The sequence below is a fragment of the Garra rufa genome, chromosome 10 (assembly GCF_049309525.1).
Source record: "Garra rufa chromosome 10, GarRuf1.0, whole genome shotgun sequence".
Lineage (NCBI taxonomy): Eukaryota > Metazoa > Chordata > Actinopteri > Cypriniformes > Cyprinidae > Garra > Garra rufa.
The window spans coordinates 49,784,910-49,843,633 of record NC_133370.1 but is presented as its reverse complement, the minus strand read 5'-3'; the positions used below and the strand labels follow the sequence as shown (position 1 = coordinate 49,843,633).

The window sequence follows — 58,724 nt, the reverse complement described above, 5'->3', positions numbered from 1 at the left end:
ATGCTGTTGAATATTCTTGTCATTTTTACATTTACACTGTAAATTTGCCATCAGCACGTTCCTAGCATTCCTCTGTCATTCAGAGCTGTCTTTAGTATACTTCAGACAGTCAGATAAGACAATAAATATAATATATATATATAAATATTTATAAATAAACTATAAATATTCCTCCTGCCACCACAGAGCCAATAATGGGTATGAAGCTCACAAACACCTCATGGAATTTTGCAGTGAACCTCTTATTTGCATCTTAAGTTTATTGCCAATAATAATGACAGGTTTGGGAAAGTGTACAACTTGGTGAGCTTGCGCAAAACACATCTTCAGCACAGCGACTCATTTGCACTCCTCTGATTGGCCAATGCGTTCAACAGACATGTCTGTGATTGGCTACAATGCTTAACGCTGCAAAAGCACGGCGCAAGTACCTTTAATTCAAAGGGGAAAATATATATAAAACTAGATGAATGTGATCATTTATATTTGGGCCATTTTTGGGTCTGAAATCACTGATACAACCTTTAATGGCTACTTTAGCTATTATTACATTAGCTAACTACCAACTAACCAGATAACATTAACAAATAGACAAGCACTTACTGGGCAGAATGGCTCTTCAGATGACGGACGAAATTGAAGGTTGTCGTCTGGCTGTCTGCAATTTTTATTTGGCATGTCTTGCAAAGCGCTGTTCTACTTTTGCCATCTTGCGAAAAATTATTGAATCCGAAAGCGATAACCCTCGGTACCCCTCCGGCTGACATGTTGATGTGATATATGATCTAAGTGGGAGTGGTGTGCGCAAGGTACGAGAGGGCATGACTGATTATAGTGTCGTGATCCAGTCATGACAACGCTATTCTCAGCCTGCGCTCCAGCTGGGTAATCAACTTTATTTTTTTACAATAATTTATATATTTTATATTCAAACTGAAAACATGTGATTAACACTCAAGTCATTCAAATCATCGTGTCTCAAGTCAAGTCCCGAGTCATTAACTTCCAAGTCCGAGTAAAGTCTCAAGTATTTTATTTTTTGTCAAGTCAAGTCACAAGTCATAAAAATAGCGACTCGAGTCGACTCGAGTCCAAGTCACCAAGTCACAAGTCCCCATGTCTAGTAAATTGACTTGTAAACATGTTTCTGGAGAATTTTTGCCCTTTCCTATGCCATATACCTTCTATGAAGATATCAGAGAAAAATATTTAAATATTGTATCAATTCAAAAAAAAAAAAAAAAGGAAAGGGGGATCTACGTGTTTCTTTTTCTTTACAAAGGTTATTGCTATTATCAATATGCATGTCATCTGGGTTCAAATAATGTCACATCACACTTTGTATATAATGATTTAAAAAAATGTATTTATTTGAGTAAGGTTTTAAGTTTAATTGTAACACTTTTGTTTGATCCAATATCAAAGGAAACAGACTTGAGTAATAACACTGGTTTAAATAATCTGGCTTTGTTCAATAATACAATAATGTTATAATAAACCTTAATATGCAAAAAATAATTTGTATTGGGTTATATGGAGTATTAGCATTACATAGTGGATGTATTATGTACTGTAAATGTGTTGAATGGGTGAAACTGAGTGAAAAATAGAAAAAAACAACACATTAGCGTTTCCCAGCTCCTGAGTCTTTTATTAGATAAAATGTTATAAACTGATGCTCCAGAAGGAAAAAACATGCATTAAGAGCCAGGAGTGAAAACCTTTGAAAAGAATGAAGATGTGTATATTTTTCTTATTTTGCCCCCCGGCTCCTTCTGGAGCATCAGTGAGTGTTTGAACCTTCTGTAATAGTTGCATATGAGTCTCTCAGTTGTCCTCAGTGTGAAAAGATGGATCTCAAAATCATTGTTGAAAAGGGTTCAAATACACAAAAATGCTGGGAAACCAAGAAATTTGTGGGATTTTTCTGAAGAAAAGCAGACAGTTCAACTGTTCAGGACAAACAAGGGACTTATGAACAACTATCACTAAACAAAAAACATAGCTGTGGATCATTTATGTTATATTTTATATTTTATGAAGAGACCCAGACTTGGTTTTAAGATGCCAGCTTTTACTTCCTCAGCTCTCGCATTACAACTACGGATGCCCCGAGGGCACACAATACATTCACATGTATACATACATACATGAATGTATACATGTGAATGTATTGTGTGCATACATGACAATTTAAGTAACAACACAGTATTAAGAATCAAGAACGGGGTCATTTTTATGAATTCAGCTATTGTTTTCTCTTCAAAAAACAAAAAGGCCAAATGTGCTGCACTGGTCTCTTCTTGTAATCAACGGTGCTCTTTGGATATTTAGAGGTACATTTCAAACTAAGAAGATGAAGTACTCCAAGGCACTCGTGATGTAAAAAGCCTTTAATTCAATGGGCTAAATATTTTTAAAAAGTTAAAAGAGTAGATCTACGCGTTTCGGCTCAATCAGCCTTCTTCAGGATACACATCAATACACAACAGTTCAAACTAGTGTTCTTAAACAATCAGAGACAATCACAAGCAGCTGGTTAATCAGTGGGAGTGGCTAGACTATTGTTTTCTCTTGTTGGACTATGTAAACATATTTTATGTGAAATATCGTATTCAGGTCAGTGCTAAATAAAAAATAACATGTATTGGTAACACTTTATTTCGATGGTCCATCTGTTGACACTCTACTAATTATCAGTATTCATTTAGTTGCATGTCAACAGTGCATCAGTTGACATTCAACAACATTGTTTCAACAGACAAGCAACATACATTCAACTAACTGCCTGTAGATTATAAAGTGCATGTTAGTTTCTAATTTATAGATTTTACAAAAAGTGCATGTTGACTGTCAGTATGTCTTTTTCAACATGTTATTAACTAATAGTCAGCTAACTTTCTGTAGATTGTGTTACCATCTTCTAAATTGTCTACCAACTTATTAAAATTAATCTGTCAGTTGATAGTCTACAGTCATGTCAACATATGATCAACAGCATATGATATCATCCTTACTTAAGAGCCTCAAATGCATCAAATGAATAATTACTTAACCATCTCATTTTTACCAAAATCACTAGTTTGTTATCTGTTGATAGTTAACTAAACATTAGTTGTGCATCTGTTGTGTGTCAACTATTCTAAAGTTTACATTCAGCAGACTATTAGTAGGCATTCTCAACTAAGCATTTGTAGATATATTTTAGGACTATCCAATTAAAGTGAAAAACGGTTGATAACAGTAGAAAGTCTATAAACTATCAACAGAACACATACAAGCATGCATTAATTGTATGCAATATATTTGCAGTTTAAAATGAAAGTCAATACCAGACAATGAAAATACAATAGAACAAACACTACAGGCAGGATATTGGAGAAAGTTGTTTTATTAACAATATATTTACACAAACCCACTGTTTGCTAGTGTATCAGATCTGAACAGTCTGATTATGTGTGGCAAGTTTGACATCAATTAAATTAATAAAACATATATAATAAATAAATAGACAACATTAGAAATACAATAACCCATTTCTAATCTTCCATTTATGTCTAAAATTCTAGAAAAAGTTGTGTCTGCTCAACTGTGCTCCTTTTTGCAAAATAATAATATCTTTGAAGAATTTCAGTCAGGTTTCAGGCCCCATCATAGCACAGAAACTGCACTTGTAAAAATCACAAATGACTTGCTACTTGCGTCAGATCAAGGCTGGGTCTCATTGCTAGTTTTACTTGATCTTAGTGCTGCGTTCGACACTATAGATCATGACATACTCATAGATCGATTACAAAACTATACAGGTATTCAAGGGCAGGCTTTAAGATGGTTCAGATCATACCTGTCCGATCGCTATCCCTTTGTTTATTTAAATGGGGAGTCATCGCAGCTAACACCAGTAAAGTATGGAGTGCCACAAGGATCTGTTCTAGGTCCCCTACTATTTTCAATTTACATGTTACCCCTTGGTAATATTATTAGGAAATATGGGATTAGTTTCCATTGTTATGCTGATGACACTCAACTATATATTTCCTCTACAGCCAAAAATCTGGGTGTTATATTAGACAGCAACCTATCTTTTGAGAATCATATTTCCTATGTAACAAAAACAGCATTCTTCCATCTTAGAAACATTGCCAAGCTACTGAACATGTTACCTGTTTCTGATGCAGAAAAGTTAGTTCATGCATTCATGACGTCTAGACTGGACTATTGTAATGCACTACTAGGTGGTTGTCCTGCTTCTTCAATAAATAAGTTACAAGTAGTCCAAAATGCAGCTGCTAGAGTCCTTACCAGATCAAGAAAATATGATCATATTACCCCAATTTTACGGTCTATAAACTGGCTACCTATTAGGTTCCGTATCACTTACAAAATACTACTTCTTACCTATAAGGCCCCTTAATGGTTTAGCTCCTACATACCTAACTAGTCTCCTACTACGCTACAATCCCTCACGCTCCCTAAGGTCGCAAAACTCTGGACTTTTAGTAGTACCTAGGATAGCAAAGTCCACTAAAGGAGGGAGAGCCTTTTCACACGCAAATTATTTCTCTATTTGTTTCTCTGTTTCTGCCACAGGATTTCCATCGACTTAACATATAGTAGTCACCACTAACAAGCTACTAAATATATTATAGTAGCCTACATTTTTGTACAGCTGCTTTGCAACGATTTGTATTGTGAAAAGCGCTAAACAAATAAACTTGAATTGAATTGAATATATTCTACCCACTTGACAAACAAAGCTGATGGGTTTTATTCCTCCTGTGTCCAGATCAAATCAAGCACCTCATTATAGATTGTTCTGTCACTCAGTGTCGGCCCCTGGGTTGTGGGGCCCTAGAGGCAAGATCGTTAAAATGGGCCCCATTGGTGTACAAACTGTCATAGTATTTTGACAACTGAAGAGAAATCACATAAATTAAATTTCAATATTTAAGTTTAATTCAATACAGTTCACACAAGTTCAACTTACATAATACATCAAATATTTTAACTGATTTAAAAAATAATTAGAAGTGATCTTGAATACATAGATATACATTAAACAATGAAATAAAATATAAATGAAGTACACATAAAAGCAAATAAAATAAAGAGCGTAAACGAAGTAAACACAAATATGCATAAACGACAAGAGATGCAGGTTATTCTGCTTGTTTTCAAGACCTCAAAAAAAACCTTTATTGCATTAGACATTGGATCTGTAATGATTTAATGCAACGTGCTAAATGTGGCTCTATTTTCCCTCATATGACGCAGATGTCTGTCTGTGATCATGGGCATCACTGCATTTATTCAAACAAGTACTAATGCTACAGCAATAAATATTATGTATATAACAAACCAGAGTTAATGACTTACACAGAGGAACTGTGCGATGACATATCGAGAAATGAAGATCACAGCCTTTCATTTTCATATACATCTTCAATTCATTGGTTTTCTTATCAGTATGTCAATCATATGACATGAACATCAGAGAGAGAAGGGTCTTCAATTAAACCTCAGACAAATGAACATCATCCACAGTCTCACCGCTGCTCTTCCACAGCAAACACAAGATAATTCACCTCTGACTGCATGTAATGTGCTCAAATATATATATATATATTTTTTTTTTTTTTTTAAGAAAATGACTGATTGTTTTGCTAGATAAGACCCTTATCCCTAGGATGGGATCGTTTAGAGCCCTTTGAAGCTGCACTCAAACTGCATTTTTAACCTTCAATCCATTGAGAACCATTGGAGAAAAATTCTGGAACGTTTTCCTCAAAACAATTAATTTCCTTGTGACTGAAGAAAAGAAGACATGCCCATCTCTGATGACATGGGGGTGAGTAAATTATCAGGAAATTTTAATTCTTAAAGTGGAGTAATCCTTTAAAAAATAGTTGCTCTCATGTACTCTTCAAAATCTGTGTTTAGTTGTTTGTGTTGTGTTTGTTCCACACAGCTTGTAGGTCTCTGGCTAACCGCTAACAGCAATATCTGTTCACTCACAATTGTCTAGAAATGTGTGGATGAATAGTGCATGTTTGTCGTTGTTATTACTTGGAGTTATGATGAAGAATAGAGCAATATGTTGGTGCACAAACTGCAGTGCTTTCTGCGTTGGGCTAATGAATATAGCTCTCATGTTTTGGGTGTTTAATGTATTGGTGACGGGTGTTCCGTTTGTGACATGTGATGCACGCAGCAGACCAATCACAACAGACTGGGTCATCGGACCAATCACAACAGACTGGGTCATCGGACCAATCACAACAGACTGGGTCATCGGACCAATCACAACAGACTGGGTCATCATACCAATCACAACAGACTGGGTCATCGGACCAATCACAACAGACTGGGTCATCGGACCAATCACAACAGACTGGGTCATCATACCAATCACAACAGACTGGGTCATCGGACCAATCACAACAGACTGGGTCATCGGACCAATCACAACAGACTGGGTCATCGGACCAATCACAACAGACTGGGTCATCGGACCAATCACAACAGACTGGGTCATCATACCAATCACAACAGACTGGGTCATCGGACCAATCACAACAGACTGGGTCATCGGACCAATCACAACAGACTGGGTCATCGGACCAATCACAACAGACTGGGTCATAAATAACAGATTGGAGATGAAAATAATAGACAAAATATTTACTTATGTCAGAAATTTACAATGGGATGGTAATGTTCAGCTATATCTTCAAGAGTTTAGAATTTTGGAGCACTTTTTTTGTTCTATATAACTAGTAAATGCCATAAATTTGGTTATGCCAGCATGTGTGGAAATATTTAAACCGCGTGTGTCACACTAACCCTTACATTCAGAACTCTATAATTTATGCGCATATATAACTGTCTTTAATAGTGATGTGATGAATTTGTCTTGATCTCATCATACAGTGCTTTAGAAGCGCAGCCTCGGACAGTTTCCATTCACAAACATCCAGATCTTCAGTTTAGTTTAGTTCAGTTAAACACTCAGTCATCCGGGTCATTGAGCTGAAGAACACTCTCCAGTGTTGCCAGACGTACGACAATTATCTTATTTGTACCATAATTTTGACCTCTGTACGATGTACGATCAATAATACCACAATGTACGATAATTTCAGAATTTTGTGACACCATGGTCGTTGTAATTATAGAGTTTCTATTCTCATCTAGCTGTGTGGATCCTACGTCTACCTTCATGATTGTGAGGAGACGTGAACGTGGCGTTACGCATGTCTTTCATCCAATTTTACGTCTTCTCAACCAATCATCATAGAGAATGGCTCTCTCTCACGAGCACAAGTTAACGTTCCTGTCGCAACTAGGTCAGTTGTCTCAAAACTGAGGTTGTTAGTTTAACATAAAGTATAGAAAATGAGTGCTGAAAAGGATAAATAGCTGTAACATCTAGATTAATAGCTGTATTTTGAACATTTGACTAGGGTAAGATAATTAGTTTAGCATTGCAACAAGGTATAGAAAATGAGTGCTGAAAAGGAGAAATAGCTGTAAAACCTAGATAAATATCTTTATTTTGAACGTTTGACTCAAATACGATAATTTTGAGCTTCTGGTACGATACTTGGACATTTCCAATCTGGCAACACTGACACTCTCTGATCAAACAATCGAGGCCAGGAGTAACGACTGAATCTACTGTAACGATGAAGTTTATTAAAGTCGAGAAAGAAGACGCGACTGATGCAGAAACACACCGACAGAAACACGACTATACTGAGCAGAGAGGTTGGTGATATTAATCTTTATTCACTCTTATTACTGTGTCGAGCAGTGATCTTCATCATCTTCATCATCTGTGTGTTTGCTGTAGTAGCGAATAAAGTAACGCTGATCTAAATAATCAAGTTTAAACGACAGAGTCCACGTGTCTCCACTCAATGCTCTTCTGTTTGCTCTCAGTGTTTAGGAGACAATGGACTCACAAACGATGATATTAATACATTAGGATTATTGCAAGACCACTGGACAGATATTCCATGATAATTTACATTAATGCAACCTTGCATAACATCACATGTTTGTTTAATATGTGTAATTCGTTTAAGTAGAGATGGTATGATTTTAATGATAATAAATCTGAGCATACAACCTTTTTTCACATGCATGCCTATACCATCATCATATAAAATCATCTCAACACTTTTTTTTGAGTGAGCGCTTGTTTAAATGTTATTTCATCTGAACATCAACATTTGTGAGATTTAGGCAGCTAAAACATATTATGTTGAATATATAAGATTTTGTTTTTGTGTCTGTATGGGGGATTTGGGGGACTTGTGGACATCAGGGTCAGAAATTAACTTTTCCATTTGAGGCATTGATTGATTTCTAGGGACTAATAGACTGTTTAAAACCTGAAAAAAAAAATAAATAAATAACGGGCAATATTATGACGAAAGTCATTATTTATATATTATTGCTTTTTCTAATAATGATCATTAATATAGATATAAAAAATTGTCAATATAAAAACGTTTTTGTTTTGTCTGCATTCTGGGCACAATCTGCCTTCACAGACAAACATGTGGATCCATGACATTAGTCTAGAGCAAGATATGTGGGGTAAAGTCCAAGAGCTGAGAACAAGAAGTCCAAAATGCACAGTCCAATATGAAGTAGCATGGGGCCTGGAGCTAATGTAGGGGATGTCAATGGTAGACCAGACAGAGAAGAACTGAGTGAGAGTGTCTTATATGGGGTGTGGCTGATTGGGGTCAGGTGGATGTGATTACAACTCTGGTGATGCAGAAAGGGTGGGCGGGGCTTCAGGTGATGTGGCTGGTGGAGGTGGCTGCAGTGAATGCCTGACATTACCCATCTCTTTAACCTGGCCTACACTTAATACATTTTATAATCCTAATCTGTTAAAGGATTGTCAGGCTGCATTAATTAGGTCAACTGGAAATAGGGACACTTCCTATAACACCTGATGTACTCGTTGCATCAGAAGAAGAATGGCATCTATGCTAATATTAGTATCTTTCCTTCTTATTCCGAGGTCACCATAGCTACCTGTATCCAGATCAGATGGTCACTGCAGTCCCCTGGACCTAGTCCGTGCCCATCAGCACCCAGAGATATCCTCTACAGCCCTGAATGTCAGCAGAGACCACATCAACTAGACGGCCATCGATGCAAGACAGCGAAAACCAGATGAGTCCTCTCCAATCTGATTTTATGGCAACATAGAACTCTTGCACCTACATTAATATTACTCTGTTTGTTTCTTATTCCGGGGTCACCATAGCCACCAGATCCAGTCCGTTTCCAGATCAGATGACCACTGCAGTCCCCCGGATCCAGTTCATACCAAGAGCTGTTGGTTGATCAACAACTACATCCGAATGTCAGCGGATACCGTGTCAACTAGATGAGCCCCAGAGACAGATCATCAGGAAAGAAGTCCTACCCTAAACGACCACTGACACAAGGCCATGGGAACCAGATGATTCCTCTCCAATTTGACTTTGATGCAATATGGAACTCTTGCATTATTATTGTCATGATGTCCTGACGTGCGCAGAGGGCGGCTGTGACCACGAGGGGCAGGGCGATCCAGTTGGCTGCGATGGAATTCCAGCAGTAAGGTGGGGTTGAGTACGTCCTCCAGGGACACCCAGGATCGTTCTTCTGGACCATACCCCTCCCAGTCAGGGATGGAGGAGAGAAGACTAAATGACTGCTTGAGAGAGCACCGCTCCAACTCCAGCGGTGGAGGCATGTACCTCAACGTTGAAGGGATGTTTGGGATCTGGATGGTGTAACAATTGAGCGGTGCTAAAGATAACTTTTCTAACTAGAGATACAGGCCATGTTCGCAAAGTTTATGTTTTATGCTGGTGATGTTCGGGGTGGTTCCGGGAGTAAATCAGAATATTGTCCATGTAGACCACCTCAAAGCGATGAAGAAACTCCCGGAACACCTCTTTCATAAATGTTTGGAAGAAGGAGGGACTAATGGACAAACCGTATGGCACTACCCAGTATTTATAGTGCCCCCACGGGGTAATAAAGGTCATCTTCCACTTGTCTCACGCACGTATACGAACAAGGTTATTAGACAAGGCAAGTTTATTTATATAGCACATTTCATACACAATGGTAATTCAAAGTGCTGTACATAAGAGGAATTAAAATAATCATAAAAAATAATAATAATCACAACAATAAAAACAGAATTTAAGAACATTTAAAATTATTTCAAATTTGATTTAAAATGAATTAAAACTACAAAAAAAAATACAATGCAATCTGTTCGGACGTAGCACAGAGCTCATTCAATAAATGCACAACTGAACAGATAAGTCTTGAGTCTGCATTTAAATGTGGCTAATGTATTAGCACATCTGATCTCTTCTGGAAGCTGATTCCAACTGCGGGCGGCATAATAGCTATCCTAGTGATCTGAGTTGTCTGTTGGGTTTATATTCAGTGAGCATATATGCAATGTATTTAGGTCCGAAGGCCATTGAGTGCTTCATAAATGAGTAAAAGTACTTTTAAATCGATTCTAAACATAACTGTAAGCCAGGACCTGAGGACTGGTGTGATACACTCTGATTTTCTGGTTCTAGTAAGAATCCTGGCAGCAGCGTTCTGTATGAGTTGCAGCTGTCTAATGGTCTTCTTTGGAAGGCCAGTGAGGAGACCATTGCAATAGTCCACCCTGCTGCTGATGAAGGCATGAACAAGTCTTGACGGGAAACAAAACATCTAATTCTTGCAGTGTTTTTAGATGATAGTATGCTGATTTAGTTACTGCTTTGACATGGCTACTGAAACTGAGGTCTGACTCTAGCACTCCGAATTGTGAATACCTGGGCTCTATAAAGCGAGTGGCAGGGATCATGGGGTGAGGATAGGGTTGTTGGATGATTTGGTAGTTGAGTTGTTGGTAATCAATGCAGGGACGTAAACCTCCATCCTTCTTACCCACAAAAAAGAAGCTTGAAGCAGCCGGTGAGGTGGATGGTTCAATGAAACCTTGATTGAGCGCTTCCGCTGAAGTCCTTCATCGCCTGGTGCTCCAGTATGGACAAAGGATAGATACGACCCTTGGGGAGTTGGGCCCCAGGCAGCAGCTCAATGGCACAGTCCCATGGCCAATGAGGTTTAGGACGAGTGGCAGTTTGCTTACTAAAGACATCCTGGAATGCCATATACTCCGCTGGGATTTCCAGAGGGACCTCCGGTTCTGGGCTTTTGATCTGGGTAGACGCCAGAGGGACAGGAATGGTAAGAGGATGAGGCAAGTTGAAAAGACAATGATCTTGACAATGTTTACTCCATCGAATGACGTCACAGGGGTCCCAGCGGAGTTCTGGAAGACGTAACTTAAGCCATGGGCATCCCAGGACAATGCTCATGGTAGAATCCTCCAGTACCAGAAACTGCATCTCCTCAGTGTGAAACAGTCCAATTTGCAGGGTAATGTAGGGTGATGAATGACAAATCGTCCCACGCCAAAGTGGTTTCCCTGGATGGTCTTGACGGCATATCCTCGAGAATGGTATTGGCATGAGAAATGAAGTTGGTTTAGACATTCTTGCGAGATGAAAATTTCTGAGGAGCCTGAATAAAACAGAGCAGAGAAAGACAATGACCATTCAGCAGTATGAAGTGTTATTGGCAACAGGGTTAGATGTGCGGTATCCATTTCAGAACGAATGATACTCACCACTGGGTGTGGGGGCCTGACTGGACAATTGCGGATAAGATGGCCTTGATTTCCACAGTATAAGCATAATCCCAATGTGATCCGGCGATTTCTTTCAGCATGTGACAGACGAGTTGAGTCCACTTGCATTGGTTCTGGTACTGGGTAACAAGCTGCCACTGATGCAGGCTGAGGAGCGGTTACCGGTGGCTGGCAGCTGGCTAGTCTCTGGGAAACTTTGTTTGGTTTGTTGCAAGAAGGCCTCTAGCCCAATAGAGTTGTCATACAGTGCCATAGCTGCACGGATCTCTGGGTTGAGTTCTTGCTGGTAAGCGTCCAGCAGAGCGATCTCAATCCAGCCACTAGCTGCCACCTGCATGCGGAAATGGAGAGTTTATTCATTCACCGAAGAAGAACCTTGTTGGAGACGGAACAACTGTTCGGAAGTAGTGAGCGTGGCAGTAGCTGTACTGAAAACTTTGGAGAAGTAATGGGTAAACTGTTCAAAAGAGTTGATAATGGGATAATTAGTATTCCAAATAACCTTAGCCCATTGCAGGGAATTGTTGAGGTTGCATCTGGATATATATTTCGACTTGGAGAAGAAAACCGCTACACTCAGCCGCCTCGCCAGTGAATGTAGCTGGCATAGCCATGGAACAACCTGAGGCAGATGACGACATTGGTGGTAGGCTTATAGCTGCCTTGAAGGCATTCACGAGTTCTGTGAGCGGGGTTCATTTTCGGTTGTGGTCTGGTCTTCTGTCACACATGAACAGGGATGAGACCAGAGGCAGTGTTTTGTATAACCAACAATAATGTTTATTAACAGAATGGAAGAACACAGATGGCAAGAGGAATGATGTAAAAGGAATCTTATCTGACAGTCCTTGAAAAGCTGGGTGGGATAAAGTCCAACACGGTGAGCTGAGAACAAGAAGTCCAAATTGCACAGTCCAATATGAAGTAGAATGGGGCCTGGAGCTAACATAGGGGATGTGAATGGTAGACCAGACAGAGAAGAACTGAGTGAGAATGTTTTATATAGGGTGTGGCTGATTGGGGTCAGGTGGACGTGATTACAACTCTGGTGATGAGGAACGGGTGTGCGGTGCTTCAGGTGATGCCTGACAACAGGAAGGCTACATTTACAGTACTTGCTTTTAAATTTACACATGTATGATATTATGCAAAGCCGGAATGCTTTAAATTATTGTCAAATCATGTAATCCCTTGAAAAATGTTAAACGGCACAGAAAAATATATGGCATCACTGAAAAAATAATTGATCTCAGTGATTAGAAATATGTGACTGGCATGCAACAAGTCAGTCATTGAAATAACCAGCATTGAAAGTTTAAGAAGAAGAGGGAGAACAATCATTAAGTCAGTAATTTGTTTGGGAACGTTGCAAAAGTGCATAACAACAATGGTGTTGCATAAGCACCTCTTAGCAAAACACCAAGTAAAACAGTCTGCGCTTTGTTTCCTGGCAGACCGAAAATAGACGCGACACCGCATCTCCCTGAAATCTGATCAAATTAAACTAATCAGATGATGACTTCGACATTCCAGGAAGTGTTTCCAGTTAAGTGTACCATGTGCATCAGACATGGTGTTTATGTTAGATGCTGTCAATATTGTGTGTTTCGGGGGCTATGGTAACTGCATGGTTGATGCAAAATACATGCAAATACATAAAAAACATGGCACATATAACACAACAATAATCAGAAAAACTCCTTAGTTCTTCATAATGACAAAAAAAAAAACATTGATTTGAAAATAGTTAATTGGTATTATTTATTAATTAAATAATTCATTAATTTTGGAACAGGATAGTGGATTAAAAAGTTATTTGAAACTGAAAGTATTTTAATATGTTAGACTACTTTAGGAAACCTTTACCCTATACAGCACATTTAGACTTATTCTAAATATAACACCATCTGAAAGTGCTAAATGTTAATGTATTATGTATCAAAATTCAGTGTGATTCAACAAGAGAAAACCAAATACAATCTTTCATTATTATTATTCAATCATTATTATTATCAATTATTATTCTATATTTAATCAAGTTCTTTTGTTATTGTCTTCAAATGTAGGTTGCTTTGGATTATTTACAAATTAGCAACTAAATGTGAATATAAAACTCATATACGTTTATCTATTGTTTTGTAATAATTTGAAAAATGTTTTTGTCTATAAATACCCAAAAGCAATTATAAATGCTATTGAATATTCTTGTCATTTTTACATTTACACTGTAAATTTGCCATGAGCATGTTCCTATTATCAGCACCTATGTCAGGTGACACATATTGTAGGTTTGTCTCATATTCTGAGTTGCATTTCCCTGCTTTTATTTTTTTAAGGAATACTGAATCTGTTCTTTTTTTTTTTTTGTGAGAGAAAAGAATCAATGACTGTTCACTTTTATTTTAATGCAGGTTTGTGTGATATTGTAAATTACATTTCACTACATCAATAGGAAAGGCATTATAATTTATTACATACAGGTGCTGGTCATATAATTAGAATATCTTCAGAAAGTTGAAACAAGAAGTGAAACTTGTATAATGTATACATTCATTCCACACAGACTTATATATTTCAAGTGTTTATTTCTTTTAATTTTGATGATTATAACTGACAACTAATGAAAACCCCAATTCAGTATCAACCAGTGCTTATTTAAATAGTTTGTTGTGGAAAAATTTAAATAAGATGTGACCCTGAAGCACAAAACCAGTCTTAAAGTGTCCCATTATGCTAGTTTAAAGGTTATTAATATTATTTTATGAGTCTCCTAAAATGGGTTTACATGTTAGGTCAAAAACACTTTTGTGTTCTCCAAAAATAGATTAAATTTTACTTCATTTCTAAATTATTCGTAAACAACTTATGCAAAGCAGTTCGAAGCAGTCTCTCTAAACCCCTCCTTTCCGTGAGCCCTCACTGCTGTGATTGGTCAGACCGCTTACAGACAGTAAGCGACAGTCCTGAGACTTGTCAATACATAGAAAAGATGGTTTCGATTGTACCTTACCAATTTGAGCCGGAGTCTGATGATGAAATGGTTGAAGTGGCTGATCGACAAGAAACTGACACCGTGTCTACACCGGACATGAGCGGCATGGTGCAACAAAAACAGAAGAACCTATGATGCTGTCTACACTGGATGCGGCACGGCAAATCCCTGACAGTAAACTGCTGCTGCGTTCTATTTATGATGTACTTACACAAGTTCAAATGGCTACAACGGTCGCTTTGTCTTCTTCTTCTCACTGCATGGTGCACTGCATGAGTATTGATTTGAGAGTGTAGAATTATTTGTTGTGACATCCTTTTAAAGAAATACAATAATATATAATAAAGTGGATCTTGCATAAGTGGAGATTTTTATGCTGTTAATAAAATATTTGAACTTGAAGGTCACGTGTCTCTGTTCCCTGTTTTAGCAAGGAACTTGTGTTGCTGTCTTAAACATTTCTGTTGTTCCTGCCATGATTACTATGGTCCCTCCGATAAACCAACTCTCCTTCTTTCAAATGGCAACTACAGCCCTTCTGATCGTGCCTCTCCTTTCTCAACCTAGCTGCGGCATGAATCCTCTCCCGGACACCATTGAAAGCCACTTGCAAACGTTCCCGATGCTCCTTCATTCAATCCATTACTGTCCCAAGTCAAGTCAAGTCGAGCTTTATTGTCAGGAGGCCATGAAGTTTCCGGTTAAACCTTTCTCATTGGCTGTTACCTTGAGGATGGTAGGGTGTGGTGCACATCTTCTGAATACCATAGAAATCACAAAGTTGTTGTATCAATGCGCCTTCAAAACTACAACCCTTGTCTGAGTGGCAAAATCATTCCTTCACCAGGACATTTGCTATGGTGGAAACTTTCTGATCATAAGTTGGGACTGCCTGCGTAAAATCAGTCATTATTAATACTTGCTCTTTACCATCCCTCGACCACTCCAAGAAGGTAAAATCAATCACTAGGGTTTGATTTGGTCTCGCAGCAATCAAATGTCCTATTGGTGCCTTCACAGTAGGATGTGCTGGCTTAGCCAGAGTACAGCGTTTGCATTCCTCGCACCACTTCTTAACCGCTTAATACATTCCAGGCCAGTAACACCTTGAATGCACTAGCTTGGTCATCCTCTCGATTCCCTGATGTTAGCCCTTGGTGTGACTGCTTTAGTACCTCTTCCTGCAATGATTCTGGCATTGCTATCGGTAATACTTCTTCTCCCCCATCTGGACGATAGTTTCTGCGATGCAATACCTTATCTTGCTCCACCAGACGGTCCTATTGCTGCACCAATTCCAACACCGGCTTACTTAATGCTTGCCATTTCATGTGATCTGGCCTCCATTGATGTTGCCAAAAATAAAAAAATATCACGGATTACAGTATCATCTTGTTGAAGGCGAGCAATATCATTCCCAGAATAAGTTGGCAGTACTAATATTTCTGATTGGCAAGCCATTACTAATGTCTGGCCTATGGCCTGCTCCAATCGTGCTGGGAGCAATGTTCCTGGGAGTATCTGGTCCACAAGGGATACCCCATCAGTAAGGTGCTATCTTGACAAGGAATCTGCATTTATGTTAGCCCGACCTGGTCGATATCAGATGGTGTAGTCAAACGCTTCCAACTCCGCTGCCCACCTTAACTCTGTTGCTCCAAGTTTCACAGTGCTTAGATGACTCAAAGGGTTATTATCCATCTAGACAATACACTTATGACCCAGAAAATATTCTCGGAATTTCTCCGCCATCGGCCATTTCAAGGCAAGAAATTATAACTTCATGGAGCTATAGTTTGGCATCCTCTTCTCCGTTCGGCTAAGTGTTCTGCTTGCATATGCCAGGGGTCTTACTTTCCCTTCCTGCTCTTGTGACAGTATTGTTCCAAGTCCGTACTGGCTGGCATCTACCTCCTACCTGCAGTCGACTCAGAACCATTTCCAAACGTGCCAAATGTTGATCTATAGAAGAGGAAAATACAATCACATCGTCGAGATAGAGCAGCAAAGTTCGGAAATGCTGGGACCCAAACATGTGCTCTATGAGTCACTGAAATGTACTTGGAGCATCATTCCCAAGACACCTGAAGTATTTGTCTTTGACTGCAAACTAGGGGTGTGTTTTACAACAAGGATATCCTTGTTTGGTGTAAGTTTCCCCAATACTTCAACAATTACCTTAGCTTACCCCAATTAAGGTATATCAAGCCCATTGAGTTGTAGCCAGTTACAAGTTACTAGAGTTTTTCACTCAAATGTTGGAAAAAGAAACTCTCTGCTACGGTGGAAACCATTGATCCAGTATCCAAAAGACACAGCACCCTGACCCCACCCATGAGCACCATGACCGAAGGACACGGCACCCCTAAATAAAAAATAAAAAAACAGCTGTTGATTCTTTCCCAAACTGTTAATGAAAACAAGGACATAATCAAAGTAAAACTTGGGAGTTGGGATAACCTCCAAAACCAAAAAAAGTTGCATGGGTAAAATATGTGTGCAAATGAGTGTTTCTAAAAAGTTTAAGTTCCAAGGCAGATTGCCAGCAACAGCCATTTTAGGATAATTTGGATTTGGTCCTCTTCACTACTCCTAACATTTCACAGATTTAGGAGCTAGTTTTAACGCTAAAATGTTTTGTGAAATACTCTTAGAGCAAAAATGTAGGAGTCCTAAATTTAGGACTGACACACCCATTAGTTTTAAGATTTTCTCCTTAATCAGCAAGTTAGGAGCTACTTTTAGCCTTAAGATGTTTTGTGAATATGGGCCCAGGGGCCGTATGTATAAAGCTTCTCAGAGTCAAATTTTAGTCTTAAGTGTTTCAAAATTCTAAGAGTGACGTAATTTTACTCTTATTTCTGGACTTAAGATAAAGAGTGATTCATAAAAGTTCTTAAGTGTTAAGACTAGGTCTCAGCTCCTAAATTATTTAAGAGAGTTGGAGAGGTCTCCTAACCTAGTTAGGAGTAACACAATGGCAGCAAAAAGGAGGAAACACACTTTACAATACACATATGACATATTGGAGTTATATGATGATATGAAGTTGATAAAATGATACAATCGTGACCATCAAGCATTCTTTAATGTATTTATTTTTGTAATTGACCAAGTAATAAGCATAATAACTTAATCCACAAATAAATGCTCTAGCTGCAATAATATGTTTGTTTGTTTATTTATTTTCACTGGAAAATTTGAAAGATTGTAAAAATGCAGCAAAGCACTGGTGATGACACAGTAAGCAGGGTCTTAAATATTGTGACACTAACCTCACCAAACACATCAGTGACCAAAAGTGATGTGTGGAGGGTTTTAATGACCTCACATTTCACTTAAACCATGAAAATATGAAAAAAACACTGATCAATGTTGCTAACTGCTTTCAACTGAAAGTAGTTAAAACAGTCACACAATGTAGCTGATGAGGATGAGGACATAATGGTGAGTTCACTGATCTATATAATATAAATATATCAGTGGGAGAGTGTTGTAATCTAAATAAGGTTTAGTCTCAAAAGGGGGAAGGACGTCAACAAATCTAGTGACAAAATCACTTAACTGTCAACATTGACATTGAATACAACATAATCAGTTATTAATTTTGTGTTGGTCCTCTCTTGTTTTTGCATGTGTTTATAATTTCTTTGTAGGACAGCAATGCCAAAAAATATGACACATTTTACTGCATTATTATCAAAAAAATAAAAGTAAAACAATTGACTCCAAGCAAATATGCAATATGCTTACAAAATCAGTAACACTTTTTTCTCTCTCTTGGCCACAACTTAAAGGCAGTTTATTGACTTTCCAACTGACCGTCAAACCAAGCTGCAAAACAAGAAACTTTTAAGTTTGTGGTCTTTCTTTGAGTTCTTGGAGCTGTTCACATCATTGCTCCAACTGTAAATGAGGAGACATGGATTTTAAAGCATCAATAATAATTTGCGATAATTTTCCACAATGCAAAGCATTTGTTTAAATACACTGAAATATTAAATAGTGTCTTAATTAAATGTTTGTATTGTAGTTCCATCAAATAATTGGTGTTGTGCTGCTGTGACTCACATGAGCAGGCTCACTATTGGCTGATTCAGAGGTCAAGGGCGGCCATTTTGTGTTTCAATCATTGTAGTCCTTAATTTACAACACTTAAGTCAGAACTTAAGAATCAGTCTCAAACTTTACTGAAAGTTGCTTTTAGATTCTTTATAAAAATCTCCTACTCTTAAAAAAGTCCTACTTCTTACTAAGAATTTTTTGACACTTAAGTCAAAGTTTAAGACCACTCTTAAGAGCATTTCTTAGAAGTTTTATACATACGGCCCTAGATCTTTATCTTGAACTCATAAACAAAACAAGCACTGGAAGTATTGTTTGAATTGAAATTATAGTCAAATGCTTGCCCTATCATCTCATATTAGTAGAAGAACTGAATACAACAGTCATCCCAAAGTGATTAATGTTTTTAATGTCATGTATCTTGAGTGTAGCAACAGAGATTGTAATCCTGCATTTCTTCAAGGGGAAAGTCCATTTCAGTTGAGGAAATGAAACAAAAGAACAAAGTTAAAAGAAATGCAAGATCATGTATAGTGAACTAAATTTGCTACAAGTTTAGCTAAAAGCAGTTGCTACTTGAATACATGTCATTTCTTTGTCACATTCTGTGTTTACACTTCACTCTGCACTGAAGCTATAAGCACGTTTTTGGCATCTTCTGCTATGTCATCCAGAGCTCTCTTTAGCATTTTTGAGACTGAGATATAAGACATTCCTCCTGCCACCAAGCTGCCAAGTAGGGGTATGACACTAACAAAATACTCTACTGTATTTTCAGCCACAAACAGGGATATAGAACCCGCTAAGGATAATATTGAAGCTGGGTTTATCCCACCACTCAGTGGCGACTTCATTAGACTTTTGAATTCTTCAATGGTCTTCCCAGAACTTTCACAGAGCTTCTGCAGGGATGGATCATCAAGACCAAAGGTACTGTAGTATGTTTCTATCTCCTTTGTTACAATGGCTAAATCTGCAAAAGCTGAAAGACCAGGAATTGGGACTGTAGCCAATAAAGCAGAGAGTAAAGCAACTTTTCCAATGTTTTCCTCTAGAGCTTTCTTCTTTTTCTCATTGATCTCCAGTGTGATATTTGGCAAAGCCAACATCAGCACACGTCTCTTATGCTGTGGAAGCTCTTGCTCCATTCTCTCCTGCAGCAGATTCAAATCATACTTGCCAAGCTCAAAGTTAGAGATCAGGAACACGACAGGATCCTCTATATCAGCCTTTCTCAGACCTGGACAGAAACAGGACAGGACATCATAAAACAAATCATTCAATATTTTATAGTAATTACTGCATCTAATAAAAACATTGTCATGTGAACTGAATAACCAACCATTTTCACAGTCCTCTCGGATGATATCCAGCATATTTTTCTCATTGAAGCTCTTCTTCCTCTTCTCAGCATCAATGCTTGAGTCAATCTTGGAACGGACAAAATAAAACTTTTTCCCCATTCTCGTGATCTCTTTGGCCAGCTGAGTGTGGCATTCTTTGAACCGATCTAAAGCGATGATGATGAAAAAATCATAGCGCTCAAACTCAACCAGTTTCAGATACTCGTCAGCTTTGAAGTTTGGTGTTCCGATGCCAGGAAGATCCCACACTTTGACATTTTTGTATTTTGGGTGGAGGTAAGCTTCAGGCTTCTTAGTGGTTTCTATGGGGCCAGTTTTAGCAGAACCCTCTTCTTCATCCCCTAAACCCCTGAATGCATTGACAAACGTGGACTTTCCAGAACCGGACTCCCCCGTCACACCAACGTTAAGTTCTACAAGATCCTGTTTTTCAAGGAATTCTTTGATTGTGTTTACCGCTGTTGGGAGATCCTGAGTAGATATGGATTCTTTAATATCGTCCAGGTCCTCCTGAGTTATCATATAGAAATCATCCATCTTAAAAAAAAAAAAAAAATGTCAAGTTCAACAGTGTCATAAAAAGGCAATAGGCTAAGCCTACTCTAAATGTCAGAAGTCCATTTCTCTGCCCAATTTCAGCTGTGACTTAATGTAAGTTCTATGCTCTGGGAACCACGTCTGATTCCTCCAGAGCAGGACCACAGGTCAACAGAGTTAATTCAGCTGCTGCCTCTTGGCCAATTCCATTGAGCAAGGGCCTCTGCTCCCAAGTAAGAGTCATGATATTGACATCTCCAGCGAATTGTGGAGCCTTCATGTTTGGCCCCTTTACAGCTCTCCATGAGGGTAATTAGCACCATTTTGGAGGCTTGAGCCCCATCTACAAGACGTCTCTATGACTTTAAGTGGTCTGTGTTCTCTGACTGATGTGCAGTCCAGAATGAAGACCTGTCCTCTTGTGAAATGTCATCCATTCTAACATTCCTTCAGGAGCTGCTGGAAAAGGGGCACATCCCATTGACACTCAAAGTATAAGTGGCAGACATTGCTGGCCAGTCAGTCAGCAAAAACGTCATTAAGTAGAGACTATCCCGCTGGATAGTAGATGCTATAGCCCTGGCTTATGCCTCAGTGGGCTTGCAGTGTTCTATTGAGGGCCCACTCCACAAGAGGAATGGCCTCCTCATGGGCTTTGTCCAGTGGAGTCTCAATCAAAGGAAATCTAAAGCCTCGTTCAGACTGTCAGCCCAAATCCGATTTTTATGCAAATCTGATTGAAATACGATCATATTTAGGTAGTCTGAACAGCATCGAACTACATGAAATCCAATTTGGTCAAATTTGTTTTGAGCTACATTCTTATGTGGTTTGGAATCCGATTCAAATCGGATTTCTGGAAATCTGTTTCAGTCTGACCGGTCAGATCGGATTTGGCAAAGCTTTTTCATGTTTTCATGCCATGTTAAACGTAAACACGTCAGACATTTTTGCGGAAAACATGGCAAAGTCTTTGCAGAAACAAGCTTGTGTTGTTGCAAACTGCAAATCAAGCGGTAAAAGACAAAATACGGCTAGTATTCGCACCTCTTTGAGTTTTGAAACCAGCAGAGATGGCAGCACAGAATAAAGTCGTACATTCCAGCTTCCTGCATTTCTGCCGCTGCTTTAGAAGACAAAATATAATCCAGCATGACGGCAACATTGTCATATCGCAAGACAGCATCTATATTGCAAACTGTATCGCTGTTGTTGTTGTTTCTAGCTTTGGCATTGCCATAGAAACCAACGCACATTCCATGAAACAAAAGCGCTTATGGACACACAAATCAGATATGAACATTTGGGTAACACTTTACAATACGTGTTCACACATGTGCATTAATTCATGTTTAATTAATGCACAGATAATCACGAGTTAATGTATAATTGATGAAGTACTAAACAATTTATTAATGATTACTACATCAGCAACTAATGAACATTCTATATGATTCATAGATTAAGTAATCAATAAATTGTTATTAGTTAAATGTGTCATAATGTATTAATTCCCTAATAACCCCTTTTGTTAACTAATAGTGTAAATGAATGTATTAATTACCAAAATGGGTTCAACTTGCAGTTGTCTGCATTAATTAATCATTACCTATATTACTTAACAATTAGTTAATAGTTCTGTGCCTCAATAAGTCATAATATAATGATATCTTTACAAATCATTAGCTAATGATTAATTAAAGCAGACAAATGGAAGTTTAAATGCATGGCTTCAACACATTAAGGCACATGACTGGCTAATTCTATATCATAACCACAATGACATATTACTTAACAATTAGTTAATAGTTTTGTGCATCAATAAGTAAAGTCATAACATAATGATATCTTTGCAAATCATTAGCTAATGAATGATTAAAGCAGGCAACTGGAAGTTGAAGTACATAGCTTTGACCACTGTGGTAACTAACACGTGAATTTACACTATTAGTTAATAAAATAAGTTATTATGGAATTAATACATTATGGCACAATTAACTAATAACAATTTATTGATTACTTAATCTATGAATCGTATAGAATGTTCATTAGTTGCTGATGTAGTAATCATTAATAAATTGTTTAGTACTTCATTAATTATACATTAACTCGTGATTATCTGTGCATTAATTAAACATGAATTAATGCTTATTTGTGCACACGTATTGTAAAGTGTTACCAACATTTGTGATACGACTGTGTGGACAGTCAGTTATTCAAATAGGATTGCATCCGGATATGCACAAAATTGGATTTGGGCTGACTGTCTGAACGAGGCTTATGTGATAGCCAGATAGTTTTCCATGTCTACCTTAACTAGGTTTTAAAACCTGGACATCCATGCCCTTCAGGCACAGGCATTGTAATTGGAAAGAGTTTTTGTTGATGTAGACTTCAGCCTTGTGTTTGGGTCTTGTAATTTCAGGTCTATTGGGCCCTTATGAGGCTTAATTCATGCTTCTTAGAGGTCCTCACTACGGGCGCCTTGGGGCTAGTCTGGTTACTAACATAACCTCGGTTCCCTCAGAGAACAGGAAGGAGCATTGTTTACACAATCTTCCTATAAAGTTCACTATTAGTCGAAAGAGCAAACGTGAACAAATCCAGCTTGTAAGTAATAGGAGTTTCCCAATAGCAAGTTACCGAAGCTCATTCCTATTATCTCAGGGAACTGAGGTCACATTAGTAATGGTTTTATCTTTTGGGAAGTCAAACTGACCAACATCTTTCATAATGTAGGCTATTTTTCAGATTTCAACATTTTTCTCTAAAGAGCCTGTTAAGACATTATTTATTCATACTGTATGTTCAATACTTTCTTATAAATAAATAAAGCAAACAATATGAAGCAAACATGTAGGCATCAATCTGACATCTTAAATGCAAATGCAAAAATAAAACAATGAATTAGTATGGTCTAAAAACTGATTCTTGCATGTTTTCAATCTTACCTTTATGTATGCTGTTGTTTCCTTCACAAATGTAAAATTCACTGTTGTACAAAGAAAATGTTTAAATACATTCAATCAAGGTGTCCAAATGAATGAATTAATATTATAATGTGAAGCCTAACTGATTAACCATGCATTATGATAGAAAAGGCTTATAAAAAGCATTTTACATTACAGCATTGAAGAAGACATTAAATATAAAGACATTTACACTAAATGTGAGGTAGCGAAATACAAAATGAGGATACTTCATTTTATAAGAAATTCCTGTCAAGAGTTTAAAAAAAATCTAGATTCTAGAAGCTCAGTGAACAGTAAAAATACATTGCGATGGGGCTGATTAGCCTGTATCTTACCAAATTCTTCTGAGCAGCAAGAAGATCCTGACAGCATATGATCCGAAGTGAAGCCAGTGAAGCCCAGACCTAAACTTTTCTACTTCATGCAAAACAAAACCTGAACAAGATCCACCCCACGAATACTTTCACTTTCACTGCTATGCATCACCGTAGTAACATAATCAGAGACCTTTTGTTCATATCTGTGAATTGTTCTTGTTTCAAACTGGTTCTGTAACTTATTGTTAGTGAAAAGCAGTTCAGTAAGTCATGAATAAAGACTGTCAGGACATCAGTCAAACACAGTCACCTCAAACACTCTACAGCGATTGTACACCAGGATTGAAGTTATTTGAAAAGGCTAAATGTTTAGTAATAGATACGATACTTGCTAGACATGATTACAGCCCTGTTTGGTAAAAATAAAAATTGTTTCAAAAGAATCAGATGTAAAGGTCATGATCCAGGGAAAAAGAACAAAGGGCAATGGCTTATTTACTATTCGATAAAGAAAAAAAAATATTTTGGGAAATGCACGATATTCTATGCTTTGCAGGGCTATTTATGTACGTATATCAGCAACACTGCATTAAAGTTACATATAGTTAATATAGCAATATATACAGTCTAAATATATATGTATTAAATTGATTACAATTAAAAATCTATAAAAATAATCATTTATAATCAGTCAGAGCTAGAAATGTATCTTCATGTTTACAGCTTCATATTATGAGTAGAATGCTTTCTATGGCCGTTTTTAGTTTATAAATCCTGAAAAAATGTCTCTTATGCTGTGGAAGCTCTTGCTCCATTCTCTCCTGCAGCAGATTCGAATCATACTTGCCGAGCTCAAAGTTAGAGATCAGGAACACTACAGGGTCCTCTATACCGGCCTTTCTCAGACCTAGACAGAAACAGGAAAGTTCATCATAAAATAAGCCACAAACAAAAGAAGTACTATTTATTTTTTAATTAATATGAATAATATGCAAATATACAGTCAAGCCCGAAATTATTTACACCCCTGGCACTTAAAGTTACTTAGTTAGTTTTTTTTGACCGGGGGAAATGGGGTAAATATCACATGTATCTTTTATTTTGTAAGTGTTCCTACAGAGATCATAAAGTTACCATTTATGAAAACTTTAATAAAAATAATCTTATATGAACATAAATTAGCTATACATATGTCTTGTAAAATGATATGCCCTGCTGACTCCAGTGATATCAATTGATTTCATTCTAGCTGTTGATGTGGAAATAGTTAAATATTTTACAATAATTACGTGTTTAATTTTTTTCATATGTCTGATAATATAGTTTACAGTTTCATATGAGTTAATGACAACTTGAAAATTGGAGTTTTTCTTATTATAACAATATTATTATGATTATATAATAATAATGTTTCTTTCTTACCAAAGTCAGGCACCAATATTTCTGCCAGTGGGAGCTCACTCTCAATAACACCCTCCTCCGCTCCCCACCTTAAAACACATGTACAGTACATGTGTGTTTTGTTTTTTTGTTTTTAAAGAAACTTGCAAGTGCAAATACAATTTCAACCATAAAAGTTTGGGCACATGACAACTGAGGTCTTCGCAAAGTACAGAGTCCATTTGGCAAGATTCTGTTTTCAGATAAAACCAAAAAATCCACATATAAGATGACATAAACAGATGGACAAGTATATTGAATGAAATATAGATGTTTACTGTCGTTGTAAATAGGAGGATATAATCAAATACCCTGCTCATTTTCTTCTCCGACACTGAAGCATACTACCATAAAACTCCAACGCGATAGCCTAAATATGAGCTATTAATACAAACATTTTTTGTAGTTTAATGTTGAAAATATCATGTAATCACAGAAGTATGAAATGAACAACAAATCCAGACATCAACGCTGGCATTTGTTGAGATTACTAGCTGGTTTGGGTAACTGATCGAGTGAAACCTACATTTTTTCACTTGACAGAAGTGACTGAAATAGCAAGAATCACCAAAAAGTACTTACACTTTCACTGCCATGAATCACCATAGTAATGAATCAGAGGCAAGCAAATGGTTCATTTCATTTCTTGATATCAGTAAATAGTGTCAGCAAATTATTCTTTTCAGTGTGTATTTGTCTTAAAAGCACGAGTGATTAAGCGTATGCCCACTTCTCCAGGCACCACTACACCACTGGGTGCGCCCATTCTCTGACTGCATCGGATTTTTAGTCTCGGCTGCCCGACTGACCTCCAAAAGATACGTGGTCATGACATATGCTTTCAATGACAGATGCTTCCAACTTACGTTGAGAAATGGAGAAAAAAACCTTGGGAGAAACCAGGCTCAGTCGGGGGACCAGTTCTCCTCTGGCCAGACGAAACCAGCATTTTGTACCAATGTCCGATTGTAGAGAATCCTTAGGTCATCAGAAGAGTCAGGAAAGGTCCTTCTGGTGGCCCCACTCTAGTTAGTACAGCTGTTGTCGGCAGCCGATTCCACTGAGGAAAGATCTCCCAAGCGAGAGCAATGATTTGGTACTTCCAACCTGAGTTGTGGAGCCTTTCAATGGAAGCCCTTGCAGTTTGTTGTTGCCAACATTATCTCAGAGGCCAGAGCCCCATCTACTAGACACCTCTATGCACTCAAGTGGTCTGCTTTCCTTGACTGGTATGCAGTCCAGGACAAAGTCCCGTCATCTTGCAACGTGTTGTCCATCTTATTCTTCTTACAAGAGCTGTGGGATACGGGGTGCCATGCTCAAAGTATATGTCGGAGCCATCACAGTGTATCACAATCTCATGGCTGGACAATCTGTAGGGTAGAATGACTTACTCGTTAAATTCTTAAGGGGATCCAGGAGACGTAAACCGCCTTTCTCTTGTACCCTTCCGACCTGGGACTTATCTACGGTACTCAAGGCCCCTGTTTGTTATTATTGTATTATTAGTGTAATTTTGTAAGTGAATTAGTAAATTCACTCAGTGACAGTAGGTGACAAGATAAGAAAACGTCAAATATAGCATTTCTGAAGATAGATCCCTTCAGGTTTGAAATTATAGAAAGCTAGTGAACTTCAAATTTACACATAAGGATGTGAAGAATGACTCTGGTTCAGTGCTCATGGTGGAATATTTGCTTTAATAAAAGTCCATCTCTACAATTAGAATTGTTTCAAACTCAATTCTCAACCTGATCAGTCAAGTTACCTCAATTAAGCTCAAACTCGAAGAAACAATTGCAGTAATGCAAGTCTACAAACAATCATAATTTTTTGTAACTTTACCACAGATCATTTTGTGAAATAGACTGCATGCTCAGTAATGCATGTTTGAACATTTTTCACATTTTAAATCACAAATAACATCATAAGATAAAACTAGGGCAATAACTCAGCACTTGGTTGTTGAGCTGTTAAGGTCTGGTTTCTTGATTTTTTGGCAATTTTGGGCAATGCTTGTTTCTGTGCATCATTGCAGTTTTGGAATGGGTGAATCTCCTGCCGCACTGAAGACACTGGAACGGTTTCTCTCCAGTGTGAGTTCTCTCATGGTCTTTAAGTGCTCCGGACTGTTTGAAACTCTTCTCACAATGCGAACACTTGTAGGGTTTTTCTCCAGTATGGATCCTGCGGTGCACTTTCAGCTGAGTGGCTGCAGTAAAGGCTTTACCACAATCTGTGCACAAATACTCTTTCACACCAGAGTGGATTTTCAGATGGTCTTTAAAACGGATCCGCCATGAAAAACTCTTTCCACAAACAGAACACAAGTAAGGTTTCTCTTTAGTGTGAGTTTTCATGTGGGCCTTTAGGTCTGACTCCAGAACAAACCTCTTATCGCACTGATCACACTTAAACGGCTTTTCTCCGGAGTGAAAGAGTTTATGAATTCGGAGACTATTTGACCATTTGAAACTCTTTCCGCACTGATCACACTTGAACGGCTCTTCTCCGGTGTGAGTTCGTATGTGACTATCAAGGTGAGTTTTAGTTTTAAAACGCTTCTCACAGTGAGGACACGAGAATGGATTTTCTCCAGTGTGAATACACATGTGACGATTAAAGTGGTCTTTACGTCCGAAACTCTTTTCACACTCGGGGCATTTAAATGGCTTCTTATTACTGTGAACCCTCAAGTGAAGATTAAGACTTCCTCGACTTGTGAAAGTCTTTCCACACTCCTGACACGCAAACGGCTTTTCTCCGGTGTGAATCCTGATGTGAATCATAAAGCATTCTTTACGTGCAAAACTCTTTCCACACTGAGGACATGTGAACGGTTTCTCTCCAGTGTGAATTTTAATGTGTTCGTTGAGGTTTCTTTTACTTGAGAAGCTCTTTCCACACTGAAGGCATGTGCAACCATCACCATCATCATTCTCCTCTTTAATAAACTCCATCTTTACATCACAGCTCATTGTTATGTGGTAAGGACGACTGTATCTGGATAAAAAAAACAAGTAATTACACAATACATTATTCCATAAATAATACATAAATCCATAAAGGGTCAACATTAATGATTAATTTGTGACTGTTGTTTTGATTTGATCTCTCCAAGGCACGTTCAGCACTTCCGAAGTATTGCGTCATCCACCTGGAGCTGCTTCTGGGTACGACTAGTTGACATAAAGTTAGATTAAAGTGATTCTTTCTTTTTACATATGTATATTTGACTTGTGCATGGATTAGCTACAGGGGCTTTTATTCACCCCCCAGAGCCGTGTGAGACACATTTTATTATGGATGCATGCATGCACTTTATTGGACTTGTTTTGGACTGATGGAGAGAAACACCCCTCTATGGCGTTCTAAAGCTTGGAAGTGCCAGGATCATTTTTAATGTAACTCTGATTGGATTCATCTGAAAGAAGGAACTCATATGTTGAGGATGCCTAAAGGATGAGTAAATCATAAGGTCATTTTGGTTGAACTATCCCTTTAATTCCAGGGTCTGAACCCCCTAACAAAGTTTCACCTATAAAACCACACTAAAACCTTGACTAAAACACAGTGGTACATTCATAAATGCAAAAAAACTGCTCTTTAGATGCAGGATTATTTTATAACATTAAAAATACTCATAAATCTAAGGCACTCGAGGGTGAAAAAATATAAAAAGCCTTTATTCACATGGCTTAAAAGCACCACATTTGTGCATTTTTAACACAGTCCCTGCTGGAAAAAAAAAAAAAAAAAAAAAAAAAAAAAAAAAAAAACGGCTAAAACCAGTCTAAGCTGGTTGGCTGATCTTAGCTGGTCAGGCTGGGAGACCAGCTAAAACCAGCTACTTCCATTTTAAACAAACTAAGACCAGTCAACCAGCCTAGGCTGGTTTTAGCTTAGGCATTCCATTATTGAATATTTATTATACATTTATATTTTAGTTTATGATATTTTATTAAATAAGACAGTAAAAACGGATTTGCTGGTAAATTACATAAATTTAGATACCTAATCATAGATATGTAACCAGGAAAGTTAATATAGGTAATGTTTGTATGGGTAGCATTAAGATTAACAATTAAATACGGAGTGAATCCGCTAAACTCCTCCAAAGATTGAAGGCACTGACACCTGCATTAATTTCCCCCTAATCAGTTTCTGCAGTTTTCAGCACTGACTCCACTTTAGTTACAGAGAGACAACTGTTAGACATTAACATTACTCACAATATCTAAAGCAATAGAAATGAACTAAAACCAGCACTTACCAAAACACAACAGAGCAAACTCAGATTACTGAAGAGTTCGCGCTGTTATTGTTCTTCTTCTTCTTGTTGTTATTGACGGTGAACAAAACAGTTTAAGATGAAATACCGCCACCTACTGGACTGGAGTTTGGAGTCTCGAATGGAAAAAGAGCTTAAAGTGTTGCTACCACTGATCTATAATGGAGATTATATTATATAAATCGGTGTTTGCTACACAAAAAGACAAAAACATTTAACTTTAAGACTAAACACAGATATTCAAATAGAAATATCATTCATTTATTGAAACATACGGTAAAGTGTTCAGTTGCTTTCCAGATTAAATGCTTGATGAAATGCTTTTCAGAATAAATGTTTTCTTCCGATGACACCTAGTGGCAGTTCAAACCGTATAAAGCCCAAAGTATATTTTACTTTAGTACTTTACTAAACTTAAACAATCATAAATGTTTCTTTAAATTATTTTAGAAACACCTGATTAAACCAAAACAATACCAGGGGCCGTATGTATAAAGCTTCTCAGAGTAAAATTTTAGTCTTAAGTGTTTCAAAATTCTAAGAGTGACGTAATTTTACTCTTATTTCTGGACTTAAGATAAAGAGTGATTGATAAAAGTTCTTAAGTGTTAAGACTAGGTCTCAGCTCCTAAATTATTTAAGAGAGTTGGAGAGGTCTCCTAACCTAGTTAGGAGTAACACAATGGCAGCAAAAAGGAGGAAACACACACTTTACAATCAACATATGACATATTGGAGTTATATGATGATATGGAGTTGATAAAATGATACAATCGTGACCATCAAGCATTCTTTAATGTATTTATTTTTGTAATTGACCAAGTAATAAGCATAATAACTTAATCCACTCTACAAATCAGTGCTCTAGCTGCAATAATATGTTTGTTTGTTTATTTATTTTCACTGGAAAATTTGAAAGATTGTAAAAATGCAGCAAAGCACTGGTGATGACACAGTAAGCAGGGTCTTAAATATTGTGACACTAACCTCACCAAACACATCAGTGACCAAAAGTGATGTGTGGAGGGTTTTAATGACCTCACATTTCACTTAAACCATCAAAATATGAAAAAAAACACTGATCAATGTTGCTAACTGCTTTCAATTGAAAGTAGTTAAAACAGTCACACAATGTAGCTGATGAGGATGAGGACATAATGGTGAGTTCACTGATCTATATAATATAAATATATCAGTGGGAGAGTGTTGTAATCTAAATAAGGTTTAGTCTCAAAGTCTCAAAAGGGGGAAGGACGTCAACAAATCTACTGACAAAATCACTAAACTGTCAACATTGACATTGAATACAACATAATCAGTTATTAATTTTGTGTTGGTCCTCTCTTGTTTTTGCATGTGTTTATAATTTCTTTGTAGGACAGCAATGCCAAAAAATATGACACATTTTACTGCATTATTATCAAAAAAATAAAAGTAAAACAATTGACTCCAAGCAAATATGCAATAATCTTACAAAATCACTAACACTTTTTTCTCTCTCTTGGCCACAATTTAAAGGCAGTTTATTGACTTTCCAACTGACCGTCAAACCATGCTGCAAAACAAGAAACTTTTAAGTTTGTGGGCTTTCTTTGAGTTCTTGGAGCTGTTCACATCATTGCTCCAACTGTAAATGAGGAGACATGGATTTTAAAGCATTAATAATAATTTGTGATAATTTTCCACAATGCAAAGCATTTGATTAAATACACTGAAATATTAAATAGTGTCTTAATTAAATGTTTGTATTGTAGTTCCATCAAATAATTGGTGTTGTTCTGCTGTGACTCACATGAGCAGCTCACTATTGGCTGATTCAGAGGTCAAGGGCGGCCATTTTGTGTTTCAATCATTGTAGTCCTTAATTTACAACACTTAAGTCAGAACTTAAGAATCAGTCTCAAACTTTACTGAAAGTTGCTTTTAGATTCTTTATAAAAGTCTTCTACTCTTAAAAAAGTCCTACTTCTTACTAAGAATTTTTTGACACTTAGGTCAAAGTTTAAGACCACTCTTAAGAGCATTTCTTAGAAGTTTTATACATACAGCCCCTGATCTTTATCTAAAGTATTGTTCCTCAAATGGCATCAAATTGAAATTATAGTCATAAGTTTGCCCTATCATCTTGTGGGATTACAAATTTAAGAATCTGTTTATGATAATGCTGACCCTAGATTCTTACATAGCATCACAGATAAATCTAAAGTTAAGTACATTGAATTTATGTTCATGTGAGTTGACAGTTCAAAGAAGATTAAGTCAAGCAACCCAGTCATCGGACATTAACCTTTGTATCTGTGTACACCTCCTGAACAGTGACATGATTCAGCTGATTGGATCATTTGATAGTGTTATGCTTATTCTTGATTGAATCAAGGATCATCCCTCTGCTTTGTTTGACTTGTCTCCACCTCCAAAAGTCCCACCTCCTTGTAAATGTATAAAAACTATACTGTATAGAACTCAGACAGACTTTGGTCACTGCAGCTACCGACAGCTTGTGATCTCAATAAAGAATCCTGCTGAAGATACAACCAAGTCTCCTGGGGCCTCATGTACAAAGACTTGCGTTGAATTATTACTAAAACATTGCGTACGGACAAAGCTGTAAATGTGCGTACGCAGTAAAAAAAAATCAGATGTATGAAACACTGCGTACACGGAATTCCACGCATATCTCTTTGTACATCCGAATTAACGTGAAATTGAGCGCACATGCACGAGCGCAAAACCGCTCCCTGCCTCCTCCCCCGTATTAATATGGTAATGACTCCACTTTGGCAAAACCAAACGAAAAAGCAAGCAAGAGTGAACTGTGAACGAATTAAAAAAGAAATGGTCCGATGTAAAGGTGCAGGTGGAGAACAGCAGCGACTTAGCCTACGTTTCAGCGCATCAGTCAGAGTCATAGAGCGCAAGCAGATGAACATCGTTGTCTTATAACGGTAAAATATCTTGTTTGAATAAGTGCAACGTTGTCTTTATGAAATAAACAATAGTAGGCCTATGTCTATAAAGGTTCATATAATGTCTCACCACACGGTGTGATGTTGACATAATGTGATTTAGTTTGACACAAAGCAACCGAGTGATCCTTGTCAGCTAGGTAAAATATTTTATAAGAAATTTCTATTTTGATTTTATGGTTATCTGCTTAATTTGCTGATGCTTGTAAATTGCATGATGTAATTTATTAACATTTCATCATATTATATAGCCTATATAGCCATTGAGAGGGACATCCCAGTGGATCGCAGTGTTGTTTGAATTAGTTTACATAAGATATATATATATATATATATATATATATATATATATATATATATATATACACACACATAAGATATTTACATACCCTCTATATGTATATTATCTGTATAAAAGTTATTAATACTAATTAAATATAAAATAAGAATATTATTGTGTGTTAATTTTTTGGTGGTGGAGGGGTTGGGGGTTGGGGGGGTGCCCTTTTTTCAGTTTCAGCACATGCCCCTCAAAAGGTCTGTGCACGGCTCTGGTGCCACCGGCATTTCAGCTGCCCAATCGCCCGCTCTACAAGTGCGAGAATGGGCATCATTGTATCTGTGCTCTTGGTCAGTTTGTGGGTTGTTGAGGGGGGTTAACAGCCACGTCTTTAATGGATAACCGCGGCCTCCTGATATGCAGTTAAATAATTACGCTCAATAAAATAAAATAAAGTAAAACTTAGCTGTTTGCGATTCACGTATCCAAATTGTTCTTCAGATGGCGCCTTTATAGCAATGTCCGTGCAGTCGATCGCTTGCGCTTACATTAGGATAACCAGTGATCGCTGCAAATTGCGCTTTGTTTGGCTGGTCAACTGCATGGAATGGAAATCTTATATACCTGCTAGACATGCGGATGATCCCGTCCCATACAGCTGGCATTGCACGGCTCAAAGACGACTGGCTTAACCCCGAGCGATCTGACAGTTCCCTTTGGAAAGAACAATTTGCCAGGAAACCAAGCGTTATCAGCACCTGTAAGGGAACGGGTAATGCGTGGCTCCTCGCTGTCTCCAAATTTGGACCCAACTCAGCAAAGAGCTCCAAGAGGATAGCTCTTGGAAATCTGAAACAGCTTATAAACCAGTCATCATCGTGGGCCAGAAAATCACTGTGATCCCTAAAAACGCGTTCCCTTCGGATTTGGCCATTGACAATGTCCTCCAATAAGGCCAACACTGCCATTGCCATAGACTAAGGGATGTATACATTTGCAAATGCTTTTATATGTTCTAAATCACATAATTGGTAGAAAAATATTGTCTCAATTAACCCATTTTATCAATTATAAATTAATAGCAATGTTTTCCACATGTGTTGGTGCGATACTTTGTAGTGTGCAATTTAAAATAATTGCCTCTAGGAGTCGCCAAGGGAAATAAAACAAACACACGCACAAAAAATACACGTACGCCAGACATGGAGTTGGCGTGGATCAACGCACATTCTCACGTTAATTTCATCGTTAGTAAATCCAAACGTGAGCGTGAAATCTGGCGTACGCAAAGTTTTTGTGCGTACGCAGCGTTGATACATGAGGACCCAGGTCTCTGAGAGAAAAGTTCACGACAGTTTTGGTGCCCTGTGACCCGGATAGAGTTCCAGCTTCTTCACCTGAATCCAGATTGAAACAGCAAGCTCAACAGAAGATCTGCTTTCAAGACTGCATCTTTTGGAATCCAGAGAGAAACTTCCAGCTGAACAAAGATTTCCATGAATCTTCTTTTACAACCAAGGGTTGGTGAGTGCTACTCTATCCAAAAGAACCGCTAAAGACCAGTACATAGGCTATAGTTATCCTCTGCGCCGTCAGAGAAGAGTTAACAGACAGCTGTAGGGTTTAGTTAACTAAGTTATCCTCTAAAGGTGTTCTTTTAGAGATGAAAAGTTACCCTCTGTTTAGGCAGGGAAGATTAACATTACGTGTTAATATTTGTTATCCTCTGTTTTAGGCAGGGAAGTTTAGCATTACGTGCTAAAGTTGTTTATCCTCTGTTCACCCAGGGAAGATTAACATTACGTTAATATTTGTTCACCCTCTGTTTTTTTGGCAGGGAAGAATTGGTTATCCTCTGTTTTAGGCAGGGAAGTTTAGCATTACGTGCTAAAATTGTTTATCCTCTGTTTCAGGGCAGGGAAGATTAGCATTACGTGCTAATATCTGTTATCCTCTGTTTTAAGCAGGGAAGTTTAGCCTTAAAGTGCTAAAATTTGTTATCCTCTGTTTTGGCAGAGAAGTTTAGCATAAAGTGCTAGTAGTTTGTGTTGTCCTCTGTTAATTCAGGGAAGGTTAACAATAGTTGATCTGTGTTAACAAGCGTACCCTCTGTTGATCAGAGAAGTTTTAGTGTTGTTATTGTGTGGTAACAAAGAAACTCGCAAAATGGTTAGAAAGAATACTAGGCTGATCCCCACAACTGAAAAGGGTGGTCTCGCAACTCCTTTGTGGTCAGATAGTGAATTCAAATCACTGTTAGGAGAGCAAATGAACCTAATAGTAACTGAAAAAGTTAGACAAGAATTAACTAAGAAATATGAGATCCATCCAGACAAGACTTGGTCAGTAGATGAGTGTAAGAAAGTCCTTGGAGCATGTATTCGTAAGAACAATGTGAAAGGCATTATCTGCTGCCACAGAGAATTTGGTTTAGCGCTAGCTACACAACAGTCTCAGCGTAACTCAGAGTTAGAGGAACAGAACAAAGAACTCCGGGCTAGAATATCCGCTTTGACTAAAAAATTGAACCGCAACAAAGCTTCAGAAAAAACTGATATGGAAGTTAGTCAGCCTGAAAACATTTATCCTGACTTACAAGCTTTCTTTGAAAATGATGTAGCCATCCAATCAGTAACTGATATGCCTGTAGATTCGGTGAGGGTTTGTGGTGCTAGAAGACGATCTCAGGGAATTGAAGGAATTGAAAATATTCCTCCCAACTCTTCTGTTGTTCAGGTACAAGCAATTGCAAGAATGCTTGGACCTAAAGATATAGAGAGATTGTCCCAGAGCTTACCTTCAGCACGCACAAGTTTTTCTGAATTCAGAAGAGCACTGATTAGCAAAATGCGTCTCTACGACATGTCGTTAGCAGAAGTCACACAGCTGATGTCACAAATTCTAACTGAATCTGAATTCAACAGTTTTGAGTCTGCTGTTACTTCTGCACTACAACATGCCAGTAAAGCCGATTTGAGAGAAGGTGTTATGAAAATTCTAAAGAATATCTTGGGACCCAAAATAGACTGGTCCAGAATCACTAACTGTGTACAAAGGAAAGAGGAAACTGTGAGTGAATACACTGAAAAGTTTTGTCAGTCAGCTGTAGCTTACAGCGGAATAGTTGATGATCCTGAAAGTGTGTTAGATGACAAGGGACCCCTAGTCCGCATCTGGTCAGATGGCCTTGTAGCTGAGTACAGAAAAGCCTTGCCATTCCTAGATTTAACTTGGTCTAACAAAACTATCAGAAGTAATCTAGACACATTAGCTACTTGGGAAAGAGATGCTGATGTTAAGGCAAAAGTGAGAGTAGCAGCAGCTACGTTTAGCACAATAAACCAAGAAAAAAGATGGCCTAAAAAGAAGGGAAATGCAATTATTGTGGAAAATTAGGACATTGGGAGAGAGAGTGTAGGAAGAAGTTGCAAGATAATAGAAGAAATAATATGCATAATTCTACTCCTTCTCAGCCTGCCTACAACCCTGAAGTAGTTCCACTAGTGTCCACTGAAACGTTAGGGCAGCTAGCTCAAGCTCTTCTAAGAGCACAAAAAGAGCAGGAAAAAAACTAATTGTTGGGGCTGTGAGTAGCTACCTTTCCCCCGTAATACATCACAATGACAAAAGAATTTTTGTGAAAGGTAGCATACACCAGTGTTTTTCAACCTTTTTTGAGCCAAGGTACATTTTTAATTGAAAAAAATCACAAGGCACACCAACAATCGAAACTGTAAAAAAAATGTAACTCTGTAGCCTATATTAACAATATACAGCCATTCTTATCGAAGTGTCTTGAACAGGAATCAAATAAACACAAAGAAAAAAGTATTTTATGATCTTTCATATTCAGGGCTCGAAATTAACTTTTTTACTTGGTAGCACCCAAAAAGTAAGGAGCACCAAAAAAAATTTAGGAGCACCACAACTTTGTAAAGAAATGAAAACAAGTCGCACCACAACAATTTCTCGCACTCGCACAAATGCTCCCAAATAGATTAAATTTTGGGAGCATATGCGACCAAAATGGTCGCAATTCGAGCCCTGATATTCCTTCTTCTGTCAAATAAAAAGTGCAATTAACAATATACAGTCATTCTTATCAAAGTGTCTTGAATAGGAATCAAACAAACACAATGAAAACAGTATTTTTTTGATCTTTCATATTTCTACCTACTCAGTGTGAAACCTGGGCCTGTTTTAGGTGAAATTGAATAATTTCCCACGGCACACCTGACGATCTTTCACGGCACACTAGTGTACCGCGGCACAGTGGTTGAAAAACACTGGCATACACGATAAAGAAATTGACTTTTTGCTTGATACAGGTGCAGAAATTACAGTAGTTCCTACAAAATTGGCTAAAGATTTAAACATTCCATTCAAGAAAACTAAACTTTGTTTAACTGGTGTAGTAGGTGAAGATTCTGTTTTGTTTGAAACCCCGCCCACAGAAGTCACATTTCTGGGTCAAACAATTGGTACAGGAAATAGATCCATTACACAGGATCGAGCCGCTTCAGTCAAAGCAATACCTCCGCCTACTACCATTAAAGCACTAAGATCATTTTTAGGAACAGCAGGTTACTGTAGACCTTGGATTGAGGACTATGCCTCGATTGCTCAGCCACTCTATGACTTGTTGAAAGGTCAGGTTAGAGATTCTGATACAGTTTGTATGGAAGAAATTCATCTCAAAGCTTTCAATGATTTGAAGAGAGCACTATGTCAAGCACCAGCATTAGGAATTGCACAATCTGATAGGCCCTTTGTGCTTTATGTTCATGAACACTTAGGCTTTATGACTGCATGTCTAATGCAAGATCATGGGGGCAATTTACGCCCAATTCATTACTATTCTGGTAAACTTGACATAGTCGCTCAAGGTATGGGCCCATGTCTCAGAGCAGTGCAGGCAGTTCATCTAGCTCTTCAGGCTTCTTCAGGAATGGTGTTAGGACAGACTGTAAATGTAAGATGCCCTCATGCAGTGTCCGCACTAATGAATCAAGCAAAAGTCACTTCTGTCACATCCTCTCGTTGGGGAAATTGGCTGACAACCCTCACAGCCCCGAACATTGTTTTACAGCGGGCACCAATCACGAATCCATCCTCATGTATGATGTCTGCAATGACTGAAGTTGTTTTAGAGGATGAAGGAGAAATCACTTATGATTGTGTTACGCTTACATACACACCTACAAGTGAAATAAAAGAAACTCCCATGGATAATGCAGAATTGGAGTTGTTTGTTGATGGTTCAGCTCAAGTTATTGAAGGAAACAGACGAGCAGGTTATGCAGTAACTTCTCCCACTGAAGTCGTAGCTTCAGGTCGTCTTCCAGATCATTTTTCAGCTCAAGCTGCAGAACTAGTAGCCTTAACTAGAGCATGCACGCTAGCGTCAGGATCAATTGCAAATATCTACACTGATTCCAGGTATGCTTTTGGGGTAATTCATGATTTTGGTATAATTTGGCAAAGTAGACAGTTTTTAACTTCTGCTGGATCCCCCATTAAGCATGCTGGATTAGTGAAAGATCTAATGTTTGCCATGAAACTTCCAAAGAAATTAGCTGTGATCAAAGTGAAAGCACATCTCACAGCTAATACTACGGAAGCTAAAGGAAATGCTCTTGCTGATGTAGCTGCTAAACAGGCTTGTTCATATGCAAATATACAGGTGTGTTCGGGTAGTACAGCACAGAAGACAATTCTGCCTCCTGAATCAATCATTGATCTGTACAAAGATGTTCCTTTATATGAAGCATGGACGTGGTTAGACAAAGGAGCCACAGTGGATTCATTTGGTTGCTGGACCAAAGGGGGAAAGTATATTCCTCCCGAATCTCTGCTGCCATATTTGGCTCAACAAATACACATTTTGGGTCACAGTGGTTCAGCAACAATGAATCACAGGTTCTCAAATCAATGGTGGAATCCAAAATTCAGAAATGTAGCCACTGAAACAGTCAAGAGATGCGTTACATGTCAAAAAAATAATGATGTGCCAGCAACAACTACGGCAGCAACACATACCCCAGCTCCACCAGGACCTTTTCGCCACCTGCAAGTTGATTACATATCATTGCCTCCGTGTAAGGGAAAAACTGACGTTTTGATAGTTATAGACAAGTTCTCAAGATGGATAGAGGCTTATCCAACAGGGCGTGCCACAGCTGCACATACTGCTAAATGTCTTGTCTCTGATTTCATTCCAAGATGGGGATTACCAGAGAGCATTGACTCAGATCAAGGTACCCACTTCACGGGACAGGTAGTCAAGGAAGTGTCAAAAATGTTGAAAATTAAGTGGAATCTTCACTGCCCCTACAGGCCACAGGCGTCAGCGCAAGTCGAACGCGCAAACAGATCAATCAAATCCAGGCTAAGCAAAATGCATCAAGAAGGAGTATTATGGGTCGAAGCACTGCCAGCGGTACTGTGTAGTATGAGAGCTTCACCTAACAGATCAGTAGGTATAAGTCCTCATGAGATTATTACAGGACGCCCAATGCAGATGCCAGGTGTGATTGATTTCAGAAATGCTGATGTGCACATTGCCTCAGATGCCCTGATCACTTACTGTGAAAACCTTACAAAGGCAGTACAGAGTTCCAGAGAAAGAGTCGAGTCATGTTGGCAGAATCCACCAGAAGGTGGACACACGATTGTTCCAGGTCAGTGGGTTATGATAAAATCATTCAGAAACAAACCATTAGAGCCTAAGTGGCACGGACCACATCAAGTAATGTTGATTACAGCAGCTGCAGTTTTGTGTCAGGGAAGGAAAACCTGGATTCATGCGTCACACTGTAAGGTTGTTCCCCCACCTACAGGGATAGGATAGGACACACAGACCAGTGAGGAGCCCAGGGAAGAACCGAATGCAACAGGCTTTCGGGGGTTAACCCTGAGGTGAAGATTTTCCTCATAGGCCTTCCCCATCCACTAGTCCATCCTTACCTCACTGTTTCTTTAGGTGTCACGGGAATTAAGAACTAGGGAAAGAAGGAACAACAAGACTAGACTCAGATTGAACAGAGGATACAACTCTATTGTTTGCAGTCTTTTACAGAAAATACTGCTCTGTCGTCTTTTGTTTTCTTTCTTAATCTGTGCAGATACCCCTGGATGGCTATCCTGAGACCTATACACATCGACCCCCTCATCTGTGTATAAAGCTACAAACTATAAAGAACAACTAGACCCACTGCCGAGCCAACTGTCACGGAAGACAGAACATAAAAAAAAAAAACACAACGCAGAGAATCACATGAGTGAACTTCAGTCATCCATCAACATGATCAAGATTGCCATTCTAGTAATCACCATGAACATCGCAACAAAATCCAACAAGACATTCTTGATCTTTCGGCAAAATTACACCAGATGACTGAAAATAGTTCTTCATGGTTTGGAAACTTGTTAGGGAAACCCTGGCTGTGGATCAAGGAACTAGCAGTTCTGCTATTGATTCTCCTACTGGTGTACTATCTATGCGTCCACAGTATCAAGTGTTTCATTCAGCAAATGACCCACGACCATCACAAGGAAATGACTGGTCCAACCAGAAAAGACTATTACCCGTAAGAACTTAACGGGCCCTAGCTGCATGTTTGTTTCTGTGTCAACATGCCGTTACAAACAATCACCACAGAGCAAGTACTATATGCCTGTAACAATCAAAGGTTACAAGAACGAACTTTTAAATGTTTAAATTTGTATTATGTGAGAGTTATTAGAACTCTCAAAGGGGGAACTGTGGGATTACAAATTTAAGAATCTGTTTATGATAATGCTGACCCTAGATTCTTACATAGCATCACAGATAAATCTAAAGTTAAGTACATTGAATTTATGTTCATGTGAGTTGACAGTTCAAAGAAGATTAAGTCAAGCAACCCAGTCATCGGACATTAACCTTTGTATCTGTGTACACCTCCTGAACAGTGACATGATTCAGCTGATTGGATCATTTGAATGATAGTGTTATGCTTATTCTTGATTGAATCAAGGATCATCCCTCTGCTTTGTTTGACTTGTCTCCACCTCCAAAAGTCCCACCTCCTTGTAAATGTATAAAAACTATACTGTATAGAACTCAGACAGACTTTGGTCACTGCAGCTACCGACAGCTTGTGATCTCAATAAAGAATCCTGCTGAAGATACAACCAAGTCTCCTGGTCTCTGAGAGAAAAGTTCACAACATCTCATATTAGGAGAAGAACTGAATACAACACTCATCCCAAAGAGATTAATGTTTTTAATGTCATGTATTTTGAGTGTAGCAACAGAGATTATAATGCTGCATTATTTCTTCAAGGGGAAGGTACATTTCATTTGAAGAAATTAAACAAAAGAACAAAGTAACAAGAAATGCAAGATCATGTTTAGTGAACTAAATTTGCAACAAGTTTTACTAAAAGCAGTTGCTACTTGAATTCATGTCATTTCTTTGTCACATTCTGTTAGTCTACACTGAAGCCATAAGCACGTTTTTGGCATCTTCTGCTATGTCATTCAGAGCTCTCTTCAGCATTGTTGAGACTGTGATATAGGACATTCCTCCTGCCACCAAGCTGCCAAGTATGGGTATGAGACTCAAAACATACTCAACTGTATTTTCTGCCACATCCAGGGATGCAGCACCTGCTAAGGATAATATTGAAGCTGGGTTTATCCCACCTCTCATTGGCGACTTCATCAGACTTTTGAATTCTTCAATGGTTTTCCCAGAAATTTCACAGAGCTGCTGCAGGGATGGATCATCAAGACCAAATGTACTGTAGTATGTTTCTATCTCCTTTTTAACAATGGCTACATCCACAGCAACTGACAGACCAGGAACAGGGACTGTAGCCACCAAAGCAGACAGTAAGGCAACTTTTCCAATGTTTTCCTCTAGAGCTTTCTTCTTTTTCTCATTGATCTCCAGTGTGATATTTGGCAAAGCTAACATCAGCACACGTCTCTTATGCTGTGGAAACTCTTGCTCCATTCTCTCCTGCAGAAGATCAAAATCATACTTGCCGAGCTCAAAGTTAGAGATCAGGAACACGACAGGATCCTCTATATCAGCCTTTCTCAGACCTAGACAGAAACAGGACAGGACATCATAAAACAAGTCATTCAATATTTTATAATAATTACTGCATCTGACAAAAACATTGTCATGTGAACTGAATAACCTACCATTTTCACAGTCCTCTCGGATGATATCCAGCATATTTTTCTCGTTGAAGCTCTTCTTCCTTTTCTCAGCAGTAATATTTGAATCAATTTTGGAACGAACAAAATAAAACTTTTTCCCCATTCTCGTGATCTCTTTGGCCAGCTGAATGTGGTATTCTCTGAACCGATCTGAAGCGATGATGATGAAAAAATCATAGCACTCAAACTCAACCAGTTTCAGATATGCATCAGCTTTGAAGTTTGGTGTTCCGATGCCAGGAAGATCCCACACTTTGACATTTTTGTATTTTGGGTGGAGGTAAGCTTCAGGCTCCATAGTGGTTTCTATGGGGCTAGTTTTAGCAGAACCCTCTTCTTCATCCCCTAAACCCCTGAATGCATTGACAAACGTGGACTTTCCAGAACCGGACTCCCCCGTCACAGCGACGTTAAGTTCTACAAGATCCTGTTTTTCAAGGAATTCTTTGATTGTGTTTACCGCTGTTGGGAGATCCTGAGTAGATATGGATTCTTTAATATCGTCCAGGTCCTCCTGAGTTATCATACAGAAATCATCCATCTTAAAAAAAAAAAATAAAAATGTCAAGTTCAACAGTGTCATAAAAAAGGCAATAGGCTAAGCCTACTCTAAATGGCAGAAGTCCATTTCTCTGCCCAATTTCAGCGGTGACTTAATGTAAATCGTATGCTCTGGGAACCACGTCTGATTCCTCCAGAGCAGGACCACAGGTCAACAGAGTTAATTCAGCGGCTGCCTCTTGGCCAATTCCATTGAGCAAGGGCCTCCGCTCCCAGGTAAGAGTCATGATATTGACATCTCCAGCGAGCTGTGGAGCCTTCATGTTTGGCCCCTTTACAGCTCTCCATGAGGGTAATTAGCACCATTTTGGAGTCTTGAGCCCCATCTACAAGACGTCTCTATGACTTTAAGTGGTCTGTGTTCTCTGACTGATGTGCAGTCCAGAATGAAGACCTGTCCTCTTGTGAAATGTCATCCATTCTAACATTCCTTCAGGAGTTGCTGGAAAAGGGGCACATCCCATTGACACTCAAAGTATAAGTGGCAGACATTGCTGGCCAGCCAGTCAGCAAAAACGTCGTTAAGTAGAGACTATCCCGCTGGATAGTAGATGCTATAGCCCTGGCTTATGCCTCAGTGGGCTGGCAGTGTTCTATTGAGGGCCCACTCCACAAGAGGCATGGCCTCCTCATGGGCTTTGTCCAGTGCCGTCTCAATCAAAGGAAATCTAAAGCCTCGTTCAGACTGTCAGCCCAAATCCAATTTTTATACAAATCTGATTGAAATCCGATCATATTTAGGTAGTCTGAACAGCATCAAACTACATGAAATCTAATTTTGTCAAATCTGTTTTGAGCTACATTAGTACTGTATGTTCAATACTTTCTTATAAATATATAAAGCAATAAATATGAAGAAAACATGTAGGCATCAATCTGAAATCTTAAATGCAAATGCAAAAATAAAACAATGAATTAGTATGGTCTAAAAACTGATTCTTGTATGTTTTCAATCTTATCTTTATTTTTCAGAGTGCTGTTGTTTCCTTCACAAATGTAAAATTCACTGTTGTACAAAGAAAATTTTTAAATACATTCAATCAAGGTGTCCAAATGAATTAATTCATATTATAATGTGAAGCCTAACGGATTAACCATGCATTATGATAGAAAAGGCTTCTAAAAAGCATTTTACATTACAGCATTGAAGAAGACATTAAATATAAAGACATTTACACTAAATGTGAGGTAGCGAAATACAAAATGAGGATACTTCATTTTATAAGAAATTCCTGTCAAGAGTTTAAAAAAAATCTAGATTCTAGAAGATCAGTGAACAGTAAAAATACACTGCGATGGAGCTGATTAGCCTGTATCTTACCAAATTCTTCTGAGCAGCAAGCAGATCCTGACAGCATATGATCCGAAGTGAAGCCTAGAGCTAAACTTTTCTATTTCATGCAAAACAAAACCTGAACAAGATCCACCCAACAAATACTTTCACTTTCACTGCTATGAATCACCGTAGTAACATAATCAGAGACCTTTTGTTCATTGTTCTTGTTTCAAACTGGTTCAACTTATTGTTAATGAAAAGCAGTTCAGTAAGTCATGAATAAAGACTGTCAGGACATTAGTCAAACACAGTCACCTCAAACACTCTACAACAATTGTACACCAGGATTGAAGTTATTTGAAAAGGCTAAATGTTTAGTAATAGATACGATACTTGCTAGACATGATTACAGCCCTGTTTGGTAAAAATAAAAATTGTTTCAAAAGAATCAGATGTAAAGGCCATGATCCTGGGAAAAAGAACAAAGGGCAATGGCTTATTTACTATTGGATAAAGAAAAGAAAAAAACATTTTGGGAAAGGCCCGATATTATATGGTTTGCAGGGCTATTTATGTACGTATATCAGCAAAACTCCATTAAAGTTACATATAGTTAATATAGCAATATCTACAGTCTAAATATATATGTATTAAATTGATTACAGTTAAAAATCTCTAAAAAATAATCATTTATAATCAGTCAGAGCTAGAAATGTATCTTCATGTTTACAGCATCATATTATGAGTAGAATACTTTCTATGGCCGGCTTTAGTTTATAAATCCTGAAAAAATGTCTCTTATGCTGCAGATTCGAATCATACTTGCCGAGCTCAAAGTTAGAGATCAGGAACACTACAGGGTCCTCTACACCGGCCTTTCTCAGACCTAGACAGAAACAGGAAAGGGCATCATAAAATAAGCCACAAACAAAAGAAGTACTATTTATTTTGTAATCAATATGAATAATATGCAAATATACAGTCAAGCCCGAAATTATTCATACCCCTGGCAAATTCTGACTTAAAGTTACTTTTATTCAAGTTTTTTTTTTTGACCGGGGGGAATGGGGGAAATATCACATGTATCTTTTATTTTGTAAATGTTCCTACAGAGATCATAAAGTTATCATTTATGAAAACTTTAATAAAAAATAGTCTTGTATGAACATAAATTAGCTATACATATGTCTTGTAAAATGATATGCCCTGCTGACTCCAGTGATATCAATTGATTTCATTCCAGCTGTTGATGTGGAAATAGTTAAATATTTACAATAATTACGTGTTTAATTTTTTTCATATGTCTGATAATTTAGTTTACAGTTTCATATGAGTTAATGACAACTTGAAAATAGGAGTTTTTCTCATTATAACAATATAATAATGTTTCTTTCTTACCAAAGTCAGGCACCAATATTTCTGCCAGTGGGAGCTCACTCTCAATAACACCCTCCTCCGCTCCCCACCTTAAAACACATGTACAGTACATGTGTGTTTTGTTTGTTTGTTTTTAAAGAAACTTGCAAGTGCAAATACAATTTCAACCATAAAAGGTTGGGCACATGACAACTGAGGTCTTCGCAAAGTACAGAGTCCATTTGGCAAGATTCTGTTTTCAGATAAAACCAAAAAATCCACATATAAGATGACATAAACAGATGGACAAATATATTGAATGAAATATAGATGTTTACTGTCGTAGTAAATAGGAGGATATAATCAAATACCCTGCTCATTTTCTTCTCCGACACTGAAGCATACTACCATAAAACTCCAACGTGATAGCCTAAATATGAGCTATTAATACATACATTTTTTGTTGTTTAATGTTGAAAATATCATGCAATCACAGAAGTATGAAATGAACAACAAATCCAGACATCAACGCTGGCTAGGGATGCTCATATTGACCGTTTAACCGTTAACCGTCAGTAAGAATTTTAACCGATTATTACTATCAGAAAGTGTAGAAATCAGCAAAACTGAAACCGGCACTTTGGTTGGTGAGTGGATTGTAACATAGCCTCCTCTGATTGGCCACAGTGATAATCAAATCAACATACATGTCTGTGATTGGCTATTGCTGAACGCTGTAAAACACGCGCTTCTCCACACGTGTCCCGAACCGCAAATTGAAAGGGTTTTTGTGATGGTGGTTTTTTCGCAGATCTAAGAGTTAACAGGCAGCGGTCCTATCCGTACAGCATGTGGACATGTTAAAAACTAGGCACACTGAGGTATTGGCTGGCCTGCTATATATTTTTATGTCCGACGAGAAGAATAAGACCGGTACAGTTCTTCAAAGCGCATAAAAGGATTCAGAGTGTCTTAGTTTTGTCATCTTAATTAGGTAGTTATTTAATTTATACATATTTAGTGTAGGCCTATTTATATTATTCTCTTTTTTTTTTCATTCAGATTTTCTCTGTTCTCAGAACCGCTGCTGATGCGTGATAATCTAAGTATATGTCAATACAGTTTTTGCTGTTGCTCTGTATGCTGCTGTTTGCTGTTACGTTAAAATAAAACATTTGCTTGTATTTTTAATGTATCATCACAGATACTCGTGCATTCTATTTTTATTTTAAACTAATTTATTATTCTAATTTTATCAGTTAACGGTTAATGTTCGGATAACAAGCAGCGGTTGTCGGTCAGGAAAATTAACCGAAATGAGCATCCCTAACGCTGGCATTTGTTGAGATTACTAGCTGATTTGGCTAACTGATCGAGTGAAACCTACATTTTTTCACTTGACAGAAGTGACTGAAATAGCAAGATTCACTAAAAAGTACTTACACTTTCACTGCCATGAATCACCATAGTAATGAATCAGAGGCAAGCAAATGGTTCATTTCATTTCTTGATATCAGTAAATAGTATCAGCAAATTATTCTTTTCAGTGTGTATTTGTCATAAAAGCACGAGTGATTAAGCGTATGCCCACTTCTCCAGGCACCACTACACCACTGGGTGCACCCATTCTCTGACTGCATCGGATTTTTAGTCTCGGCTGCCCGACTGACCTCCAAAAGATACGTGGTCATGACATATGCTTTCAATGACAGATGCTTCCAACTCACGTTGAGAAATGGAGAAAAAAACCTTGGGAGAAACCAGGCTCAGTCGGGGGACCAGTTCTCCTCTGGCCAAATGAAACCAGCATTTTGTACCAATGTCCGATTGTAGAGAATCCTTAGGTCATCAGAAGAGTCCTCTTCCACTGAGGAAAGATCTCCCAAGCGAGAGCAATGATTTGGTACTTCCAACCTGAGTTGTGGAGCCTTTCAATGGAAGCCCTTGCAGTTTGTTGTTGCCAACATTATCTCAGAGGCCAGAGCCCCATCTACTAGACACCTCTATGCACTCAAGTGGTCTGCTTTCCTTGACTGGTATGCAGTCCAGGACAAAGTCCCGTCATCTTGCAACGTGTTGTCCATCTTATTCTTCTCACAAGAGCTGTGGGATACGGGGTTCCATGCTCAAGGTATATGTCGGAGCCATCACAGTGTATCACAATCTCATGGCTGGACAATCTGTAGGGTATAATGACTTACTCGTTAAATTCTTAAGGGGATCCAGGAGACTGAAACCGCCTTTCTCTTGTACCCTTCCAACCTGGGACTTATCTACGGTACTCAAGGCCCCTGTTTGGGTCAATTTACTTGGCTAACTTGCAACTCTTGTCAATTAAGACTGGCTTTACCATCATTCAAGTGAGTGGGCGACCTGCTGGCGATCTCAGTAAGTGATTCCTGCCTTAAGTTTGGGCCTAACAACTGCAACTTCATCCTTAAGCCAAGCTATGTGCCTAAAGTCCTCTTTATTCAGAGCACAGGCTACTACACTTGTAGCCAGGGATTAAATTGGGCTGGGGCCGTCCGGGGCTGAGCCCCGGCACATAGATTGCAGGACTCGACACTTCATTAACGCTACACAATTACCCTAACCAGATTACAATATCAATAACAAAAAATAACCAGCCAATCACCAAAACGCAAACCAAAATCACGACACTCTACCACATAAACAGCTAATTCAATTGCACGTGAATAAATGCAAATATTCCCTATAAACACAGAGTAAAGACACTAGCTATGTTTCCATCCAAAAAATGCGAATTTAACTTATGCGCAAAACTGGAATATCACATAAAACATGTGCGCATAAAGTAACACAGGCAATACCGGTATCACCGAGGGGAAAGGATGGAGGTAAGTTAGTTCGTAAGAGTTTCCCCACATTCCCAGGCTTTTCTTCGTTTTTGAATAGCTTGTAAATGCCGGTGCATGAGCATTTTACTTTTACTTTCGAATTCGGCGTCAGTTGATTGAATGGACGACAACAAAACAGTACGAGTAACTCACTTAGTCTATATTAAACACAGAATTATTAATTTATTAACAAAAATAAAATAACTGTTAAATAACTTACACAAAGTGTATTTACATATATATATATAAAAAAAACAGGCCTAAATCAGCAAACACAGTGGAATAAATAAGAATCGAATGTTCTTACAATTAGCTTCCAAAATCACCTTTTAGATAAACGGCAACAGTCAACAGGCTTTTTTAAAATCCAAAATATACTCGACTCCAGCTGCAGATCTGTGATGCGACTGTTGAGCAGCCGTGTTCAGTTCAGTGTTTCTCTAACTGAACTAAATTATTTTTATTACTATAAAATAATCAAAACGCTGTGGTGGGCAAGTGACGAAACTGGTGAAGGAAACATTTCAGAATGACCAATACAACATTTCTGATGCTGTGCTACAAGATGGGTCTGCTGGTTAGTCGAGTTATCCCGTTCTATCAGTGCAGAGTCACATGATTTTTTTTAATACGCATGGAGGAATTTATTCGGTAAAAGTGTTTCCATCCTAGTTTATGCGCATTTATTCTTATCGGAAAAAAGTTTATCCTACTCAGTTGTGCGCATACGTTTTTTATGCGCATTTTTAGAATTTATGCGCATTTTCGCGTTTCCATCCAGAGATTTTGTATGCAATGTTCCAAAATGCGCATAAAAATTATATGGATGGAAATGTGATGCGGTCGTGGCGTCGGCTTCCTTTTAAATATGTTTAATGATTGCGCCAGATGCGCCCACGCCCATTCAAACAGTAAGTTCAAAACGGCTCTACAGAAAAAAAAAAAAAAAAAAAAAAAATGGCCGATTTCATGAGAGATTGTGGAGAATCATTCAGCGTTCATTTCTATTTCAGCAGCAAAAATAATTTCAAAGACCGCTAACCCAAAGCGCATTTCAGAGCAACAAGAGGATTCATTGCTGAATAATTTGTTCTGTAATTTGTCTTGAACAAATCAGTTGAGTCAAAGTTTCATTCTCCAATGCACAAACATCTGATAAATCAGTCGAACTGAATCGAACAATAATGAATCGTTGAACAACTTACTCATTAGACACTTGCCGTCACCTACTGGTGTTTTAATTTTGTTTAAAAGTATAATCCCCCATAATTTCTTGTGTAGGCTATATAAAAAAATACTTAACAATCTTAGCAACACTCTCAAAACAATCCTAACATTATTTAATTCAGTTGTTCATATTTCATATTATGTAATAGAATTTATAGATCAAATGTAAGAATTTTAAATGAAACATGAAGTATTAATGAAGTTAGGGGGGGAATATAAATGTTAAAAAAATTCCCTTGAATGAAATATAAAAAATATGCAGATTTATGTCACAGCTGATAGTAAACCGATGAGAATATTGCTTCAGAATAAATTATATATATATATGATGATATGATGATGATATATATATATATATATATAGCCTGCCACCATAGAGCCCCCCCACATAACAAATCCCAATTTAAACCCTGCTTGTAGCTCTTCCTGCTTTAGAGGATGAGCAGGGTGCAAATTTACTCTGCCTGGTCTGGGCTCTTAAGGCAGGGGTTCTCAACTCTGGCCCAGAAGATCCATTTTCCTGCAGAGTTCAGTTCCAACCCTAATCAAACGCACCTGGACAAGTTAATCAAGGTCTTTATGATCATTAGAAATGTAGCGTCTGGACCAATCAGACATAGTTATTTGTTACATTTAACAAATTATCCTTAAAACCAAGAAGCCAACTTTAGGTTGGCATTCTAGAAACAACCCCCAGTTCTACCAACATTAAAGCAACTGGGCCTTAAGGGCTCAGTTGCCAGGGCAACTATCTGATAACACCAGTTTTACGATCCAAAGGAATGCAGCAATTTTAAGAAAGACATTTGGCCTACTGAAATGGACTCTTCCCTAATTTATAGGAAAACCTTCCTATGAATGAACACACAAATGGTCCATTCATTGTGTATATCATTGTGGTTTATGTACCTTGTCTTTTTTCCTTTTTTTATATGTGTAATGTTTTATGCATGTGTTAAGATAGATATAGATAGATATCTCAAGTAGATATATTATGTACGTGTCATGTTTAGTATCTCTGAATTCGTATTTTGATGATCTAAAAGATGATGCACATTATATGTTGATACACAGGTAACATATTAGAGTTTCATGAATCCCTAGTAGACTTACATGAATTTACCCACATGCAAAATACCTTGCTCTCAAACAAAGGGTCGTAAAAGCCCACATCATTTCGAAACCCCCGCTCGGAATTTCAGCCTCTCTCATTGGTCAAGTCCACTTTGAGAGTTGTTATCTTCCTAGATGTTAAAAGGGCTCACACCTAGTTCCGACCGAGTTCTTTCTGAAAAACTTGATTGCTGCTTGTGGGGAGGCCTCCCCAGGCCCAGAGGGGGGGCCTCAACATATGGAGATGTGTGGACTCTCCACACAGAATACTCCCACTGGAGGTAATTTCACTCGACTATGGAACTTATCCAAATGTACACCATCGGAACTCTCTCTCCCTCTTCACTCATGGCCATCTCTGGATCCCCATCTCTGAAGTGCGGCCTGTTGTTCCTCAGAACAGCCCATTTGGGAGAGAAGACTCTCTCAACCACAACAGAGTCAAGAACAACCTCAGAGCTTCAAGAAAGTGCAACTTCGGCCATCAAATGGAACCATCCAGGACTTCTTCAGAGGCTCCACGAGACTCTCGTACGGATGCAAGTATCGTTTCTTCCACTAAACAGAGGTTTAAGTGTAAGTTATCGTATATGGCTCTTTGAATTAGAAACTGATGGTTCTTTAGATGGTCAGCTCAGCCTCAAGCCCCTTTTCCTATACTGCTCTAACCATCCTCTTACCCTACCCTGTATGAATGAGTATATGTTTGTTTTGTTTGTTTAGATTAGTTATATGTTAGTCGTTAGTTAATAAAATTCTTGTGCACAAATTACATGGGTCTCTGATTCTGCCTTGCAAATTAATGTCCCTTTACGATTTCCGATCAAGCTACATGCTCTAATGCATTATTACGCTAACAATGTTATTATTCTGTGGCCAGGAAAATATCATTGCTTAGGGTTGATAAGAAATTACCCTGTATGTTCGCTAGGCGAACAGATTAATTGATGGCGATTCGATTCCGCTACAGTTACTACTGGCGGCTGATATAAATAATGGTAATTAATCAAGATTAATTGTAATTATTTATATACATTTCCCTTTTGAGCTAAATTCGCTACAGAAAGTTACAGGCAGGTAAGTTAGATTAAGGTTGGAGCTAAACTTGGTGGGAAAATGGATCTTGCAGGCCAGAGTTGAGAACCCCTGCCTTAGGGTATATAAAGAATGCTATAGCCAGTTTCACCAATCAGTGCAGGTCTTCGTGTGGTTGCGGCAGCTCTAAAGGGCTGCTTGTTATGAAACAGATATATCCCACTGGGTAATAAATGTCATAGTATTGGCTTATGTCTCAGTGGGCTTACAGTGCCCCCTTGAAGTTAGGGGCCCACTCTACTAGGGGAATGGCCTCTTCTTGAGCTTTGTCTCCATTGGAGATATCTGTGTAGCAGCTGGCTGGTCTTTGCTAGGTTCTACAGCCTGGACATGCCTGTCCTGCAGGCACGGATTTTGGCCAACTAAACTAACATGTACCCCTGCCGATGGTCAGGACTATAGTTGTCCTAGAACTCTAGCCTCATAGCATGGGCCTCATTGATTCCAGGTTGCCCTTGGACCTTGCTACCCTAAGGGCCCTCACTTGGGGCACCCTAGGATTGGAATGCCATTTCCATTCTAGTTTTTCTAAAATGTACCAAATGGTAAACTTAATCAAGACATGTATCATCTCACAAAAGGGGTGGAAGAAATGGATGATTATTTAATGTATAAATATTTATTTCTGGGTATTCTTACTTAAGAATGTTTTTTACCTTTGATTATTACTATAACCTGTGTTATTAGTGTAATTTTGTAAGTGAATTAGTAAATTCACTCAGTGACTGTAGGTGACAAGATAAGAAAACGTCAAATATAGCATTTCTGAAGATAGATCCCTTCAGGTTTGAAATTATAGAAAGCTAGTGAACTTAAAATTTACACATAAGGATGTGAAGAATGACTCTGGTTCAGTGCTCATGGTGGAATATTTGCTTTAATAAAAGTCCATCTCTACAATTAGAATTGTTTCAAACTCAATTCTCAACCTGATCAGTCAAGTTACCTCAATTAAGCTCAAACTCGAAGAAACAATTACAGTAATGCAAGTCTACAAACAATCATCATTTTTTGTAACTTTACCACAGATCATTTTGTAAAATAGACTGCATGCTCAGTAAAGCATGTTTGAACATTTTTCACATTTTAAATCACAAATAACATCATAAGATAAAACAAGGGCAATAACTCAGCACTTGGTTGTTGCGCTGTTAAGGTCTAGTTTCTTGATTTTTTGGCAATTTTGGGCAATGCTTGTTTCTGTGCATCATTGCAGTTTTGGAATGGGTGAATCTCCTGCCGCACTGAAGACACTGGAACGGTTTCTCTCCAGTGTGAATTCTCTCATGGTCTTTAAGTGCTCCAGACTGTTTGAAACTCTTGTCACAATGTGAACACTTGTAGGGTTTTTCTCCAGTATGGATCCTGCGGTGCACTTTCAGCTGAGTGGCTGCAGTAAAGGCTTTACCACAATCTGTGCACAAATACTCTTTCACACCAGAGTGGATTTTCAGATGGTCTTTAAAACGGATCCGCCATGAAAAACTCTTTCCACAAACAGAACACAAGTAAGGTTTCTCTTTAGTGTGAGTTTTCATGTGGGCCTTTAGGTCTGACTCCAGAACAAACCTCTTATCGCACTGATCACACTGAAACGGCTTTTCTCCGGAGTGAAAGAGTTTATGAATTCGGAGACTGTTTGACCATTTGTAACTCTTTCCACACTGATCACATGTGAACGGCTCCTCTCCGGTGTGAATTCGTATGTGACTATCAAGGTGAGTTTTAGTTTTAAAACGCTTCTCACAGTGAGGACACGAGAATGGATTTTCTCCAGTGTGAATACACATGTGACGATTAAAGTGGTCTTTACGTCCGAAACTCTTTTCACACTCGGGACACTTGAATGGTTTCTCAATACTGTGAACCCTTAAGTGAAGGTTAAGACTTCCTCGACTTGTGAAGCTCTTTTCACACTCCTGACACGCAAACGGCTTCTCTCCGGTGTGAATCCTGATGTGAATCATAAAGCATTCTTTACGTGCAAAACTCTTTCCACACTGAGGACATGTGAACGGTTTCTCTCCAGTGTGAAGTTTAATGTGTTCATTGAGGTTTCTTTTACTTGAGAAGCTCTTTCCACACTGATGGCATGTGCAACCATCACCATCATCATTCTCCTCTTTAATAAACTCCATCTTTACATCACAGCTCATTGTAATGCGGTATGGACGACTGTATCTGGATAAAAAAAACAATACATTATTCCATAAATAATCCATAAATCCATAAAGGGTCAACATTAATGATTAATTTGTGACTGTTGTTTTGATTTGATCTCTCCAAGGCACGTTCAGCACTTCCGAAGTATTGCGTCATCCACCTGGAGCTGCTTCTGGGTACGACTAGTTGACGTAAAGTTAGATTAAAGAGATTCTTTCTTTTTACATATGTATATTTTACTTGTGCATGGATTAGCTACAGGGGTTTTTATTCACCCCCCAGAGCCGTGTGAGACACATTTTATTATGGATGCATGCATGCACTTTATTGGACTTGTTTTGGACTGATGGAGAGAAACACCCGTCTATGGCGTTCTAAAGCTTGGAAGTGCCAGGATCATTTTTAATGTAACTCCGATTGGATTCATCTGAAAGAAGGAACTCATATATACCTAGGAAGCCTAAAGGATGAGTAAATCATAAGGTCATTTTGGTTGAACTATCCCTTCAATTCCAGGGTCTGAACCCCCTAACAAAGTTTCACCTATAAAACCACCCTAAAACCTTGACTAAAACACAGTGGTACATTCATAAATGCAAAAAACTGCTCTTTAGAAGCAGGATTATTTTATAACATTAAAAATACTCATAAATCTAAGGCACTTGATATAAAAAGCCTTTATTCACATGGCTTAAAAGCACCACATTTGTGCACCGACACGTTACGGATAACTCACCCTCATCAGGGTTTTTCACACTTGAGTGCCTTGAAATTTTGAGTAACAAACAAAAAAACCAGTTAAAACCAGTCTAAGCTGGTTGGCTGATCTTAGCTGGTCAGGCTGGGAGACCAGCTAAAACCAGCTACTTCCATCTTAAACGAACTAAGACCAGTCAACCAGCCTAGGCTGGTTTTAGCTGTTTTTTTTCAGCAGGGTGGCATTCCATTATTGAATGAATCAACAATTTTGAATGACTCTACTACACATTTAAAAGTGTACATACTTTAAAGGCATAGTGTAAGTAGACACATAAGGATGCAGCAGCCATTTGAATGAATAACTCACTCATTAAGACAATGATTTGCCGCCACCTACTGGCGTTTTTAGTTTTATATTCAGAATATTGTTACTGTTTAATTGTGTTTTTGTATGCTGAAACAATATTTCAAAAGCTTTTTTGCAATGTCTTATTATCTTTAATAATGTGCGAATTAATTAATCAAAATAATTTGAGATTAATACATTAATCGGCACAATGCATAATTAGACAGAAAATTTTGATACATTAACAAATACATAATTTATTGATAAAATGTTAGACTACGATATAAGTTGGTGCATACAACGAACAAGGATAGAAAAATGGGGCAAACATCTTCCTTAATGTAAAAGTTCATGTCTGTAACTATTGACTTGACCACCGAAGAATATGAAAAGCTTTGAGCATCACCTGTACCATACAAATCCCAACATCAAGATCTATATATATTTTTGTCTATATCAAACAGTTCCACTCTTTGCTTGCTTCCAAGAGCCTACAATTCACTATTTGAAATAAAGTCTTTTTTTATGACAAGTGCATTTAAAGGAATAGTTCACTTCCAGAACAAAAAATTATGGATAATGTAGGCTACTCACCCCCTTGTCATCCAAGATGTTCATGTCTTTCTTTCTTCAGTCGTCAAGAAATTATGTTTTTTGAGGAAAACTTTTCAGGATTTCTCTCCATATAGTGGACTTCTATGGTGCCCCTGAGTTTGAACTTCCAAAATGCAGTTTAAATGCAGCTTCAGAGGACTCTAAACGATCACAGCTGAAGAAGAGTCTTATCTAGACAAATGATTGGTTATTTTCAAAAAAAAAAAAAAAAAATTATAACATACTTTTTAACTTCAAATGTCTTGTCTAGCTCTGTGTGTACTCTGTGTAGAGTTTAAAAAGTGTATAAATTGTAAATGTTATTAGAAAATAACCAATTGTTTTACTAGACAAAACCCTTAATCTTCAACTGGGATCGTTTAGAGTCCTTTGAAGCTGCATTTAAACTGTATTTTGGAAGTTCAAACTCAGGGGCACCATAGAAGTCCACTATATGGAGAGAAATCCTGAAATGTTTTTCTCAAAAAACATAATTTCTTGACGACTGAAGAAAGAAAGACATGAACATCTTGGATGACAAGAGGATGAGTACATTATCTGTACATTTTTGTTCTGAAAGTGAACTACTCCTTTAAATAGGTTCGCAAACTCTTGCACCACCGAAGTACATTTATATTTTACTTTATGATATTTTATTAAATAAGACAGTAAAAACGGATTTGCTGGTAAATTACATAAATGTAGATATCTAATCATAGATATGTAACAAGGAAAGTTAATATAGGTAATGTTTGTATGGGTAGCATTAAGATTAACATTTAAATACGGAGTGAATCCGCTAAACTCCTCCAAAGATTGAGGCCACTGACACCTGCATTAATTTTCCCCTAATCAATTTCTGCAGTTTCCAGCCCTGACTCCACTTTAGTTACAGAGAGACAACTGTTAGACATTAACATTACTCACAATATCTAAACCAATAGAAATGAACTAAAACCAGCACTTACCAAAACACAACAGAGCAAACTCAGATTACTGAAGAGTTCGCACTGTTATTGTTGTTCTTCTTCTTGTTGTTATTGACGGAGAAAAAAGACGTTTAAAATGAATTACTGCCACCTACTGGACTGGAGTTTGGAGTCTCGAATGGAAAAAGAGCTTAAAGTGTTGCTACCACTGATCTATAATGGAGATTATATTATATTATATAAACCGGTGTTTGCTACACAAAAATCAAAAACATTTAACTTTAAGACTAAACACAAATATTCAAATAGAAATATCATTCATTTATTGAAACATACGGTAAAGTGTTCAGTTGCTTTCCAGATTAAATGCTTGATGAAATGCTTTTCAGAATAAATGTTTTCTTCCGATGACACCTAGTGGCAGTTCAAACCGTAAAAAGCCCAAAGTATATTTTAATATAGTACTTTACTAAACTTAAACAATTATAAATATGTTTCTTTAAATTATTTTAGAAACACCTGATTAAACCAAAACAATACCTGATCTTGTCTTGGGACTACTTTGATGAACTTTTTTTATTATTTTTTTTATCTAATTCAAATGTTGACTACTGTGTTGTGCATTTATTGTTTGTTTGTTTATATTTCCCCCAAAACTGAACACGATTTTACTGAACAGTTTTTTGGAAGTTCTTTAAATAAATGGCAATTTGTTAAAAACCAACCTCAAAATCATTAATCACTTTCTAGAACAGAAATTATTGCTGAACTTGCTAAGAAATATTTGTGCAATTTCACTGCTTTTACTTTTACTTAAATATCTACAATTTTTCCCCCCTTTGATTATTATTGTAGGCTGCCCTGTATGTTACTGTAGTCATTTTGTTAGTAAATTCACACACTGACTGACAGTACATGACATGTCCATTGAACTTCAAATTTGCACATTAGGATGTAACGAATGACCTTGGTTCAGTGCTGACCGTGGAATCTGTTTTATAAGAAATCTTTACAAGTGGATGTTTTAACAGAAACTGGATCTCATTTTGTTCCTACTCAGTTAACCTCAAACTCGAAGAAACAATCGTACAACGATTGTACAAACAATCATAAATTAATGAAGATTTGTAACTTTACCACAGATCATTCTGTAAAAGATTGCATGCTCAGCAAGGTGTGTTTGAACATTTTGAGTCACAAATAACATTAGAAGCTCTTAAGGTCTAGTTTCTTTGGCAATTTTGGGCAATTCTTGTTTCTGTGCATCATTGCAATTTTGGACTCTCTACAAGTGGATGTCTTAACAGAAACTGGACCTCATTTTGTTTCTTTTCAGCAGCAGTGAAATCTAAAAACACAATTACTTTAATGCAAGTACCGCATATGCACTATTATAAAACAATACAGATTTGTAACTTTACAACAGAGCATTTATATTTTGTGAAAGGCTGCATGCTCAGGAATGTTTGAATATTTTTTACATTTTGAATCACAAATTACACAATGCCTAAGATTAAACAAAAGCAAAAATTCAACACACATTAACTGTTGAGTTTCTAAGGTCTTGTTTCTCAGTCATATTGACTTTAATTTTGGGCAATGCTTGTTTCTGTGCATCATTGCAGTTTTGGACTCTCTACAAGTGGATATTTTAACAGAAACTGGACCTCATTTTGTTACTTTTATTTGTAAAAAATGTTCACCAGTTTCAACTTAAAAAGTTAAGTTTAGCAGCTGCCTTAAAATTTTAAGTTAAATCAACTCATTTTATAGTAATAAGTTTAAATGACTTGTAGTTTTAAGCTGATTTAACTTAATTTAAGGCAGCTGCTGAACTTAGGTTTTTAAGTTGAATCTGGTGAAAACTTTATGTATGATAGTATGCACTATCATAAAACTAAGATTTGTAACTTTACAACAGATCATTTATATTTTGTGAAAGACTGCATGCTCAGCACGGTTTGAAATATTTTTTACACTTACAGTTCATTCTGTAAAAGATTGCATGCGCAGTAAGGTATGTTTGAACATTTTGAATCACAAACAACATTAGAAGCTCTTAAGGTCTAGTTTCTTTGGCAATTTTGGGCAATGCTTGTTTCTGTGCATCATTGCCGTTTTGGACTGTACAAGTGGATGCTTTCACAGAAACTGGACCTCATTTTGTTTGTTTTTCGGCAGCAGTGAAATCTAAAAACATAAATACAGTAATGCAAGTAAAAATTTTAACCAGTTTCAACTTAAAAACTTAAGTTTAGCAGCTGCCTTAAAATTTTAAGTTAAATCAACTTAAGTCATTTAAACTCAAGTTAAATCAACTAATTTTTAT

At 37.7% G+C, this 58,724-nt stretch overlaps 3 protein-coding genes across 4 annotated transcripts; all 3 read right to left on the bottom strand.

Moving 5' to 3' along the window:
* Nucleotides 1-19,408: 19,408 nt before the first annotated feature.
* LOC141343555 (interferon-inducible GTPase 5-like) lies at nucleotides 19,409-20,698 on the bottom strand. The gene is made up of 2 exons (XM_073848124.1): nucleotides 20,140-20,698; nucleotides 19,409-20,037 (listed from the first exon to the last, which is right to left on the bottom strand). The coding sequence occupies exons 1-2, from the start codon at nucleotides 20,696-20,698 to the stop codon at nucleotides 19,409-19,411; spliced, it is 1,188 nt and encodes a 395-aa protein (XP_073704225.1).
* A 6,422-nt stretch (nucleotides 20,699-27,120) lies between these two features.
* Nucleotides 27,121-56,499, bottom strand: LOC141343548 (uncharacterized). 2 transcript variants are annotated; one of them, XM_073848115.1, is made up of 3 exons: nucleotides 52,905-54,412; nucleotides 29,868-29,874; nucleotides 27,121-28,322 (listed from the first exon to the last, which is right to left on the bottom strand). In XM_073848115.1, the coding sequence occupies exons 1-3, from the start codon at nucleotides 53,905-53,907 to the stop codon at nucleotides 27,401-27,403; spliced, it is 1,932 nt and encodes a 643-aa protein (XP_073704216.1). In that variant the 5' UTR covers nucleotides 53,908-54,412; the 3' UTR covers nucleotides 27,121-27,400. The 2 variants fall into 2 exon arrangements, with proteins under 2 accessions (XP_073704216.1, XP_073704215.1); XM_073848114.1 differs by lacking the exons at nucleotides 27,121-28,322; nucleotides 29,868-29,874 and adding an exon at nucleotides 56,435-56,499 and having other exon boundaries at nucleotides 52,534-53,845.
* On the bottom strand, nucleotides 41,225-42,719 carry LOC141343540 (interferon-inducible GTPase 5-like). The gene is made up of 2 exons (XM_073848108.1): nucleotides 42,161-42,719; nucleotides 41,225-42,058 (listed from the first exon to the last, which is right to left on the bottom strand). Exons 1-2 carry the CDS (start codon nucleotides 42,717-42,719, stop codon nucleotides 41,442-41,444), a joined length of 1,176 nt encoding a protein of 391 aa, XP_073704209.1. The 3' UTR covers nucleotides 41,225-41,441.
* Nucleotides 56,500-58,724: the final 2,225 nt, after the last annotated feature.

Excerpts from the sequence above, each read along its gene's own strand:
- LOC141343555 (XM_073848124.1), bottom strand. The coding sequence starts at position 20,698 with ATGGATGATTTCTATATGATAACTCAGGAGGACCTGGACGATATTAAA. Across the intron at positions 20,038-20,139 it reads CCGAGAGGACTGTGAAAATG|GTCTGAGAAAGGCTGATATA; the intron begins GTTGGTTATTCA and ends GTTTCTGTCCAG.
- LOC141343540 (XM_073848108.1), bottom strand. The coding sequence starts at position 42,719 with ATGGATGATTTCTGTATGATAACTCAGGAGGACCTGGACGATATTAAA. Across the intron at positions 42,059-42,160 it reads CCGAGAGGACTGTGAAAATG|GTCTGAGAAAGGCTGATATA; the intron begins GTAGGTTATTCA and ends GTTTCTGTCTAG.
- LOC141343548 (XM_073848115.1), bottom strand. The coding sequence starts at position 53,907 with ATGTTGACCCTTTATGGATTTATGGATTATTTATGGAATAATGTATTG.